The 72,089-nt window shown below is 41.5% G+C and overlaps 1 protein-coding gene and 1 pseudogene across 2 annotated transcripts; one reads left to right on the top strand and one right to left on the bottom strand.

Moving 5' to 3' along the window:
* Nucleotides 1-14,077: 14,077 nt before the first annotated feature.
* On the top strand, nucleotides 14,078-42,689 carry LOC147423755 (Translation elongation factor EF1A/initiation factor IF2gamma family protein). 2 transcript variants are annotated; one of them, XM_086501411.1, is made up of 19 exons: nucleotides 14,078-14,475; nucleotides 14,545-14,601; nucleotides 14,681-14,767; nucleotides 14,842-14,953; nucleotides 15,245-15,290; nucleotides 15,377-15,448; nucleotides 15,530-15,592; nucleotides 15,693-15,847; nucleotides 16,002-16,066; nucleotides 16,140-16,290; nucleotides 40,912-41,017; nucleotides 41,125-41,260; nucleotides 41,338-41,405; nucleotides 41,477-41,641; nucleotides 41,745-41,817; nucleotides 41,897-41,919; nucleotides 41,980-41,997; nucleotides 42,095-42,149; nucleotides 42,232-42,689. In XM_086501411.1, the coding sequence occupies exons 1-19, from the start codon at nucleotides 14,151-14,153 to the stop codon at nucleotides 42,321-42,323; spliced, it is 1,869 nt and encodes a 622-aa protein (XP_086357537.1). In that variant the 5' UTR covers nucleotides 14,078-14,150; the 3' UTR covers nucleotides 42,324-42,689. The 2 variants fall into 2 exon arrangements, 1 of the variants encoding a protein (XP_086357537.1); XR_015186587.1 differs by having other exon boundaries at nucleotides 14,078-14,601; nucleotides 41,897-41,997; nucleotides 42,095-42,128.
* Nucleotides 42,690-47,281: 4,592 nt separating this feature from the next.
* Nucleotides 47,282-63,152, bottom strand: LOC147423754 (uncharacterized; annotated as a pseudogene).
* Between the last annotated feature and the right edge of the window lie 8,937 nt (nucleotides 63,153-72,089).

Here is a 72,089-nt window from a genome sequence, read left to right as displayed (position 1 = left end):
GAAGGTAAAACAAGCAAGTGCTTATGGTTCAGTAATAGCAATGCATCTAATGTTGTTACACGGATGTGGATTATGCATGTTGCAAAGATAGTAGGAGGTCCACATCTAGCAACATACACATTTGCAGGAGGATCCATTTCTTGGAGGTCATCTCTCCTAGATTGTACGTCTTCTTCCACTAAAGAGGTTGTGTTCATTACAGCATCAAATTCCAACAAGGAAGCTATATGGTTGGCACGTCTAGTGAGAGACTTAGACATTTAGCAGGTTCAGTCTTGCATTGTGATAATCGAGAGTGTCGTTGCTTTCGCAAGGAATCCTTTGTTTCACTCTAAGTTGAAGCACATTGAGGTGAGGTATCATATCATTTGGGATGCATTGACGGATAAGCGGTTGGATCTTATCTAGGGATCCACACTGATGACAACCCAGTAAATGCTCTTACAAAGAGCCTGGCTATGGTGGGATGAGTTAATGGGTGTAGGGTGAACACAATTGTACAAGGATGAATTTGTTGCCCTTCACGGTTGTACATACTAACTTTAGTCATAGCCACTCACAACCACATTGGCCTTTAAGTGGCAGATTTTTGGGGTAGAGCCAATGGCCGGTCCCTTAAGCCTTGCAGTGACACTAACCATTAACCCTTCTTCTCCTGCTACTAATAAAGGAAACAACCTACAAATCTGACCCTTCTTGGTGTGTGTGTCCCCCACTCCTCCTCTCTTATCTTCCTACATCACATAGGAGCACTCATTACACGCAAGGGACCGGTTGGCACATTGCCTTCGGGGAGCTATTTCATTGTTAGAGTGCTACTTACAGCTCGTGTGATTCCCTTTGATTCATGGAAAGACATACTCCTCACTGTTTAATCTGCATAATCATCCTGGTGGTTCTTCTTCACAAGAGGACTTCCCCGAGGAGACTCTTGATTTCTTTTGTTTTGGTGATATAGAACACTACATAGGGAAATTTATTTGTCTCCTATAAGAAGTCACTTATGAATCACAAATAACATTCTCTTGTCCTCTTGAGCTTGGGTAACAAACATAGTTGAGTTTCCTATGGAATTAAGAACATGGAAAACTAGTTGTGATTAGGTGATTGCTTACAAGTTAAATGTTTGTGTGCTTCCGACAAACACTACTTTTACTTAGCACGAATAGCGTGTATGTAGTGCATGCACATGCATTGACATTATCTTCATCGTCAAGCAAATTTATGTGGCACTAATTCAAATTTTTCATGGGTTTTAGTCTAGGTATTAATTACTTTGAGACTAGCAGAAAGTCAAGAAGTATTTATACATGTGAGGCTATCCTTGGCTATAAAGAGAGAAGAGAAGAGGGCCATAACATTGCATGTTTTTTGGTTGGGTGAATCCTTCCAAGCTTTCTGCTCGCTCAATAGTGGTTCAAAGTTAACTCCGAAAAGATTCAATTGTTAAGATAACTCCCTGGGTGTCAAGCAATTTTTCAGTTCAATAGAATTCTAGCCTAATTTTAGAGCAAGACTCCCCTTTGTGATCTACTTCACGATCATTCATGTCTTCAAAAAGAAAGTAAGGCCCATGCCATGATTGCAATATAACCAAATTGAATCAAGCTTATTTTAATTACTAATCATGTGAATTAAGTGCTTTGGGCACACAAGAAATTGGAACAAAAACAAGAAACACAACATAGAGGTCATGTTTTTGTTAGGTTTTCAAGTGTCAATCCCGCAGGAACAGGCCCTTTAGGCATGCAGATAAGACCTTGTTACTTTTTTAGCGTGCATGGTGAGTTTAGCTTTATATATTGTAAGCTTGTTTTACACAATATGAAAAAAAGAGAGAGGCATAGCGTTATTTTTCAACGAGCTGTATCGACTCTCTCGTTCTCTATTTATGCACCTTCTCCCTACACGCCATGGCTGCAAGGCTTCACCATCCTCCATAGCTATCCTAACATCTGGTATCAGAGCAAGGTGCTCTCGGTCTTGGCTCGACACACCAATGTGGGAGCGGTCGCTTAGAGAGGAAGCAAACCTGTCGACCTGCTCGAACAATCACCGTCGAACTTTGTAGAAGCGCCCTGGCTTGAGCAGCTATTTTTGACACCAGGACTCCTGCTCTTTCCGCCTTCTCAACCCGCTGCGAGCGATAATCCTCCATCCTCTGTCATCTGCGCCGTCGGTGTCTGCAAACAAACAAAGAGCTCTTTTTTTTTTATATAACCTTTGTGTTCATATTTTAAGTTCATACTTCAATAAGTGGACAACTTAAAGTAACCCCTTAAACCAGAGGGATTCACACCCTGCGAGTTATGTGCTCGATGCTCAGTGTTCAAGTTTAAGCGATTGCAAATGGGCTATGGAATGCAATTCAGTTGCTGCTGACTCCTCCAAGCAGTCTTGAAGGTTTACTTATGATACGGATCCAGTGATATGTTAAAAAGCAATTGAAAATTCTATTAACCAAGGTTGACGATCATTATTCGCAACCATAGCAAACAGGACCAAGCTATCCCTTGCATATCGAATATAGCATCAAAAGTCGGCAAGTTCAACGGATCTGACTTTCATACGTAGCAAATTAAAGTGAAGGGGTATCTGATGCGGAAAAATTTGTGGAACGTTGTCAAGCCGCTATCAGCTGACGAATCAGGCACATCCGCTGTAGTTACCAGAGCATTATCTGTCAAGCAACAACGCAAGGACGAGCAAGCATTAGGTATAATTCTGACATCTCTCGAATATGATTTTATTTATTATCTGGATGACGTGCAATCTGCCGGTGCTGCTTGGATACAGTTAGAGAAGGTTTTTGGTGCTAAAGCCAAGTATTCAATGATGAGTCTAAAGATGGAATTGTACTCCCTTGCTATGCGTGCTGATGAAAATATTACATCTTTAGTTAACCAGCTAAAGAGTATTAAAACTCAACTTGTTTATGTCGAAGCCCCAGTATTAGAAGAAGATCTCATAGCCATTTTGTTTAAAAGTTTGCCTAACAAATTTCATCAGATTGTTACTGTGTTAAAGGAGAAAAATCCGCTGCCCTCCTTGGATGATGGTATCATCAATTCATTGCAGGAAGAAGAACGAAGGGTACGTAGTACCAATTCTACTATTTTTCTTAGTGCATATACAATCTCCAATGCAGTATCCCCCATTAATTCTTTTGATACTTCCAGTGCCTATGCAGTCACTAATTGTGATGCTACCTCAGCTTCATCTTGACCATTTAGTGGAACCAGATCTTTGTGCCATTTGTGGGTGCAACAATCATCAGAAAAAAGACTGTTTCAAGAAGAATCCTTGTGTTCACTGTGGTAAAATAAATCATTTGTCAAACGGATGCTTTCAAAAGGGTAAAAATCAAATTCATATGACTGAGGGAGACACCGAACCTGCAATATATTCTATTGACAATGACATTCTTTAGTTAAACTCTTTTCATGTTTTTTAGTCAAAATAAATTGTACGGGCTCTAGATATTGCCACACATGAGTGGTAAGACCTCCCAAATTATCAATTTTTGTTCTCAAGTCCTATTTTGTTCTTGCTTCTCATGAGGTTACCGGGTACACCTTAAACCCAAGGTTTGGCAGTGAACCAAAAACTCCATCTATTGGTAGCTAAATTTTTGACCTACACCCTATCTGTTCAAGGGGGGGGGGGGGTTCTACTATCATAGCACCAGGTTATGGATACACCAAAAATCCTTGGTTGTGAGAGAAACTAAAACTCACGGTTGACGAGTACACCGAAAACTCGAGGTATGATGAGTTGCCTATCTAGGTCGGGCTTGAGGGGGGGTTGTTAGGTTTTCAAGTGTCAATCCCGCAGGAACAGGCCCTTGAGACATGCAAATAAGACCCAGTTACTTTTTTAGTGTGCATGGTGAGTTTAGCTTTACATATTGTAAGCTTGTTTTACACAATATGAAAAAAAAGGCATAGCGCTATTTTTCAACGAGCTGTATCGACTCTCTCTTCTCTTTCGTTCTCTGTTTCTGCACCTTCTCCCTGCACGCCATGGCTGCAAGGCTTCATCATCCTCCATAGCTCTCCCACCAATTTTCTCCCCTCAAAACGAATCTTTCATATAGCCTCGCTCATGATTACATGCATAAAAATTTTGAAATCCATATAGCTCTTTGCTAGTTACTACAGACCATGAAGGCTTAATACTTTAGAATTATGTAGCTAGGAGCTCAATTTGCCAAAGTTGCACTAGTTATCCTAACCTTACTCTTATAGGCATTAATAATCGAAATCGAGTAGCCCTGCAAAGAGGGAGCAACATTATATTTGAAGCTAAGCAGAGAATTGAGTTATGGGACCTAAACAAAGTAACATTTTGGGCTTACAAGAATCATATTCTTCACCATGTCATCGTAGATTAGCATATAACTATTGCTACGAACATAAGAGAGAGGTAAATGGAGCTTAGAGGGAGCTTCAAAAAGTGCATAAGCATATCATGGCTTCTCTAAGGAGTATAAGGTCTCAAACACTCCAAGATCACCCAGGGGCACTACTGAGGCTTCTAGAAGAGAGAGGGAGAGAAATTCTTACACTACTCTTCAAACACAAAAACTGGGATTTTGGGATGCTTTCAGAGTTTTTTTCATCCCAATAACTTATATCATGATCCTTAAACAATTAACACAATATAAGAAAATTCCCCGACTTCTTTTCCTTTTAACAAGAGTTTCTCTGACAATGACAATGCACTCTCAAGGTCATTTTCCGAGCATTTCGTCCCTAAAAGATCCCTCGTAATTTCAAAAGGAAATTTTAGTGATTTGTTGAATCACAAGGAAATGCAAAAGCATCTCGAATGCCTCTCATTCTTTAAATGTAAAGAAAGTGTGTTGATCATTTTATCTTGTGAAATAACAAAACTGTGAAGTTTGACAAATTTAGGGAAAGGGCTTTCTCGCAAATTGATATTTTGCAGTTTAGGACGTGTGCTATAGGATTTCTATCCATCTACACTATAATAAAAGGGGGAGGGATTTCGGTCCCCTCCCCGAACTCGTGGCGAATCCTCCTCACTCCGACCACCTTCGACAGTGTGGCCTGCATCTGAGCATGCTCAATGAGAGAGACAAAGACCACACGAGATAGGATACACACACACACACACACACACAAGAGAATAGGTATGATAGTGTGACAACATGTAAGAGAAGGAGAAGTAGACACAATTTTTGCACACACACACCTTAGCATAAGACTTGAGAGAGGATAATCTTGCAAGAGAATGGCCTAAAATTATAGCCCCCAAACTCCAAAGCATCTCTTGTGGAGTTGAGTATTTAATTTTATTATTTATCTATTTTAGGTGCCAAATATTTGAAGCCCCTCTTTACACTTTAGTCCATGAGTGGTTGCTATCATTTATGCATGACCCTTTATAGGGTGGATTCTCAATAAATATATACGATAAGCCATATTGGCTTATTGGCAAAATAACTGCAACACTATGCAAATGTAAATGACCAAGAGATATTATTTGGAGCCTTGTTCTCAATTCGTAGAGTTCTAATCTACACAACATCAACTCAGTATTAGAAAAAATAAAAGACATCATACTAGTTAACCATTACATGCCAGCTATCCCAATTGTAATGCTAACCACATGCAAAAAGAGAGTGCCCAATCTCATAATATCAAAGAATTAAAAGTGTTGACGCAAATGTTTTTGTAAATCTTGCTCCTCGTTTTTATGGTCCATTCAAGATTTCTGTTGTTATAAATAATGTTTCATTTTCTTTAGATTAACCTTTACATTGACACATTCACAATTTTTTCCACATCAGTCTCATATGACGCTTTTAAGGACCCCTCCCGACACATCACATTTATGAGGATCCACCTTCACTTGTAGATCAAGAAGAAGAACTCATCCCTTGCACAAATAGTTGATCATGAGACCACCACCACACGCACTGGCATGGTTTACAATCGCTATCCTTTGACTTTTAAAGACCACCCCAAAGAAGATGTTAAATGGATTCAAGAAGAAGAACTCATCCCCTACACAAATAGTTGATCATGAGACCACCACCACACGCACTGGCATGGTTTACAATCGCTATCCTTTGACTTTTAAAGGCCACCCCAAAGAAGATGTTAAATGGATTCTTTTTTTTGTTGAAACTTTCTAGACCTCTCCACACTTTTCCTCACTCACAGTCCAATTGATTCTCTATTTAGCAACAACTGAGGACAATTGCTATCCTTAGTGGGAGGGATGTTACGAGATCGAGTACCCTCCTATCGTATGTGGTTAGTATTACAATTGGGATAGTTGGCATGTAATGGTTAATTATTGTGTTGTCTTTTGCTTTTACTAATAGTGAGTTTATGTTGTGTAGATTGGAACTCTAGGAACTAAGGAGAAGGCACCAAATAACATCTCTCGGATATTTATATTTGCATAGTGTTGTAGTTATTTTTCCAATAAGCCGATACGGTTTCATTATAAATATTTAGTGAGAACCCACCCTATAAACTACAATAAGTGATAGCCACCACTCATGGACTAAAGTGTTGAGGGGCTTCAAATATTTGGCACATGAAATAAGTCAATAATAAAATTAAAGAGCTACTGTGGAGTTTGGGGGCTACAATTTTAGGTCATTTTCTTGCAAGATTCTCCTCTCTCAACTCTTATGCTAAGGTGTGCGTGCAAAAATTGTGTCTACATCTCCTTCTCTTATAGGTTGTCACTATCAAACCTATTCTCTTCTTCTCTGTGTGTGTGTGTGTGTGTGTGTGTGTGTGTGTGTGTGTGTGTGTGTGTGTGTGTGTGGTGTGTGTGTGTGTGTGTGTGTGTGTGTGTGTGTGTGTGTGTGTGGTGTGTGTGTGTGTGTGTGTGTGTGTGTGGGGGGGGGGGGGGGGGGGGGGGGGGGGGGGGGGGGGGGGGGGGGGGGGGGGGGGGGGGGGGGGGGGGGGGGGGGGGGGGGGTGGTGTCTTTGTCTATTTGTGTGTACTTTAGTTTTGGGAGAGATGGTGAGAGGTATGATGGGTGAGAAAAGTTGAATAGATTAAGCATACGTTCTCCCAATAGTGGTATCAGAGCTTCTAGGTCGAGGTAGTGAGCACTTTATTTCACAAAATTTTGAATCGGCAACGTCGGATTTGCAAATCAAAGCTTAATCGACAATTAATCAGCAAATCGACCAACAAATTGCATTTATCGGCCATCGCAATCGAGTATGACAAGCATTTAATTCATAGCAAATGATAAATTTTATGGTCCTGTGAAGATACGAGCGAGAAGGTGAGAAGAAGAAGAAATAGTTAAATTAGGCTACAATTGGATCCGAGAAGGAATTATTTCTTTGATATTGTAGTCTAGAATATGGCCACTTAAATTGAAATTCAAGATTGGCAATTTGCAAGCTCAACCTTCCAATATGAGGCTAAACTTCATATTCAACTCTTTCTCGGCTTGAAAGAAAAGGAAACCTATGTGCACAAGGGCTTACACACACAAGCGCTTTGTATTTAGTGTTAACCAAAATGCTTAGAGTTGGCATCTATGGGGTTGCCCAGGCATGGGGTCACTTCCTTACTCTGCATCCAAGCTCAACCGGTACTGTTGACTTCATTTTCACAGTGTGTTGTTTGCCATGCAGATAGAGCAACCTTCAAGGACCATTAGTCCTCAAGGTTGAAGTCAACCCCCCTCAAGCTCAATAAAATTCTCGCGCAACAGCCCGAATTCAAATTCGTGAGGTGACACTCAAGAAGAGTTGCTCGACTTAAGTCAATTCATCATGACCATTTGCAACTCTCGTTGTAACTTAGAATCAAGCTCGTCAGAACAATTTTAATATAATTTTTCCTAGCTTCCATTTGGTCGCGGGTCTGAGCACTATTCCTCTTGCTTAGCCAAAGACACGCCATCGTGACTCACCTTCCACGACCACCCTCAATTGTTGAACAACTCACAAATTTGCAACAATCACATCATCAACTCACAACGTGTCTTCTTAATATTTCTCCAAAGAAGACTTTGAAATGATTGGCACATAGATCATCTATTAGCACAAAAGATGCTATATCCTTGGCTAATTAAAGAATGTTGGCTTTGTGCAAATTTGTGAGTCTCTTTGATGTGAGGTTTGAGGATAGCGTGCACTCTTCTTGAATCCTTTGGCTTTTGAGCTGCTATGGACCCTCCTTCATCCACCATCATTACCTCTTTCTCCTTCTATCACCATATTTTGAACTTCTTTAACACTAGAATGGTAACCTAACAGGACATAAAAGTGTCCTTTCAGGGTTTTGGGAAAATTTTCCAAAACCATAGTAGATCCACTCATTTTGAAAAATCCTTCATGAGCTTATAGTTCAATAACTACTACATATGGAAAAAATGAGAAACTTGTAATTTTTCTCATCCCTTGGTCACTACAAGCCTCCAAAGTTGATGGACCAGTGCATTTTGCCCAAAACACCAATTTCTTATGGTTGATTGCATATAAATAAGAGTGGAGATTTTTGTAGGACATGAGATAAAATGCCCCGTTAACTTCAATGGGTTGGTGACCAAAACATATGGTTGCTTTTACCTCACTAATTTTTTTTTTGGGAAAAAAAAATAGGTACAAAAAATTTGCATTTTTGCCATTCTGCGGACCTATCATCAAAGTTGCTATAGTCACGCTCAATAAAGATACTATATACATGTTTTCTTAGTTCCCTTTGGGCCTCTGGATTCAAAAGGAGCCATGGAGCATGTCAAAAGGATAATGGATCTCTTACAATTGGAACCTTGGGGGCAATGATAAAGTGCTAAATACAACAAACATGAAAAAACTGGGTTTAGCATTATGACCTCTAGAAACCCATAGAAACTACTCAATATCTAGCCAAGTTTGTAGTCTATGATTAGATATGGTCACTACCTACAAAATACACACAATTGGCCTAATAAAGTAGCAATATTGAGAAAGTTATACTTGCTACTCTAAAATGTATCGTATTCTTGAGCAATAAAAAAACTCAACCATCATCATATACTATGCTATATAGCATATTAGGTCCCCCAAAACTCAAGGAAGACTAGCTTTATGTTATACATTACACTTGCACAATCAAAATTGAATTTGGATATCAAGAAAGCCACCAAAAAAATCATAAAAGTGCTAAGTTTGGCAAAAAAAAAGGATTATGCAATTCTTGTAAATTGGTCATAACTTTCAATTTTAACACTTAGCTCTCCCTACAAGCATCAAAACATGTTGAGAACTATGAAGGCCTAACCTCTAGCCATCTAAACCTCACAAACATGAAGTTTAGAGTGGTATAGTTGCCAAAATTTGGAAAAAAACCAAAAACAGGACCCATTTTTTCACACAGTTTAGGTTCAAAAATGTTGTGCAAGAGTAAGGTTAATGGTGAGATTGATACTCAAAAAAAAAATGCTAAGTTTTTTTCAGCTCATAAGGCAAATTTGTGGATATATAGCACCTAGAAATTCATTTTCATACTCTTCAAATAATTCAAGCAAAATGGTCACTTAACAGGACACAAAAGTGTCCAAGGACATAAAAGTGTCCTGTTACCATTCTAGTGTTAAGCCGCTTTGAATAACCGCTCCTTACTATCAAAAACTGCTCCACAGTCAAGATAATCAAATCAGGTTTGCCAATCTCAAGTACTTGAAGATTGAAGGCAATTGAAGCTTGGCTTCTTCAGGTTGCTTTGAGTTGAAACATTAATGGGTAGCTACAAAACCAATAATCATCATCACTTTCATCCTCCTCCAATACATTTTAAACCGCTTCATACAATAATAAGATCCTAAATGCATTGGAGAATGATTTCCTTCTTTTGCAACCATGGCGTTTATGCCATTCACTTGCTTCATCGAGAAAATAAGAAAAATCATCCAAATCTTCTTTGGCTTCACAAGGCTCGTCATAACACGATGCATCCTCAAAATATTTGATAATGTGATATAGATTCTTGCATGGTTTTGGCATTCTATGCTTAATATGTACCTCCTGCTGCTTGCAAGGCTTGCACATGTAAGGCCATTGCTTGATGTGATGGCCAATCTTTGCACCAAGGAGACACTTCTTTTTTCGTATCTTGTTGCCATTTATTGAGTTTCAAGAGGACAAGGAGATATGATACCTAAAGATACTTGGGTTGCAAGTAAGTCTTCCCATCACTTCTTGAGAATCTTATAAGTGTCAGTGAGAACATTTAGGGACTTGCTACCTGAAACTACCCTTCCTTGAAGCTGAGTACTGCACGAACCTAAAAAATGTGCATAATTACAAACTGCTTGCATCTTCACTATTGTATTAATAGCAAACGGCCCCAAATTGCATAGGGCATACAACAAAAGTGCAAAATTGTGTCAACTACAAATTGCAAATTGATTGAAAAAGGTCAAGAACATAAGCAAGTCCCTTTCACCCTTTCTTCAGGTTTGTTTAATTTCAACATCATGCCCTCACACAAGCACTTCATTCTCTTCAATGTAACCACTACAGCTTCAAGAGGAGATAAGGTTCTTCCATAATAGAAGAGGAAGTAGAGAGATTTAGAAGCAATTCCCTACCAAACATCAAGAAACTATGCAGCCATGTAGGAAAGACTGAATACTAAATGACAAAAATACATCAAGAACAATAGATATTTGCATTGTTGCCCCCCCCCCCCCCCCCCCCCCCCCCCCCCCCCTCTCTTACATGAGATCCTGTGCAAGATGCCCATGGGTAGAAGTTATTGCCACGAAGATATGAGAAGTTACAACATTTTGGGTACTCAAACTGGGAATTGGGGTAAACGTTTGAATAAAAACGTCTAATTCATCTCCAGGTTAACATTTGTAGAGTATTTTTAACTTAACCAAAAATAAAATTTGGTGACATTTAAAACATAGGTCCCTAGTTAGGTTTTGGGTTTGGCCATTGAAAAGTTTCAACAAATGAAGGACTCTATACTAGGTCCTATGGGTATATTGAAGATAGCTCACCAAAGTCACCCTACAAGCACAAGATAGATACAAACAGTACACGAACAAGAAGTTGTTATCAAGTCACTCTCAAGGAAGATAACGAGGTTCTCAATCTTTACATTTGCACGACTTCAATTGAGAAGTTTGAGCTATATGCAAGATATTGTGATCCATTCAAATATATAAGCAAGTAGGACAGATGCCCTACGCATCGGAGCTTCCATCCCATTCACATGTACATTTGGTCTTTAATGTAAGCCACTTAACAAAACATTTGAGATGACAATGTTGGTGACCAATGCATTAGTTGACTCCACCATGGGCTGTCATGAACTGTCGATACTACCATCATGTTCGTTGTCATACCTTAGTCAAGTTGAAAGACAAACCCACAGAAGGTGCCACTTGAAAACATTAGCATTCTTAAGACCACTTATAGCATGCATGGGGGCAATTTTAGACTAGTCATATACGAATGGTTGGGAGAAGATTTAGCTATCAGCTTCTATTTGGGCTAAAGTGTTGAGGAGGAGCTCTAAGTCGTACTCCTTCTCCTTCCGTCCGCTTCATATTCCTTGCCCTCTTCCACTCCAACAATGGGAGAACAACAAATAGTGGCTGCATATTGCATTCCTCAAGCAAGAGTTTCCATTTGGTCACATGCTGGAAGGACTTTTATGATGTAGGGGAAGGATTGACACTGTCCTTCCCATTAATAAATGTGACTGCACGGTGATTGACGGGGAGCCGAGAGCCATTTGCGGGAGCATTTATTAATGGCAAAAGGACAATCTCAGTCCTTTCTCGGTCGTCAAGAGTCCACGGGAGGGGGTCAGAGACGGAGTTGTTCATTGTCTCGCCAGAGCTGCAGGGAACACATGCCGGTTGAAAGAGGTTGCGCCACGTGTTTTAGGGGGGGGGGGGGGATCTGTAACAAACTTGGGCACCCCAAGTCTAGATTCTCGAGAGAATACTTCACAACTTTAAAATCACAATTCAATTTGGTTGACATGGCCCGACGTAGTTTTGTGCCAAGAGAGATTGTCCCCAAAGACTGGCGCCCCTTTCGGTATTTCTTTTATATTAACCTTTGAGCAAAGTACAACTCTTGCAGGGTCCTCTGCTCTCAGACTCTGCATCCAGATGCTCTGAAGAGTGAGGCCCTTAGGGCTCTTTGATTCTTACAAGGGATGCCAAAAGCAGAGCCCCAAAATCAAAAGCTTCTCAAATTAAAAGCAATTGTTCCAAAGCAATTGATCCCAAAAATCTGCCTAGAAAAGCATCAACGCGATTTGCGAAATTTCGTAGAGCTGTCAACGCAAAAAGCGGCCCTGTCTGTACAGAACTGCCACGTCAGCATGTCAATGGAATTTTTGGGGGTCCGTAGTGCTGCCACATCAGCGTGCGTGCATGTGTGCACGCGCGCGCGTGTGTCCGGGGAATGCCAGATCATCAATCTGTGACATACCCCCTCTTAAAAGAATTGTAATCGCCCTCAATTATGCTTGCAAAACAAACAAAAGCCATAAACTGTCTTAGTAGACACTAACTGTTAGTAATGACGCACTAGGAACAACACATCTAGCACATGTACCAATCGCATCACTGGACATCACATGACAAATCACATTCATAGAAACAATCATTCCAAATCTGAGACCATGACTGCCAACAACGTATTTAGTAACCACATCTAGATCCATTCTGGACTTCATTGATGTCGGGTTAACTAATCCCATATTGCGATCATGTCTATAGAGATTTTGTTTCCGACTCAAGCACTGTCGTGTACAAGTAGTCATTCACCTCAAGCACTATCATGTGCGAGAAATCTTTCGCCTCAAGAATTTTGACCCAAGTAACCGGGGAAATTAGTTTCCTTGTTATGTTGCTTCAACTGCTTTTCCGTCAGCTTCTTCGTATCTAGAATCTGATTGATTTGGGCCTGGAGCGCATCATGGACTTCATCTTCAGTAAACATTCTCGGAGTAGGAGGCTTCTCGATCGCTGGTTTGATTGGTGGCTGGGTGGTTTTAAACGAGTATGAACTTTAGTCATCGCCTGATGAGTCAAAAATTTAGCAAATTGGGGATCCTTAACAAATTTAATCATCTGCTTCGTAGCCTCGTCAATGAGTTGTCGACGTTCCATCTCTTCAATCTCAACTTGAGTAGGCCGAGGTGGGCCATACTCTTCCGACTGCTCATGAGAATCTTCTCCGCGATCTCCTCCCGCATTGGCAAAGGCAGAAGAAGTCGACTGATCTTTGCTGGATTCCATAAGTGTCACGAGAAAAGGAACGATTTCCCGGTAGAAGAGAAATCGGCCGTGCTCTGATACCACTGTAACAAACTTGGGCACCCCAAGTCTAGATTTTGTCACGACACGAGAGAGAATACTTCACAACTTTAAAATCACAGTTCAATTTGGTCGACATGACCCAGCGTAGTTCTGTGCCAAGAGAGATTGGCCACAAAGACTGGCGCCCCTTTCGGTATTTCTTTTATATTAATCTTTGAGCAAAGTACAACTCCCGCAGGGTCCTCTGCTCTCAGACTCTGTGTCCAGATGCTCTGGAGAGTGAGGCCCTTAGGGCTCTTTTATTCTTACAAGGGATGCCAAAAAGCAGAGCCGCAAAATCAAAAGCTCTTAAACTTAAAAGCTTCTCAAATTAAAAGCAATCGTTCCAAAAGCAACTGATCCCAAAAATCTGCCCTGAAAAGCATCATTGCGATTTGTGAAATTTCGTACAGTTGTCAGCGCAAAAAGCGGCCTTGTCCGTACGGAACTGCCACATCAACATGCCAACGAAATTTTCGGGGGTTCGTACTGCTGCCACGCTAGTGTGTGTGTGTGTGTGCGCGTGTCTGGGCAGAAATGCACGTCATCAATTTGTGACAGGATCCCTCTTCATTTTATAAAGTATAGATGTAGATGCTTTTAGCTCCAATGCCCAAATAAATATTGACATGGAAAATTAATGTGAAATTATAACCTGGATTTTTCGTTTTAAACAATACACGATACGTGTAAATGTAAAAATGTAAAGATTCCCACAAAACAAGAGGCCTAGTTTCTTTTGCAGTTTTGCATGATTGTTATAGAACTTGGAAGAGGGTTCTGGTGTGTGGAAATCAGCCAGGAAGTCCATACGCGCAAGTTCTGTAGGCATGGCCGAGCCTGACTCATGGGAGGACGATGCTCCTCAAGCACCTGCTCCTTCGCCTGCCCTCTCCAGGCTCAACGCCAACGCGCCTTCCTTTACTTTCAATCCAAATGCGACCTCCTTCAACCCCACGGCACCTTCTTTCACCCCATCGTACCTCTCTCCAGAGTCCGTGGGCTTGGGCGGTCAATCGCCGGCCCCTCCTCCTCCTGAACCTCAGGCTATGGAACCTTCAGATCCAGCAGCTGCTCCTGCCGACATCCCCACTGGCGAAGCCTCCCTTGAGCCTATGCACGAGGAACCCAAGGAAGTTGATGTCTCATCTGAAGGTTCGTGTTCCTATCTGGGATTAGTTTACTTCTGCTCGTATTGCGGACTTACTTCATCCCGTCTTACAGATCCAACTGAACTAGTGAGCGGTTCTCTTAGTTCGCTGTCTGTGAATGATACATCAGGTAAATATTTTTTCTTCTTGGTTTCATGATAGCGTTTTGAGTTGTCGTGTATGCACCTCACTGTGCTCTTCCTTAACAGCCCAGCAAGATTCTCACATGGAAGACATCAATGAAGAAGAATTGGACGAATTAACCCATTTGAATGTTGTATTCATTGGGCATGTTGGTATGAAGATACCTTGATTTAGCATGCAAATTTATACGATGGCTTGTTCAAGTGGGGGGGTGTTTGAATTGCAGATGCTGGTAAATCGACCATTGGAGGTCAGACACTTTTCCTGACAGGTCAAGTAGACGAACGTAGCATTCAAAAGTATGAAAGGGAAGCAAAGGAGAAGAATAGAGACAGTTGGTTAGTAGCCTTAAGCTCCTTTTCTCAAGTTCCTCGAGGTTGAATCGGTAATTTTCTGCTTGAGTGCAAATTAGCCATTCAAAATGGTGGGTTTGTTACAAGAAACAGCATCCTGTAGGGCACTTTTTAAGGACAAGAAGCCCACTTGAAGCATGATGAAATTTCCAACGCATAGAGTTTTGGAACGGGAATTTCGTGCAATGTTGCATATCTCAGGGTGGAGGGAGCGTGAGAGTGTTTGGTGTATTTTCCATTAAATTTGTGATAGCTTCATGTTATTTTGTTATGAAGGTACATGGCCTATATCATGGACACAAATGAGGAGGAAAGAGCTAAGGTATATCCTTATGAGATGAGATGCCTTAGTAAAATTCTGTTGTGGATTAAAATGTTCAACAAAGGTACATTCTCCCTGACAAACAGGGGAAGACTGTGGAAGTGGGCAGAGCGCACTTTGAAACGGCTCAAAGAAGATTTACAATTCTGGATGCTCCGGTGTGCTGACACTTTAGTACATTCTTGCGCATGCTTTTGGTACTTTAATAGTTTTGCAACCTGACGCTGGTAGTTGTTCAGGGTCATAAAAATTATGTGCCTAATATGATCAGTGGGGCTTCACAAGCAGATGTTGGTGTTTTGGTCAGAAGCCTCAACCCTTTAAAAAATTCAAGTCCCCTCCTTACCAAGGGGTCCAGTGTGAAAGTGGCAAAGGCATAACTCTTATTAACTGGATTTGCAGGTAATTTCGGCACGCAAAGGAGAGTTTGAGACTGGCTTTGAGCGCGGTGGTCAGACTAGAGAGCATGCACAACTGGCGAAGACTTTAGGAGTAGCTAAACTTTTGGTGGTGGTGAACAAGATGGATGAAGCCTCAGTACAATGGTCGAAGGAAAGGTGAGTTGGACTTTGTAGAAGTTGCTGTGTTTCTTTGGTGGTTGCTAAGTAAGGAGGGAACATCCAGGCTTGGGCCTGCTTTTGTGTACAGTTTATGTGGGGCTAGTAACTTTCATCTTTGGGGTTTGAATTTGATTGAACTTTTCTTTGGCAGGTTTGACGAAATTGAGAAAAAGCTTTCTCCCTTCTTAAGATCTTGTGGTTACAATGTTAAGAAAGGTAGCTCAACGCATACAATTATCTGAGTGTTTACGAAACAGGTTAATGAGTACTCATAATTGACTTTTTGCAGATGTGTTTTTTCTGCCCATCTCTGGGCTCCTCGGGCATAACATGAAGGAGAGAGTCTCTAAATCTGTTTGCCCATGGTGGGATGGTCCTTGCTTTTTTGATGCTTTAGATGAAGTTCAATTGCCTACACGAGACCCGGAAGCTCCTTTTAGGTAATTCTGAAGTTTTCTATATGAACTTATTTTTGTGTTGAAGTCAGTGCGAATATTCAATGAAGGTGGCTTATTACTTGTTTGACCGAACATAGTAGATAATTCACTAATTGAGCTTATGGTCCTTCAAGGGGCTTATATACAAAGTTACTGGGAACGGGGGGCTCCAGAACGGTGGATTGGGAATGCTGGAACGGTTCACCAAAAAACGCTGAAATTAGCCTCAAAACAGCCTATAAGTTAGTAAACAACTATAAGCCAAGCTTCTAACATCTAGTTGGACAATTAGAATCATGTTCATGCATGTTTCAATATGTCGCTTGTGCGCGTTAGTGGTTGCGGATGTAAATTGTAATGAGACACCTCATAACATACTAAGCGCATCACATCACAAATAACATTATCTAGGAAGTGCAAAGATCGAAGAGCTCAATAGAAAGAAAGATGGAGCAAAAAGACAATGACTATACACTAAAGCGTGGGGCTTATAAGGCCAGACAAGGCGCTACAAAAAGGTAAGCAGTGAGAACTCAAAGAAAAGATAAGAGTGGAGGCTCAAGAGTCAAGACTAGCCACTAGGGACTCGAGCTCAATACATAGATGCCAAAATGGAAACATGTGAAGGGCCAAGGCTCAAGGACCAAACGAGCCACTAGCTTGCCAGTCTGTAGTGGTGGTGTGGAGATCATGGATGTCATCCCAATCCTCATTCCGCAGAAGCGTAGATATGCTGATATGCTGTAAATTTCCAATGAACTTTGGAAGTGTGATCTTGCTCTGTCTCCTCTTTGGTAGGACCGGTATGCTTTCAGAAAAGCACACGCTTGATCTCTGATATCACTGTCACAAGATGGGCACCACGTGCCAATAGAAAAGAACAGATTGAACAAACTTTTAGCACTTTAATAGCAATTGAATTGAAAGAGAGACGCGACACGGAGTGGCGGAATTCCACCCCAGAGAGTATCGGCCCCAAACCTTGGCGCCATACTTACTAGGAACGGGAAACCGGAACGGGAACGCGGAACGGGAACGCCGAACAAAATGCCGTTCCCTGTTACGGGTACTCACGTTTGAAACACGGAACGGGGGTTCGGAACGGGAACTTGGAATGGGAACGGGGAACGGAGACCTGAAAACGGCCATTCCCTATTACTATGCTTGGCACCCCTTTCGGTATTTCTTTATATTGCATCAACATAGTACAAGCCGGTACTCTAGACTCTGCACCTTCTCTAGGAAGCATGCCAGAGAATGAGCCCTAGCCTCTTATTTAAAGGTCCTAGGCCCCAAAAGCAGTTTACATGAAAAGCCTTCAAATTCAAAAGCATCTGGTCCAAAAGCAATGCAAAAAGCTGCCAACGTAAATCACGGAATTTCGTACAGCAGTCGGTGCAAAACGCGGAAATCCGTACAGTCTGCCATGTCAGCGCAATTTCTAGATTTTTCGTATTGGTGCCGCGTCATTAGCTGCTACGCAATTCTTTCTCTATGTGTGTGGGTCGTGCTTTATTTTAATCCTTTATGTCACTTGGGGCCCCATCGGACAGGGTCCCCATAAGTTGGTAGGACTTCTTCTTCTGTTACTTGATCTTCTTAGGGTTTAGGCCCCTCGTCCCGCATCTGTAAGTTGGCTTCATTCTTCAGGGCTTTGACACGTTTTTGTCATTGCTTCAGGACCGGAAGCGTTTGAGTTTGAAGGCTTTTCATGTAAACTGCTTTTCATAGGCCAAGGGCCTTTAAATATGTGCTAAGGGCTCATTCTCTGGCATGCTTCTTGGAGAAGGTGCAGAGTTTGGAGTATCGGCTTGTATTGTGTTGATGCAATATAAAGAAATACTGAAAGGGACGCCAAGGTTTGGGGCCAATACTCTCTGGGGTGCAATTCCGCCACTCCGTGTCGCGTCTTCTCTCTCTCTTTCAGTTCAGTTGTTATTGAAGTGCTAAAAGTCTGTTCAGTTTGTTCTTTTCGATTGGCACGTGGTGCCCGTCTTGACAGAAGCTCTGGTCCATCTGAGCTATAGTCCTGCCACCACAAAACTGAGGAGACCTTGGTGCGATCAACTTGTGCATCCGCAAGCCCTAATGATCCTCGCATATCCCTATACATAGCAAACTGATCCTTGGTTTTACGGCATTCTTCTCGATCAGGGTGAAACATGCTCAAGATCTCGTTCTATTGCTTGGTCACCTCCCCATCATGCTCCTGTTCTACACCTCGAAACTCTTGATCCAGCACAAAAGCCCCACCATGGAAAGGGGAAGAATAGGAGTCCCATATGCTCTGACAAAGCTGGCTAATCTCCTCAAACCTGTCTGCATCTGGCTCAAGTGTTTGGAGGGCCTCCACCATGCGATCCATGGTCTCATAAACCTTGCCAATGCAAGGTTGCATGGCATCAACTACTCGAAGCAAGTGGAGTACAAGATGCATCATTTTGTCTATAGTCTTCAATGACTCCCAAAACTGGGTGTAAGGATTCTAGGTACTAATCCTTAATTAAGTACTTAAACTCATGATTAAGAATTAAGAAACTTGAACTGTACTCAGAAACAAGACTCAAAAGACTTTGTGTTGATTGATGACTACTTGAAACTGAGTACGAAGAGACACAAATGAAAAGGCATGTCTCCTGGTGAAGAGACACGACTTTAGACGTAAAGACACATCCTTTCGGCGAAGAGCTGCAACCATTGGGCGAAGAGTCGCAACCGTAGAGCAAAGGGGTGTGACTAGTCGTCAAAGGAGTGTGGCTTTTGGCGAAGAGGTACGTCTCTTGAGCGAAGGGTTGTGACCATCCAAGCGTAGGGGTCCTCGTTGGCATGGCACTTCGCGTATTTGCAACTAGGAGTAGATGTATTCTTGTTAACATAGTCACAATAGTGACATTCCCTCCCTCTTTAAATAAAACCCAGGGTAGTTGTAGAAACTCCGGGAAGAAGGAAATGTATTGTTGTAGTGCTTCGCATTTAAAGCTCTTTCTGTTAAGTCCCACGTCATGACACTATTATTGACCATGACTATTTTGCAAAACTGAAAACTGATCATATTTGCAACTTGATAAAGTGTCTTTGTCAAAGTCATTCATAACTTCGAGCTTTGTCCAAGAAAAGATTGAATTTGTATCTGCTTCGAGTGAAATTATTGGTAAACTGACTTGAGTTTTCTGTTGAGTCATGACCATTGGTTGGAAATTTGTAAGGTATTCCATTTGTTTGTATGGAACAGTAAGATCCTCCTGAAGGGATGTCATAGACTGAGACAGAGTAGTGTTTGGAGGTATTTCCATATGTAAAGGTTTATCTGTGGAACAAATTGTGTCCAACGATTCAGTTGCAACGACTAAAGTTGTGCTGCAAGAGTCTGCATCTCTTTTATATTTTGCATCGTTGAAGGCAAGGAATGGAGTCTTTAACTTTGAAGAATTATCATTCACCACTGCATTTGGTATCTGTTTAGAAACAAAGACTGTATTCTGCAAGGGTGGTGACGAGGCGAATTTTCCTGCGTGGATCACGGCCAAAGAAGGGTTTATGTGTTTGTTGGTTGTCACATAACAACTGGAATCTTCTGAATCTTCAGCTTTCTTAGCGGGTATTAAGGCTTCCAATTGACAAGGGGTGGTTGAGGAAGTTGTTGCCTCTTAGACCTCTGAAGGATCCTCTTGTACAAGGGTACAAGGAAAGGATCAATAAATCTGTAACTGTACCACCATCAGACAAGAAAGACTTAAATGTAGGGCATGGCTCGCGAGGGGGAACTTTCCATCGTCGCGGCATTCATGACCGAGTACTCGACTAGGGTCGGATATATGTGCCACTAAGTAAGCCCATCTTGATATCGATGATGATCCGTTGGAAGCTTCATATTGCTGCTTTTGTTGCTGATGATTCGAATAAGAAGTTGGCTGCTTAGTACTGTAACTTTTCCAAGTAATATTAATGCTGAGACTTTTGCTGCTTGCACAAAGGTACTTTGTGTCTAGTTGTCTCTGAGAAACCATGCTTTGGGTGAGAAAATTTCGGTTCCGAAGGCTTATGTTTGAATGGTTCTTTCTGGTCGACCACTGAAGCGTCGGAAGAAGATGCATGTATTGCCCGAGAAGTTGTTGGTTGACTCCGAGAAGGGGTTTGCATTTGCATATGATCCAAGCGAGTGAATCGATGCGAGGCTTGATGAAATTGCTGCCATCTCCTTTTTGAAAACTGCTATCGGATCTTCGGTGATATATTGTTGTCGCCATCTTGTCTCCATCGCCGATTATGTAGCAATAGCTACTGGGAGAAGAGAGTGTGCTGAACCATTGTTGGGCTCTGCTTGTCTGCAAACCAGGGGCACAGATGATGGTGAAGCCATTCTGTATGCCATAGGTGGTCAATCGACAAGAGCAAAGGGTGGGGTTGGCGAAAATATTGAACCCACACGATGATGCTGAATTATGTACGTTGGAAGGGCTGAATTCGTGGGCTTTTTTATTAAAATATGCACTGGCTGCCCAAATGAACCAATGGCTAAACTAGTTTAAAAATTTGGTCCTGCTCTTTTAACTTGCCCGGCCACCCTCCATGTGAAGTGTGCAATAGGCACCAGCGTAGGAAAATCACCAGCGAAAGGCAATCCCAAAGAGCACGTAGACTTCAACGAACAAAACACCAACGATCAGCAATTCAGAAATCTGGACCGAAAAGGTGTATGCAGAAGGTGCAATCACCAGCAATCACCAGCGAAGAGGTCTGAGAGGGTGCGATCTTCTGCAGGGGGTGCGAGACTTTGGGCAGCCACCAGCGGGTAGAGGTGCCAAGAGGTGAGAGGGTGTGTCCCTTCACCAAGGGGTGTGTGCCCCTTCACCAAGGAAGGCAATACATGAAGAGGCATGCGCGGAACGAGCATCTGCTGCCGGCCACGCCTGTAGAGCATCAGCAAGCACGTGAGCCCAAGCTTCGGGTAAGAGATGCACGTCATCTTTCTGCAAGGCAATGTTTGCTTCAAGAGCGGGCGAGGTTAAGTACGCCGGCTAGTATCCATCTGGAAAGCCCACCTTTCTTCTGCTTCCATACAACTGCGGGAAGAGGGTAGAGTGTAGCGGCGAGGGTGAGGCTCACAACCTTAGGGTCTCGGAATTTTTTTTCTCTGATACCATTGTAAGGATTCTAGGTACTAATCCTTAATTAAGTACTTAAACTCATGATTAAGACTTAAGAAACTTGAAATGTACTCAGAAACAAGAGTCAAAAGACTCTGTGTTGATTGATGACTGCTTGAAACTAAGTACAATAGGCTCCTTATATAGGAGACGAAGAGACCAAAATGAAAAGACATGTCTCTTGGTGAAGAGACATGACTTAGACGTAAAGACACATCCTTTTGGCGAAGAGCTGCGACCATTGGGCGAAGAGTCGCAACCGTAGAGCGAAGGGGTGTGACCAATCGTCGAAGGAGTGTGGCTTTTGGCGAAGAGGCACGTCTCTTGAGCGAAGGGTTGTGACCATCCAAGCGTAGGGGTCCTCCTTGGCATGGCACTTCGCGTATCTGCAACTAGGAGTAGCTGTATTGTTGTCAACATAGTCACAATCGTGACAGTGGGGATCCTCTGACTTGCGTGCACATAAGATCCCTGCGATTGAACTTGCGTAGGATGAGGAAGTGTACTCCGTACTGATGAGGGTCTTCCGCACCGCATAGACGATGAACCATTAGGTAGTTGTAAGCAAAGCGGGTCTCACAATACTTCAAGAGAACCTTGCCCCCTGACTGCTTCAATAATGCAACTCGAAGGAGATTGTGATTGTTGATGAAGGACACTAGCTTAGACGCATCTGTAATGAGTGGCTCAATCCAATGCAGGCGCCCTATATATTTTAAAAGGTTGTTAAGGCAATGTGCCATACAAAATGACACTTTGATGTTGGGATACATGCCCTCCAAAATGGCGCCGGTTGCCCTGTTCGATGCCTCACCATCTATGACAAGCTGCAACACCACCTCTGGGCCAATGATTTGTATGGCAGACGCCCACTCTCCTGCAAGCACATTGGCAGATTTCCTTGTTTCTGTGGCATCATGTGAGTGGGCAAAGCACCTCTCTCCCTTGCAATAAGCCACAAGCCCATGAATGGATCTTGTCTTGGTGTCGCTCCATCCATCTGCAATGAATGTCACTACATACTTGGCCTATTGTCGCTTCATGTTTATGGCTGCCATCTCCACAACGGTCTTCTCTCTATCAAGAAGGGTAGTACGGAGGGCCTCTGAAGTGGGTGGGACGTAGCGTGGCCCGTAATCCCCAATCCTTGTGCACATCGCCTTGAAGTAGTCCGACCTATACAATGTACATGTCACGAAGGTCAAGAGTCAAGACAATGTTGAATGGACAATGGACAAACTAGTTATGGTCACAATATGTATGAGCATTGAGAACTTGGAACTTACCGAGCCTTTATGAAAGGGATATAGTCGTGATAAAAGAAGCGGGCAACGAAGGCATCCACATCCTCCCTCCTTTTCGGATCTCATGACACATCTAGAGTTCGTTGACGATGGGTGGGAATTCGAGCAAATCCACGCGCTGTCGGCGAGTCTTTACCCCTTTCAAAACATCTGTCATGGGTGTGACAATGCGCGCAAAATTCTCTATGCGCAAACTATATGCTTGACATAGACCAAGAAAAGAACGCACATCATATGCAGTTTTGGGCGAATCCCAATCACGTACCTGTTCAACCTTCGCGGGATCTAGCTTGACGCCTTCTACAGAAATGATATAACCCAGATAAGTAACTTTAGTGAGAAAAAGTCAGATTTCGTAGCTACAATGTACAACTGACACTCATCCAAACGGGTTAATACCCTTTCTACATCCTTTCTTTTCATGTTGTTCCCACGATGCATAAAAAATGAGAATATCATCAAGAAAGGTGAATACACATACACCAACCATATTGCCAAAACAGCCTACCATGAGATGGTTAAATGTACCCACGGCACCTGTCAATCCAAAAGGCATAACCACATACTCCCATTGCCCTCGCTCTGTGCGAAAAGCGGTCTTGTAGATGTCGCCTTTGAATATCCTTACCTGATGGTATCCACTTTTGAGATCGACCTTACTGAAGACCTTTGCCCCATTGAGCCTATCGAGGATATACTCAATGCGAGGCATCGGAAACTTGTTCTTGACGGTCATCTTGTTCAATGCCCTGTAAGAAACACACAAATGAGACGAACCATCCTTTTTGCGGACAAACAAAATAGGAGCAGCAAAAAGGACTTACACTAGGACGTATGAATCCTCTGGCTACCAACTCCGTGAGTTGCCGCTCTAACTCTTCTAACTGAGTCTTGTTCAGACGGTAGGGAGCCTTACTGACAGGCTGTGCCCCCTCCGTAAGCTCAATGCGATGGTCCTCCGGCCGCTCTGGTGGGAGACAAGGTGGAAGATCATCGTGCAAAAAGAGATGCTTAAATTTGGTAAACAAATATGAATACTTGTCTGGAGTCTGAATGCTCTGGGTAATTGGAGAGGTATAGATGAATGCCGCTTGTGCTCCTCTTCACAATTCACGCTTTGCCTGCACATGAGAGATGAGAGGCAAAGAATGCAGACCCTCCTCTCCACGAATGATCATGGGAGAGTCACTTTGGCATTTAGAGTGAGAGTATTGTCTGCCCAATCAATGAGAGGGTTATGCTCACGAAATCATTTAATGCCCAAAAGCATATCACATCGTGAGAGAGGAGACACGACAAATTTTCTACGGAAGGCAGCTTGTTGAACTGTAAACAACACATCAAGACACTTTTGCGTGATAAGAGAGTCCATACTAGGAGCGAAGCCCGACACCTCGAGAGGAGATGTTTGACTAACCTCTAGGCCGGCTCTCTCTACAAGAGAGGCACTAATTACATCATGCATACTGCCTGAATCAAACAATATGACAAATCGCTGACCCTTCACATGACCATAACACTGAAAGGGAGACTCATCAATGTGTGTGTCAGAAACATGTGAAGATTCAGATTGGTTCATTAAAGTGCTTGTGGTAGCTGTTGGTGCATTGGGTTCCTTAGGTGGGGCTGTCTTAGGACAAGCCGCTTTAATGTGACCCTTGACATGACATTGATAACGACGACCTTCCTTAGCATAAATGACTTGTTCTTCTGCCGTTCTGTATCCTCCTATAATTCCTTTTGCGGCTTTTTTCATCCAGGGTTAGCTTAGGTTTAGCAGTTGTTTTAGCTTTACCCTTGGATTCATTTTGTGAGTTCTTTTCCGAAGGATTAGAGGAAGAGTGGCTAGAAGAGTTACCATTCTTACCGTTCTTACCGTTCTGAGAGGTACTTTGAGAAGACTTGTTCTCCTTAGGCTTTCCCTTATTGTGCTTCATCTCTTGTGCAAGAGCAATCACTACCGCCTTGTTGAGATCGATTGGATCGAGTACCTCGACATCATACTTGATATACTCGTCCAATCCATAAAAGAATGCCTCCTTGCGCTCATCATCCGATTTGCGTAATTGGGTGCCGAGCTGTAAAACACGATTAGAGAAAGACATAACTGGCATACCATTTTGCTTGAGATTGCTCCAATCGTCTTTCAACCGTGCTAGGTATTGGGGTGGCTTAAACCGCGCCTTGAGCTTGTCTTGGAAGTCGCCCCAATTGAAGGAAAGGGGCGCGCCTTTATCCGCTTCCTCTAGGTGCGCGGTCAACTGTGCCTCTTGCCATGCGTGGTATCAATTCATGGCATCACCGGCAAGGTACATGACTGCCGTTAAAACCTTGCTATTTCCTGTCTTCTTAGTTGTCGCAAAGTAAGCATTAAATTGATGCAACCAAGAATGAATAATAGTAGCATCCATCTTACCGTCACTTATTGAACGTCAACTTCTCAGTGACGGGGTTGTTGGAGTCCGAATCTCTGCTTGAGCTACTCGATGAACTACCAACATCTTTGATAGGCTCGGGTTTCGAGGTACGTACCTGTAGGACCAACTCTTGCATGCGTTGATCTCTCTGCGCCTCACGCTCTAACTCGAAGGCCGCTCGTCTCTCTTCGGCCAAGCGCGCACGCTCACGCTCACGCTCAAAGGCTAACCTTCGTTCATCACGCTCGCGCTCCAAGGTAGCGCGTTGCGTCTCTTGTTGTAGCATCATGTCCATCATTGACTTGACCAAAGCCTCCATTGGATTTGGTGCAAACCGTGGCGTAGATGGGGAAGGTGGAGGGTTAGAAAAACTCCTCGTGGGGAAAATTCTTCTTCACCACCTCCATGCTCATCACCGTCATGCAAAGTATCCATTCCGCTTCGGGTGATGACCATACACTGAGATCTTGGGTTCTTAAGTCCACGAGGAACTTGGGGTCCTGAGGTTCTTGGGTTCTTGGGTTCTCGAGTCCTTGAGTTCTTGAGGTTCTTGAAGTCTTTCTTTAGCTTGCAATCTGTGTTAGAGAATGATCTTCTCTTACCCGAGCTCTGCTCTTTCCTGCGGGCGCACCCCTTGGCGGCCTTGCGCTCACACCAAGTTTGCTTTTTCCCACCTCACGTCGATTGGCTGGCTGCTAAGTGCACGGTCCGCTCTCAATGAGTGAAAAGAGGCACAAGGGGAGGCTGGACAAGCCCTTCTTTCTTGGGTTACTTGTCACTCTTCAAAAACACAATTAGGTATCGACATGCCCAAGTGGACTTCGGTTGCGTGCGATAAAAAAAAAATCTGTGGTTCTTTCCTTGAGTGATACAGAAACACTGCCAAAGCTTTGATACCAATGTAAGGTGCAGCGGAAGTGAATGTTGAACTTTGCTCAAGATGAGTGCTCCGAATTGTGCTCAAAGGTTCCTTTACTTACGGAAAGGAGAGCCTTCCGTTCCTTTAGTGAGAGTGTGTAAATGATCACAAACAAAGTGAATAACACTGTGAATATGGTGCTGAGATTGAGAGAGAGATAGAAAGAAGACTACGACACCAGACTGTTGTCAAACCCTCCTCCAAAGGCCCCTCTCTCGATGACGAGAGAAGTCTATGCTATTGATTACACAAACCTGGTACAAAGGTGTTGATGCAAGTTCATGATGCTATGATGCAATGCTGATCTAAGTCAGAGGCGACGACGACGATGAGGGCGACGACGACGCTGATGACTGCTGGCTGAAAACGCTGACTTCAATGGCTGAACATGCTACTTTATCTGGGCTTACTGTTGCAAGGCTGAAAAACGCTAGGTTTGTTGGCTGAAAAACGCTGAACTTGCTGTTGTGAAAAACGTCGACGAAAACGCTGGTACAGGCTGATGAAAACGCTGATGCTGGCTGCAATAAAAACGCTGGTTGGCTGATCAGAAAACGCTGGTAGGTTGATCTGCAAACGCTTGTTTTGTTGAGGTCTTGCTGAGGAGAAACACGAGAGGGCTTGCTGTAGATTTTGCATGTGCTCTCTTGGTTTCTTCTGCTTCTCTGAGTGACTGCCAGGTTTCTTTTATATTAACTTAGCAAATTTGCCCTACCCAGTTTCCCAACAGAGTCACTTATTAATAATAAGTGAAAAACTGGCTAAGTTAGGGAAAATGGGCTCTGTGCAATGTAAAATGCTCATGATGGCTACTGACTTTAATGCTGATGTCACGTGACACATCCAACCCTATGTGTCCGTGGACAAGCTACAGCATGATCAGGGTTCAATTCAGTCAAGTCAGTTTAGAATAGGAAGTGATCTGGCACTTTTGTGAGTCTGTTCGCAGACCGTGCATGTCCAGACACTTAGATTAGATGCATATCCTCTGGTTGCACACAATATGACCATCAGATTCCAGTCAGATCCCATCAGTAGCATTTTTACAATGCATAAACTTATTTTCCCTATTTTTGACATTTCTGACTTATTATTTTTAAGTGACTTTTGTTGGAAAGTAGGTACGGCAATTTTGCAAAGTTTGTATAAATAAAAACCTAGCGCTAGCACTTTCTGGCAGAAGAGGCAGCAGGAGCACCGCTCAACAAGCAACTTCTCAGCAAACCCCCCCCCCCCCCCCCCCCCCCCCCCCCCAATCAGCAAGGCTAGCGTTTTTGCATCTGCAAGGACCTAGCGTTTTCTTCTACAGGCAGCCTGGCGATTGTTGCACAGCAGATCAGCCCCGGCAGCAACAAGACCAATCAAGAAGCCTAGCGTTTTGCATTTGCAGGACAACCGGCAGCAGTAGGACCAATTTCAGCCCTAGCGTTTTTGGTTTGTAGATCAACCTCAGCGTTTTTGCAGATCATCGCGACAGAATCAGCCATAGGACCAGCGTTTTCAGTTTTCAGCCTTTAGCACTCGCAGAACAAGTCCCGAACCTCGCAGATCTCACCTTCCTGCAGCAGTTCCTCGCCGCACGGTGGGATCCAGCGAAGTTTGCAGTTTCAGCCCGGAAAACGTAGATTTCAGCATCTGCATTTTCAACGCGTCGTCATTGCATCGTCGCCATTGACATCGTCACCGACATAGAGTCAGAATTCAGCAGATAAAGATTTGCAGATTTCAGCCCTTAGCATTCCCAGATTTCAGCTTGTCTCGTCGTCGTCTTCATCGTCGTCGACATTGTCGGCAAGTCTAAGCATTGTAGAGATTTGTGCAATCAATAGTAGATCACTCTCGCCATCGAGAGTGGGGCCTTCGGAGGAGGGTTTTACAACGTCTCTGATGTCGTATTCCGCTGCATCTTACATTGGTATTACAGCTTTGGCAGTGTTTTGTATCACTCAAGGAAAGAACCACAGGAATCACATATTTTTTTTTTTTGCTTGTTGAGGTCGCACGAACCCAAGTTCTCTTGGGCGTGTCGATTCCTAATCTTGTTTTTGAAGAGTGACAGGAAACCCAAGAAAGAAAGGCTTGTCCAGCCTCTCCTTGTGCCTCTTTTCACTCATTGAGAGTAGACCGTGCACTTAGCGGCTAGCCAATCGACGTGACGTGGGAAAAAGCAACCTTGGTGTGAGCGCAAGGCCGCCAAGGGGTGCGCCCGCGGAAAAGAGCAGAACTCGGGTGAAGAGAAGATCCTTCTCGAACACAGATTGCAAGCTAAAGAAGAACCTCAAGACCCTCAAGACCCCCAAGAACCTCAAGACCCCCAAGAACCTCAAGAACCCAAGAACCCAAGACCCACAAGAACCCAAGTTCCTCGTGAACTTAAGAACCAAAGATCTTAGTGCATGGTCATCACCCGAAGCGGAATGGAGACTTTGCATGGAGGTGGTGAGCATGGGAGTGGCGAAGAAGAGTTTTCCCCACCAGGAGGCTTTTCCGACCCTTCCGCTTACCCATCTACGCCACGAGTTGTACCACATCCTATGGAGGCGATGGTCAAGTCGATGATGGAGATGATGGCACAACAACAAGAAACGACTCGCGTTGCAATGGCACAACTAGAAAGAAAAGCAGAACGATAAGACGTCTTGGAGCGTGAGTGTGATCAAGCGCGCTTGGCGGTTGAAGAACGACAAGCCGAGCGTGCGGTACAGAGTGAACAACGCATGCAAGAGTTGGTTCGATAGGTTCTTGCCTCGAAGTCCGAACAGCCAAAGATGTTGATAGTTTCTCAAGTGGCGCAAGCTGCGATCGGACTCCAACAACCCAATCATAGAGAAGATCCAGTTCAGTAAGTATGATGGTGAGATGGATGTTACGGTTATTCATTCTTGGTTGCATTAATTTAATGCTTATTTTGCGACAACTAAGAAGACAGGAAATAGCAAGGTTTTGACGGCAGCTATGTACCTTGCTGGTGATGCCATCAATTGGTACCATGCATGGCAAGAGGCACAGTTAGCCGCGCACCTAGAGAAAGCCGACGAATTCACGCCCCTTTCCTTCAATTGGGTTGATTTCCAAGACAAGCTCGAGGCGCGGTTTATGCCACCTCAGTACCTTGCACGATTGAAGGACGATTGGCGCGCTCTCAAGCAAAATGGTATGCCAGTCATGTCTTTTGCTAACCGTGTTTTGCAGCTCGGCACTCAATTACGCAAATCGGATGATGAGCGCAAAAAGGCTTTCCTTCTTGGGTTAGACGAATATATCAAGTTTGATGTAGAAGTCTTTGACCCCGCAGATCTCAACAAGGCGGTAGCGATTGCTCTCTCACAGGAGATGAAGCACAACAAGGGAAAGCCCAAGGAAAACAAGACTTCGACAAGTACCTCTCAGACTTTTCAGAACCCTCAGAACGTTAAGAATGGTAAGAACGGTAACTCTTCTAACCAATCTTTCAATAGTCTCTCAAAAATGAACTCTCAAAGTGAACCTATGGGTAAGGCTAACACAATTGCTAAACCTAAGCTCACTCCAGATGAAAAGGTAGCACAAGGAATTCTAGGAGGATACATCACGTTGGAAGAGCAAAGCACTTATTCTAAGGAAGGTCGTTGTTTTCATTGTCACATAAAGGGTCACATAAAAAGAACATGTCCTAAGCTTGACTCTAATGAATCTAAAGAATCCACATAACCTACTTCCTTTGTCAATGCAATAAATGACAACACGAGTGTGCCCCAAGTTTCTCATGACCTTCCCATTGATGAGTCTCTTATTAAATGTTATGGTCATATGACGGGGCAGCGTTTTGTCATATTGTTTGACCCAGACAGTATGCATGATGTGATCAATCCCTCTCTTGTTGAGAGAGCCCGCCTAGAGATTAGTCAGACATCTCCTCTCGAGGTTTCTGGCTTCGCTCCCGGTATGGACTCTCTCATCACGAAAGAGTGCCTTGATGTGTTGTTTACAGTTAAACAAGCTGCTTTCCATAGAAATTTTTTTTGTCTCTCCTCTCTCAGGATGTGATATGATTTTGGGCATTCGATGGTTTCGTGAGCATAACCCTCTCATTGATTGGGCGGAAAATACGTTCACTTTCAATGCCAAAAGTGACTTTCCCATTGTCATTCGTGGAGAGCAAGTGATTCATTCTCCCTCTCTCATTTCTAATGTGCAGGCGAAGATTGAAGAGATTCGGGAAAAGGAGACACTCTCAGCCTCTTCTTCTCCAAAGCATGATACACAGGATTTGCATGATGATTGGAATGACAAGCATTATGATTTGCATGATGATCAAGATGTGATTTCTCACGAGCATGATGATTTGCAAGATAAAGATGTTGTGATTGTTCACAAGGATGATGTGTTAGTTGATACTTTCTCTAGTGAAGCTAATCTCATTGCAGATTCGATCGATCATGAATAACTGATCTTGGCTCTCGAGTCGAGGTCCACAGAACCCCCATAGGACGATTCGATCCCTTGCGAAGAACCGATCTTGGCTCTCGAGCCTAGGTCCAAAGAACCCTTACAGGAAGTACTATGTGTTCGAATGATTCGTCAGCACGTATTGTTCGAGTGTTTCATTCGTGATCGTTTCCTGTATTTTAGTCAGCGACTTTATGTGATCCCTTTTCCTAGGCATGGCATCTTGTACGTTGAGCACGTTTCACTCATGAAGGAGCATGGATGTATGCGGATTTTTCATGAAAAGCTGAAAAGTATGCATTCAAGGAAGTCACATTTCATGTCTCTTCCTTGGCACGACACAGTTGTAGAAAGAGCACATGAAAGTATGAGCACCAAGCATGGGCATTTTCATTGTGATTTGCCACAGTTGATTGATTTAGATGAGAAACACAAGATTCGATCTCATTGTTTGCGTGTGTGTGGTGAACGGGTTGGCACTCCGACTCTTTGTTCATCTACATTGCATGCACAGTCTTTGAGGAAGACAATATTTTTTCCACTCACTTTACATGGAATAGGTATGTTTATGTTTTTGTGTTGGAAGTGGTTTTAGGAATTTTCAGCCGTGGAGATTCTTGAAGACGGAAGAAGCATGACTCTAGACGAAGTTGAAGCATCAAAGGAGCCACAGGAGACTTTGTGTCGCTTTCGACGCGGCCCAAAGAAGCAAGCATTGCAGAACTTTATGAAGTTCAAGTATCGCACGACCCACGCATAAGAGTGGGCCGACGAAGAGTCCTTCCCAGGATTCCAGATCCTGTTGGCGATCTCCTTCTACGCCATACAGTTCGGTACCAATACCTCACTTTGAAAAGGAGGGGATGTCATGTGACACATCCAACCCTATGTGTCCGTGGACAAGCCACAACATGATCAGGGTTCAGTTCAGTGAAGTCAGTCTAGAATATGAAGTTATCTTGCACTTTTGTGAGTGTTCGCAAATGGTGCATGTCTAGACACTTAGATTAGATGCATATCCTCTGGTTGCACACAGTATGACCATCTGATTCTAGTCAGATCCCATCAGTAGCATTTTTATAGTGCATAGACTTATTTTCCCTATTTTTGACATTTTTCACTTATTATTTTTAAGTGACTTTTGTTGGAAAGTAGGTAGGGCAATTTTGCTAAGTTTGTATAAATAAAAACCTAGCACTAGCACTTTCTGGCAAAAGAGGCAGCAGGAGCACTGCTCAACATGCAACTTTTCAGCAAGACTCCCCCTCCCCCTCCCAAATCAGCAAGGCTAGCGTTTTTGCATCTGCAAGGACCTAGCGTTTTCTTCTACAGGTAGCCTAGCGATTGTTGCACAGCAGATCGGCCCGGCAGCAGCAAGACCCATCAAGAAGCCTAGTGTTTTGCATTTGCAGGACGACCGGCCAGCAACAGGACCAATTTCAGTCCTAGCGTTTTTGGTTTGCAGATCAACCTCAACGTTTTTGCAGATCATCGCGACAGAATCAGCCATAGGACGAGCGTTTTCAGTTTTCAGCCTTTAGCACTTGCAGAACAAGTCCCGAACCTCGTAGATCTCACCTTCCCGCAGCAGTTTCTCGTTGCACGGTGGGATCCATCAAAGTTTGCATTTTCAGCCCGAAAAACGCAGATTTCAGCATCTACGTTTTCAGCGCGTCGTCGTCGCGTCGTCGCCATCAACATCGTCACCAACATAGAGTCAGAATTCAGCAGATAAGGTTTGCAGATTTCAGCCCTTAGCATTCCCAGATTTCAGCCCGTCTCGTCGTCGTCCTCATCGTCGGCAAGTCCAAGCATTGTAGATATTTGTGCAATAAGTAGTAGACCACTCTCGATGGCGAGAGTGGGGCCTTCGGAGGAGGGTTTTACAACGTCTCTGGTGTCGTATTCTCTTCTCTCTCTATCTCTCAATCTCATGCACCTTCACGCACAGTGTCCATTCACTTTGTTCGTGTTAAGAACGGAAGGCTCTCCCTTCCATAAGAAAAAGGAACCTTGAGCACAGTTCGGAGCACTCATCCAACATTCATTCCGTTGCACCTTACAGTTGATGATCATGCTGTGTGCAACCAGAGGATATGCAACTATTAGTGCGTGGACATGCACGGCCTGCGCACAGGTTCACAAAGGTTCCAGAACACTTCCTAAGTTGACTTGAACCCTGGACCTGAAGTAGCTTGTCCACATGCACATAGGGTTAGATGTGCACGTGATACATACACACCACCTTGAAGGGTGTGGAGCGTTACTTCTATTGGTTGAGACTCAAAAAGGATGTGGATGACTTTTTTCGCAGTTGTTTAAAATGCCAAAATGTCAAGTTTGATAGGCATAAGGCACATGGACTACTACAACCTTTATCCATTCCCATCCATCCTTGGAAAAGCTTTGCTATGGATTTTATCTTTGATCTCCCCAAGACTCAAAGTGGATAGGATGCCATTTGGATTTCATTGACAGATTTAGCAAGCAAGCTCACTTCATTCCAGGAAAGAAAACAATCAAGCCTGACCATTTAGCGAGACCGTTCATTGCTCAGATATTTCGGTTACATGGCATGCTTGAGACCATAGTCTCCGACAGAGATCTCCGATTCACGAGTTTGTTTTGGAAGGCTACTTGGGAGAACATTGGTACGTGGTTGCAGTTCTCGTCACCATTCCATCTGCACAGCACACAGATGGGCAATTTGAGATAGCCAACTTAGTGGTTTTGGATTTATTGAAGTCTTACATCTCAGATCAAAAGACTCAATGGGAAAGATATTTGTCTTTGGTGAAATTTGCCTATAATAACACGGTTCACTCCTCGATAGGGAAGGCGCCATTTGAGGTAATCGAAGATGCTAAGAAAGTTCCTCTCTTTCAAAGCACTAAAGCCAAGATTTTTGAAGCTGATCAGTATACGAGGGACTTGCACATTGCTTTTGCCAAGGTTCGTGAGGCTCTAGAGAAGTCTCAAGCACGACACAAGAAGGAAGCAAATCGACATTGACAAGACTTGAAGTTGAAGGAGGATGACTCAGTGCTCTTACATTTTGAAAAGGCACGCCTTAGGAAACGAAAGAGAAAGAAGCGCCTTTTTCCAAAGCTTAGCATGAGATATTAGCCCTTTCAAGATTAAAGAAAAGATAAATGATGTATCCTTCAGACTCAAGTTGCCAGATACTTGGAAGATTCTCAATGCATTTCATGTGTCTCTGTTGAAACCCTTGAAGGGTGAGGTGCCAATTGATGGGGAGTCTGATGAGCAACCCGAAGTGGAAGAGAGCGAGGAGATACTCGTTCCAAAACAGATTCTGGCACATAAGGAAAGAAAAGTGAAATAAAGTGATTCGGCAATTCTTTGTGAAATTTAAGAAATATCCGGCATTGGATGCGAATTGTATGGAGGAGGAGAACCTAGCAGAAACTCCTCAGATTTTGGAACTTTACCTTGAGGCTTTCGGTTTAGCTGCGTCTACTCCGAAAGATCCCACAGATCAGCATGTTAAATCTGGTGCAGACAAGACTGCATAAGAGGGGAGTCACTCGGCTCCTTTGTCACAGATTCATTGATTTCCCTTTGGATTCAGGGATACTGTTGTGCTAACAGTATTTTGCTGTATGACTTTATGAATATTGAAAATGAGAATTCCCGAAATTGAACCTGAATGATGTGTACTCTTCTCATGTGATTTGTTTGAGTGCAGGAACTGAAAGACGAAATGACTGCAACATTTCAGTCTTGAAAATCTATAGACATTATCGCAATAAGAATTAGCCAATCTGACATTAGTGAGGTTTGGGATAGACCTAGATGTGATTGCTAAATACGTTGCTAGAAAGCATGGTCTTAGATTTGGAATCAATTTTTATGTGATTGACCTGATGTGAATGTGCAGTGACTGTCTCGTCTATGTGCAAGTGCTAGATTTGTGTTGGTCTAGTGCGTCGATACTTAGAGTCAGTGTCTACTAAACTAGTTTATGGACTCCGTCTGTTTTGCCGGCGTAATCGAGCGCGATTACTATTCTTTCAAGAGGGGGATATGTCACAAACTGATGACGTGGCATGGCCTAAATTAAAGACTTTTAAATAATAAGTTGTTTCTACTTATGGGCAAGTGCCGACGGGGCCAAACGGACAGAAAGAATTTAAAAAAATTACGTATTAGTTGTTGACGTGGCTGGTTGTACAGACGCTCGCAAATTGCGTTGCTAACGTGGCAGGTGTACGGAATTCCACGAATTGCGATGGTTGTTTAGGGAGGCAACTTTTGGCACCGGATGCTTTTTGAGCTGAAGCTTTTCATATAAACTGCTTTTCCAAGGCCAAGGGCCTTTAAATAAGACCCTAGGCTCTTTCTGGCTCATACAGAGCCGACGAGCCGGTGAGTAGAGGAGAGCCCAGGGCAATAGTACTTACTCAATTATTTAATACAAAAAGAAATAACGAAAGGGGCGCCAGTCTTTGGGGAGTATCTCTTTGGACACGGAACTACGCCGAGCCGTGTCGACTCAATTGAACCGTGATTTAATTTTGTGAAGTGTTTTAAGTAAATCTCTCTCCTGTCGTGACAGATACCAGACTTGGGGTGTTCAAGTTTGTTACAGCTACCATCACCATTGTAGGAATATTGTCTGTCCAAGAAAGCCTCGACCATGCAAGAGCTTATGGACCATGTCGCAGTCGGCTACAAATTGATGAAGGGTAGCACATTCTTAGCTTTGGAAAAAGCCGCTCTTGTCCTTTCGTTTTCTTGGGTGTGCCTTCTCAAACCATAAGAGCCCCCAATCATCTTCCATCAACTGTAAGTCGCGTCATTCTTGTCGGCTGCCTTCTTATGCTGTGCTTGAGACTTCTCAAGAGCCTCGCGAACCTTGGCAAAAGTAGTGTTCAAATCTCTTGTATACTGATCTGATCAAAAATCTTACCCTTGGGTCTGGAGAATTCTCTTATCTACCAGCTGATTCCCTTTTCCTTTCTTTCCTTGTGCCCTAGGATGTGTGGCTAGCTTCGCTAGCTTCGCCGGTCCATTGGCACGTCAGTCTCAATCATCGGAACCCTGAGTCGCAATATCATGTGATCTGTGTTCTTCGGAATCCTTTGATGAATTTGCATATGGTTCTTTTAGTTCGTCAAAACCTTTTGATGTGCTACTATGTGATTTTTCCAAAATCCTGTGATGAGCTGTCATCCGGTTCCCTTGATTCATTCTCTTTAATCTGACGGACTCTCGACTTGTTGAGGTGGATACTATCCTGTCCGTAAGATAAGTCAATGTGTCACAAGAGGGGCACCACGTGCCAATAGAAAAGAACAGGTTGAACAGACTTTTAGCACTTCAATAACAATTGAAGTGAAAAAGAGAGACGACACGGGGAGTCTCCATCCCAAAGAGTATTGGCCCCAAACCTTGGCACCCTTTTCGATATTTCATTATATTACTTGAACTCAGTACAATGTCGGTACTCCACTCTTTGCACCTTCTCCCAGAAGAGTGATAGAGAATGAGCCCTCTGCACATAACTAAAGGCCCTTGGTCTTGAAAAACAGTCACATGAAAATCTTTCAAACTCAAAAGCAACTAGCCCAAAAGTAGGTGTTCAAAAGCTGCCAGTGCAAAAGTAGGAATCTGTACAGCTCTGCCAAGTCAGCAGCCAGCGTAAAACGCGAAAATCTGTACAATCTATCACGTCAACAGCCAATGTAAAATCTGAAATCTGTACGATTTGCCATGTCAGCAAGCCAACGCAAAATGCGAAATTTAGTACAGGATGCCACGTCATCAACTTCTATGTTTTTTTGTTGGACGCTTTACTTTTGGCCGCGAACCTTAAGTTGGTTGGATCTTCTTCTGTTGCTTCTCTTAGGGTTTAGGCCCCTCGGTTGAAATCAACAAGTCGGCTCCGTTCTTCAATGGCTTGACACGTCAGCAATTTGTGACACAATGAGCCGACATGCATTTCAAATCGTTGCTTAGCATGTCCCATAAGTTTTTGAATGGAGTCAGACTTTTGGTTCAATCAATAGTCTCGAATCTCTTTTGACAAATCACATCAAAACCGCTCAATCTGGTCTCTCTAGTAAATAAATATCTCAAAACCTCTGACAGTAGTCATCCAATGTATCTTTCTTAGTCATTCTCAATTACCTCAAATGGTGCCTTCCTCGTCGAAGAATGAACTGTGTTGTTCTAGGCAAACTCCACCAAGGACAAATACTTTTCCCATTGAGTCTTCTGATATGAAATGTAAGACTTCAATAAATCCAAGACCACTGAATTGGCTATCTCAGATTTCCTGTTAGGTGCAGCGGAATGAATGTTTGCGCTTTGCTCAAGATGAGTGCTCCGAACTGTGCTCAAGGTTTCTTTTGTTCTTATGGAAGGTAGAGCCTTCCTTTCTTAATGAGAGAATGCTATGATCACAAACAAAGTGAATGGACACTGTGCGTGCAAGTGTATGAGACTGAGAGATAGAGAGAGAAGAGAGATAGGACACCAGAGACGTTGTAAAACCCTTCTCCGAAGGCCCCACTCTCGTCGGCGAGAGTGGTCTACTTATGATTGCACAATCTGGTACAAATGGAATGCATGTGACTGATGCAAGTCTAGGCTATGTCAACGATGATGACGGTGATGACGAAGTTGACCTAAAGGCTCAAATCTGCAATCTTTCTATTGTTGTCCAAAAACGCTATGGGCTGAAATCTGTGACTAGTCCAAAAAGGCTGATTTGGGGGCTGTTTTCGGTGGGTCTTTGATGCTGAAAATCTGCAGGTTTAGGGCTGAAAACAGAGGTTCTTAAAGGTTGGAAACTGATGGTTTTTTTCCGGGCCGAATCTGCTACTTCTTAGGGCTGATCTTGATGGTCTTCTGATGCTAAAATTCGCTGCTTTGCTGCATACTACTGGGATCCAAAAATGCTAGGGAAACTGATGGAAAAAACGCTAGGTCAGTTGGTTTTTGTTGGCGATTCCTTGTTGATGCAAACGCTAGGTATGTTGGGGGTTCTGGCGATGGTGTGATGATACAAAACGCCAGGCTGTGATGCTTCTGCAAAAACGCTAGGCTTGAGAGAATCTTGCGAGGGGATCTTGCTTCTTGCTTGGAGGGAATCCACCAAGTATGAGAAGTTGCCTGCTGAGCTTGGCTCCTGTTGCCTCTTTTGCCATTTAGTGCTAACTTTGGTTTGCTTATATATTTTCTTACCCAAATTGCCCTACCTACTTTTGTTGGAAAGTCACTTAAATTAATAAGTGAAAAATGCCAAAAATAGGTAAAATAGGCTAAATGCACTGGAAAATTCCCCTGATGGAATCTGATGGATTTTGATAGGAATACTGATGATCATGCTGTGTGCAACCAGAGGATATGCATCTACACTAAGTGACTGGGCATGCACGGTCTACAAATAGACTCACAAAAGTGCCAGATCACTTCTAAATCTAGACTGACTGGACTGACTGAACCTTGTTCATGCTATAGCTTGTCCACGGACACACAGGGTTGGATGTGTCACGAGACATTTCCCATTTATCCGTGGGTGGAACGAAGATGAGAACTGCAACCGTGTGCCAACGTTCTATTAGATTGCCCTCCAAAACAAACTAGTAAACCCGTGGATTTATGTTCGAAACAATGGACTAAGGCATGCCATGTAATCGGAAAATTTGTGAGAGAAACCGTTTCACCAAATGATCGGGCTTAACTGTCTTCTTTACTCGAATGAAGTGAACCTGTTTACTGAAGCTGTCAATGACTGTCCAAATGCCATCCTGTTCACTTTGAGTCTAATCCATGGCAATGCTTTCCCAAGGACGGGAGCGTATGGGTCAAGGCTGTAGAAATTCTGATGCCTAATACTTGTCAAATTGACCTTTTGGCATACCAAGCAACTACGAACAAACTTATCCACATCCTTTTCTTTTAAATCTCGGCCAGTAAAAGTAAAGCTCAACACCCTTTAAGGTGGTATCTATGCCGCGGTGACCGGGAAAAGGTGAACAATAGCACTCTGTCAAAACCTTTTCCATCAAAGGTTGTGTAACACACAACATCGCTTTCCGCATCAAATAGCCGTTCCGTATGAAATAGCCTGCAATTGTCTCTCCACTCTGTATCCAGTGAAAGACATCTACAGAATTAGGATTTGTGGTGTACTGATCTACCATATCCTCGAAGCTTCTATGATGTATTGCGGAAAATAACCAGAATCAAGGGCTTTGTAGACAACACATCTGCCACAAAATTCTTCTGTCCTTGAACATGGACTATTTGGAAATGAAACCGAAAAAGAATGGTAGCCCATCTCATCTGCTTTTCCGAAAGCTGCTTTTGCGACAAGAAGTAGTGTAAACTTTGGTTTGTGAAGAGGGCAAAGTCGGCTCTGAATAGAAAATGTCACCACGGAGTACAAGGTGGTACCAAACGTACTGTACGTGGTGTATATGTACGTACTGTACATTGTTCCGTATAGGAAATTTTTTTATGTACGTGAAAATACGTACTCTTGTAAAAAAAACTCAATTTACCAAACTTTCTAGGACGTTTCTGATAAAAAAAACAAGAGAGGGACAACAACTTTTAGAGACATTTAAAGACATGTTTTACAAGAAAACCACATACTGTGTAACTAATGCAATAGACTTCAAAGTTCAGACGACATTGATGATCGAACATGCATATTAAAGCTCAAATGAGAATTGGTTTGGTCCCTTTTAAGTCAGCAAAAATGCATCAAAAACCCTTGGCCACTCTCATCTTCCAAAAAGAAATATTTTTGAAAGTGCCTTGTACGGATGGATCTGTACTGTACGGATCCGTATGTAAGTTTTGACGCGCCCAATGTGCAATGAAGTAAGGGTGGGAGTGCCTAATAAGTCCGGGTTCTGGACACGAAAGTTTCTAGTAAACTTTGGAAGTGCCACATTGCTTTGTCTCCTCTTGGATAGGACTGGTATGCTTTGAGGTAAGCACATGTCTGAAGCTCTAATACCAGTGTCATGGGGACGGGCACCACGTGCCAACAGAAAAGAACACACTGAACAACTTTAAGCACTTCAAATAACAACTGAACTGGAAGGGATAGACGCCACACAAGATGGTGGCGGAGTTCCACCCAAAGAGAGCATTGGCCCCAAACCTTGGCGCCCCTTTCAGTATTTCTTTATATTGCTTGCACTCAATACAATGCCAATACTTGCGCTCTGCACCTTCACCCAGAAGCGTGCCAAAGACTGAGCTCTCTGCACATATTTAAAGGCCCTTGGCCTATGAAAAGAGGTTACATGAAAGCTTCAAACTCAAAAGCATCTTGCCTCAAAAGCTGGCGCTAAAAACTGCCCAACATAAATCACGGAATGTGTACAAGCTGCCACATCAACATAGTAAGCGTGAAACATGGAATTCCGTATAGTGTGCCACGTCAGCATGTCAGCGCGTTTTACGGGCGTCTGTACAACTGCCACATCATCGCTTTGTGTGTGTTATATTTGATCTCTTTGGGTCACTTGGGCCCCATTAGACGGGGTCCCGTAAGTTGGTAGGACTTCTTCTTCTTCTTCTGTTGCTTCTTCTTTGGGTTTAGGCCCCTCAGGAAAAATCTGCAAGTCGGCTCTGTTCTTTAGTGGCTTTACATGTCAGCAGTTCGTGACACTGGCAACTTCTTATAAAGGCTCTCGGGCCTTCCTAAAGCAATTACATGAAAAGCTACAAGTTCCAAAAGCATCTGGTCTCTCAAGGTGGCGCTAACGCTGCCTCCGTAATTCGCGGAAGTCCATACGGATTCCAGCGCTAATCGCGGAGCTGGTCCACACGATTTCCCTTATTTTTCAATGTCTTGTGTCCCCAAGGCCCCATCGCACGTTATGCCATAAGTTGGAACCCACGTCAACAGGTCCACGCAATTTTCGTTATTTTTTAATGTCTCGTGTCTCCAAGGCCCCATCGAACGTTACCCCATAAGTTGGAACAACTTATGATCTAACTTTTAACTCTAAACTTGTCAGTTTCCATTACTCTCTCAACATCTAGAGTGCAGATGAGGATGGATTCTAGTAGTAGTAGTAGTATTATTTTTGTTCTAGTCTTTTTGTACCCAGACATGGTATCAGACTCACAATTTTGTAACAGCATAGGTCATGTTGGCCTTTTGAAGACGTTAATATAACATTTCATTTCATCTCTCTCTCTCTCTCTCTCTCTCTCTTCCCCCCCCCCAATTGGAAGAGCCTTAGTACCTGTTCTGTATGCTGGTCGAATTATATGCTTAATGAATGCACAAAACACTTCCAAAAGCCTAATGGGGCCACTGGAGATTCCTGTGAACGTTTTTTGATTGATTGTCGAGAGTGTTGATGTTTTGGATGGTTCTCTGAGCAAAATGTCATACTTTTTGCATGTTGCAGGATGCCTCTTATAGATAAATTTAAAGACATGGGAACAGTGGTGATGGGAAAAATCGAGTCTGGGACTGTGAGACAAGGTGACAGCTTGATGGTGATGCCAAACAAGGTTCTCTCTATATAATCGATCTTCATTGGTTTCAGTTTTATCTATGTTGTCCTGGCTTTTTGTATCATCCTTTTACACCATTTGTCTGATGCTACTCATTGCCACAGGCGCAAGTCAAAGTGGTCACAATTCTCAGAGACGTGGACGAAGTAAGGTCTGCAAAGCCAGGGGAGAACTTGCGTATCAGGATATCTGGAGTTGAGGAAGAGGATATCTTACCAGGCTTTGTGTTGTGCAGTATTGGTATGCGTTTAGAGGTTTTTGGGATTGTTTGAAGAGATCTCCTCCTAGTTTTCTTGACTTGATTCATTGTGATGCAGCAAAGCCAATACCTGCTGTTGTTGAATTTGATGCCCAGCTTCAGATATTGGAACTGCTGGACCATAAGGTGAGAGCATCTGCTCTGTAGTCTTTTTTTGGCCAACTAATAAACAGATTCTCAATGCATTTTTTGGACAGGCAATTTTTACAGCTGGTTACAAAGCTGTCTTACACATTCACTCTGTTGTGGAAGAGTGTGAAATCATAGAGCTACTGCATCAGATCGATCCCAAAACCAAGAAACCCATAAAGAAGAAGCCGCTGTTTGTCAAGAGTGGAGCTATTGTAGTTGTTCGGATTCAGGCATGGAGTTACTGAGATTTGAGTTGCTGCCTCCACTCTTTGAGTAAAAAGAAAGCTTTTGTTTCACTCTATAATTGTGGGTTGCTAATCTTCAATTTTGTAGGTTGATGATGTGATATGTGTTGAACGCTTTGATGACTTTCCGCAGCTTGGGCGCTTTACTTTGCGTGATGAAGGTGGGAGGGAGTCACCTAGTTGGTTTACAGATTGCATTGCCTTCAGGCAGTTATTCAATATGGTTTTTGTCTTTGCCAGGCAAGACAGTTGCAATTGGGAAGGTGACCACCTTATGCCTTGATTGACCCGTTCCTCCTCCTGGTGCGCACACTCCCTGTGAGCCGATTCTGCAACTTGTGGTAAGCATTTAGGCCACTTCGGGGTCTCATCTTGACCCTGTGCCAACTATTTTTCTTGACCTAATATTGAATGGGTTGTTGGGATTTTTATTTTCAGGAATCAAGTAATTTTGGAAAAAGACATCAGCAAGGTGCTTGCCAATGGGCTCAGGGTGGGGCTTTATGCTTGAGCTCGTCTATCGAGCGTTCTGGTGGCAATGAATCATCAACACTGATGTTTGTTTCCTAATGCAGGGTTTGCTGACGAGTCATCAAGTAAAAACCTCCAGTCCTCACGTACAGTAGATGCAGGGAAAGGTCATGTCCTCGTGTTACGCGTGACTTGAGTCATGGATAAGATTGATTTCAGATTTTGATTTCATGAGGCACGAGTTCTTCTGAGCAGTTCAAATATGCAACCTCTTGGGGTTTTTTGCTCTTTCATGTTATGCTGATCCTAGAACGTATGATGGAGTTTCAGAAGTGAGTTTTGCAGCCTTTTTGCGCTATTTATTGTATGAGTTCCCAAGAGCTTGTTAAATTTTGAAAACTATATAAGCTCTTTTGGTGCAAAATAAAATAGATAGAAAGAAGTCCTACATTGTATGGCATGCCTCGACTGGATGTCACTCTGTGATTGCAAGCTAAATCTCTTTTGAGGACTGGTAATTGTGATCTGGTTATTGTCAAAGGGCGATTGTTGGAACTTGAAATTGCATCTATGTAGCCCGTGACTCCCCATATGTATGCTATTAGTGGATGTCATATGTATGCAATGCTTAGATTGGAAAATATATGGTCACTAGTGTAAAAGTTAGTGGGTTTTGAAAACCAGTCTAGCATTTCATTAGCAGGTATTTTATTTAGAGTATTTTTTGGGTACTGCATTCTTTGTTTTCTGCATTGCATGTCGTACGCAATGGCTTTCATCATATTCCTCGAGTGAAAATTGGAGTTGGTTTTCTGCAAAGGGGAAAAGAATGTTTTGTCTGTCCAGTAAATTGGGAAATCACGATGGGGAGGGGGCAGAAATGCAGAAAATGTTGGTACACACACACACACACACACACACACACACACACACACGCACGCACGCACGCACGCACGCACGCATCATTTTCGGGTAGCTAGCCTGCCAAGATTGTCATTCACACACACACACACACACTTCATTTTCGGGTAGCTAGCCTGCCAAGATTGTCTCTCTGGATATGTGTAACTTGGAACATTGGAGTGTACTCTCGACAAAAATAGAACGCCCTAACCCTATGGGAAATTGCTGGAATCACCATTATATCATTATATCCTTTTGAAGCCTTTTGGGTTGTAACCTGCTCAGAATCTGGAAATTGTGGCATGATGACACCACGTGGCAGTGACTTTGGTTTGCTAAGGATTCGTTTAATGTGCTTTGGACATTCTGTGCAACCTGGTCTTGAAATCTTGAGCCCTGATCACTGGGCGTGTGCTGTATAGCTGCATGTATCCTTTTTTGATGATTGTTCCGTCGCTTTCGAGATTCCTACTGGTATGATATTTCAACATGAGGAAGCAAATATTGAAAGACCGAGAGAGGACTCAATAAGTAGACTGTAGCCCTGGTGAAAAGTGACGAGTTAATATATGAAACTGGATTGTGTGGCACCTTGGAGATGAGACCTTTTGTTGGTAGAGTTACAGGGTTGTCATATGTGTGAATCTTGATGAGCCCGATGCGCTCGTCCTTGATCGCAAATGAAGTGATGTGTCACAACAATGTACTTTGTCTTTCCATCGAACACTTGAACTTTCCCACTATTTGGATAGCATCGTAGTGGAAAACTATAACTCCCACTTTAATGCTCAAAAGTTCCTACTAAATGAATAAGCCATAAAGTTTCCTTGCTTGCTTTGCTTCTCTGGTAGACTAAAGACATACAACCTTGGATATAAGATCACTGTAGCCAACTACCCGTGTATTTGCCTCCAAACTCTTTTGTACCTTTCAAGTATCTTCTCCTAAGTGCAAGTATTTACCATGAAAATATTAGGGATTTAGGCAAGACATGTCAATGTGATGATTAGAAAAACATATTATTGTGGGGAAATAAATATAGAGAATGAGAGAGGAGAAGTCACAAAACATTGCTAGAGTAGCCTAGAGATGGTAAAAATTCTCCCATTCATCGATAAGAACAAGAAATATTGAGCTAGTATATGGAATTTGGGAGTGAATTGCCTGCACAATTTTTCCTTTACCCAAAGTCCTCTTACTTAAAGGCCAATGTCTCTTCCAGTAAGCTATGGACATATATATTCGAGGTATGTAGAGCTTGGCTCTCTATTGAATGCACATGAGAACTCGATGGTGTGCAATTTTTTTGGAGGTAAACCTTTTGTAGGTTGATTTATAGGGTTTGCATGTGTAAATCTTGACAAGCTTGACGCGCTTGTTCTTAAGCACCCCACGAATGAAGTGATGCATTAAATCACTGTGCTTCGTCTTTTCATGAAGCACTAGTTGAATAGCATCATAATGCAAAATTACGACTTGCACACCAATGCTCAAATCTCCCACTAGATGAATAAGTCATAAAGATTCCTTGCTTGCACCTAGCACATCAATGAAGACATATAACCTTGGAAACAATATCACCATGAAACTACATCACTATTGAATGTAAACACATATTATATCTTTTGTTGTCCACATAGTATGCACCCCGATAGCCAATTAAACGTGTCCTAGCCTCGAAAATCTTTTGCACCTTTTAAGTATCTTATCACGCCTTTGACTTCCTTCCAATGCTTCTTGCTAGGTTTTACCGTAATTATGCTATTAAATTCCATTCTAAATGTAAAGCATGAACGTGTTCCAATCGAAGAATTAATAGTAGGTTTCATAACGAATTGTGGTCACCTTAATCCTTTTGTCATACTTAGGACAACCCTTTTAGTTAAGCTGTACATATGGAGGCAATGGAGTATCCTTTCCATATTGAAGCACTTTAGTACATGGAAAACTTACTTTTTTGCGACAAGTAAAGAACATTCTTTAACTTGTTGGGTATAATGTGCATGTGAAGAATGTTGTTTGCATGATTCAAATCCTTCATGTTCAAGTTCTCATGCACTTCGCCTTGAATGCAGGTACAATTGGATCGTTCTTCCTTGTGGTCCACATAAAGGATCGAAATCAAAAGACGACAGTGTGTACCTTTCTTTGGACATAGGTAATGACTAACTTTGCTTCGGCTATAATCTTCAAACTTAATGGAAGCATGAATGATACAATTACCTTGGGGTATGCTTTAAAACCTATCAGTTTCTCTTGAGCTTACACATAAATTTTCTTTGTCTTTCTCAACAAAACTTGTGGTTGATGCATGTGAATATTGACGTGATGATCACCATGTAAGAACACTCTTAACATTTAGTTGGATAGGTGTCCATGCTTGGTTGGCAATCAAAGAGAAACTCTATCTAATGTAGGTACCACACCTCGCAAAAAGATCCCATTAGAACCTATACCCTGCTTTTACTTGAAACCTTTGGCAATCCATTGGGCGCGATCTTCAACCTATAGACCTATTTACCCGACAAAGCATTCTTTCCTATTGGCAAAGGTAGATAGTACAAATTTTAAGTCTCATGCAAAGAAATTTTTGATTTTATATCGCACTCACTTAAGCTTGACATCCCATGATGTAATCTCATCATATTAGGAGGGATCTTCACAATTTGTCCACATACTCTAGCCTAGGCTTGGCACAAACCATTGGGAACTCTGAATGCAATAGGTTTTGCATGAGATATTGACTTTCCCAACAACATTGTAGCATTATTCAACGATTTTCTACTACATATGTGCATGGTCATACCTATTAGAAGAATGACTTTGCACACTTTTTTCACCTAGTGGTGTGTGGAGAACCTATTGTCTATGCTTGTGAACATGTGGTGTAACATTCTTCCCCTAGTGGCGTATGGAAAACCTATTTTCTATGCTCGTGAACGCTTTCTTCAATGGCATATGAAGAACCTATTGTTTATGCTTGTGAACGTGTGGTGTAACCTTTTGGAAAGTGAGCTTCCTCATCTTGAAATCTTTTCGAGGGACTTGGTGCATTTTTCTCTCACTAAATACGAAAGCATCGCTATGGATTGTCCCAAGGATACCACAATGATATCCCATCTCACCGCCTTCATGGCTAAGGAAAACGCACTTTGCGACTATGGTTTGAGTTTTTTTTCAAGTTTCTTTAGAATATTCACAAAGGCTTAAAGGCTATGAAATCATCATAGAAAGGTGCACATCCACTCGAACCTTCTTCTAGAACACCACCATCCAGGTCTTCATTGTAAGGTCTGAGCTTTGTCCTAGAGTCACTAGTGTGAGTGAATGAGAGAAGAGTGGAATTATCCCAGATGTAATACTGCAAGGCCGTAGAGCTACTTAAAGCTCCTTTCATGAATAAACAAATCCATTCCAAATTTGCATTACATGTCTCTTGTTTATGGTAAGCTTGTGATGCAAACTACTCAAGATCGTGTTTATGAGTCCAAGTTAATCTCTCTTGGAACCTAGTTTGCTTGAGTAACAATCTAGCCTACACACACACACACACTTGTGTGAGCAATGTTTGTCTATCACCCACCTTAGCTAGCATGCTCCCATTCCCATCAAGTGGTATCAGAGCTATGGTGTACTAGCTAGGTATGTTATGCATTTGTGTTTTAGTAATTAGCATCTCCATTATAGGGATTGGTATTTCTTAATTATCGTTATGGTCCATTGGAATTCTCCATAACTAGTTGCATCTCTCACTAATTAAGCCTTAAGCTAGCTATGTGTGGGCACGTCCTTGACACACCCAAGAGGCCATTACCCTCCATGGTTAGGTAGACTTGATTATTAGGGAGAGGATTAGTATCCATTGTTGCATTTAAATCACATCTTGGTGTTGATTTTCTAGTTATTTGCATCTTCAATTAATCTATTCGATTTGAAAATCAGTGTGCATTTCTCACCTCATCCTAAAGTGCTCATTGCAAAATTTTCGTAGAGCCTTCAAGCTCTACAATCCGAGTTCGAGAGCTCCCTCAATCCTATCACCAATTTTTACTAAAATTAGGGGTGTGTGTGAGTTTTGTGTGTGCACCTCCCTGCCAAAGATGAGAATACGAGTTCTTTTTTTGGCATTCATTGCACAAGCAAGGCAAGTGGTGGTGTTGGCTTAGTGGGTTGACCCTCGTGGTGGGAGACAAGGTCTGATGCTCAAGTTGGGCAGTCCAAATTCGGGCAACGGGACCGGACCTGAAGTTTTCACTTAAATATGGTTTTGAAGATGGAGTAGGTTCGTAAGCAGCCCTTCCCGTAGAAAGCGTGCATCATCCCTGGTGCTCGTCGCTCGGACGCCACACGACCACTCTCAAAAGGCTTTAAAAGCCATTTTGGGTCCATAAGCAGGCGCTGCTGCGGCCTTGCTTGTCCACAATTGCCAAGCTTCAACCCCTCATAAGGGGCCCATTCCCGTGTTCTCATTCTTTGCTGACCGCCAAGAAGGCCAACCAAGGACTGTTTCCCACACTACTCATTAGAGAGCCAAGCCAACGAGCCAAAGGTGATTCACACACTCATTACAATTTGCTTCCTTGCTCATTAAGGCTTACAAGAGGCTATTCCTACCTCTGCGGAGCCATTTAATCCCGAGTCAAGGCACATTCAAAGCTTCAGAGTCAAAAGCAAAGCAAACGGATAAGGGAAATCTTTCTACCTCTCTCACTCTCATTATACAAAGAAATTAAAATCTTGTAACCCTACTGAAGCACAACTTCGCAATGCATGTATTTGACTCTCATTTATGTAGATGATGTTTTGTTTTTCGTGATTTTGTAAGGGGATAACACTTGCATTGGAGAGTCTCCAAATTTCTAAGACCTTTCCATGTGTGAGAACTTTGTGACAATGTGTATAAGAGACACCACACACTTGGGCTCTCGGAGTATTATCAAGATGGAAGAGGACACATTGGTTTTTTCCATAAGTTTTTTCATAGCATCTTTTAGCATATTGTTACATGTCATTATGACGCATGGAACACATGGAACATATTGTTGCATGACATTATGATGCATGGAACACAATAAAAGAGGAAAGAAGCATTTCTTCGAGGGAAGAGTACGAAGACAAAGACCATAACGCAATTGAAGACGACGAAGAAGAAGAAGGCAAAGGCAAGAAATCTATAAGAGGATCAATTCATGTGGTGGAGGACGAAGAAGAATATGGAGACCAAGGTGAGAACAACCCCGTCTACTACGATGACATACTATGAAGATTGTAACCCCTCAACTTCAACGGGAGGATTTTTTGTCATCCTGTGTGAATACCATTTTTTGTCCTCCTTTGTGGATATGTATTGACATCCTGTGTGGATATTGTGTCATCCTTAGTGGATATAAGAATCTTCACTGTATTGTCCTAGTCCAAATGCTAAGGGGAGGATTGTATGATATGAGCTTTGTCCTAGAGTCACTAGATTATGAGTGAATGAGAGAAGAGTGGAATTATCCCACATGTAATGGTGCAAGGCTGTAGAGCTACTTATAGCGCCTTTCATGAATAAACAAATCCATTCCAATTTTGCATCACATGTCTCTTGTTTATGTTGAGCTTGTGATGGGTTAGTAAACTACTCAAGATCGTGTTTATGAGTCCAAGTTAATCTATCTTGAAACCTAATTCGCTCGTGCAACAATCTAGCCTACACACACTTACTTGTGTGCACAATGTTTTTCTATCACCCACCTTAGCTAGCATGATCCCATTCCCATCATTGATTTCCTATTGATCACATGAATTGCAATTTTCATAGCTTTCCAAAACCATCTAAAACTTGAGCATGAGATAACAGATTGCAAGCTTTCTTTTGAATGTGCAATTCGTTCTCTAAACAAATCCACCTTTGGCAGGTGTATAAGGAATTGCAAGCTCTCCTTAATTTCTTGTGTATAACAAAAACATTAAATTTCATGGCGGGTATATTCCCCACCATTATGAGTCTCAAGTACTTAAGCTTCTTGTTCCTTTGAATCTAATTGTATCAAATCCACTTTGTAGTGATATGAAATGCATCATCCTTATGCTTTAATGTTTGAGAATTGTATCTTTGATACTGGATGCTCTTTTAAAGCACACTCTATCATCGTGCTGCAAATATGGAAATTTGTAGATTGCTACATAGTACAACAATAATGCTATAATAGCATAGTGTCCACCACAATAGCATTGCTTCTAAAGTGTGTAACCAAGGTAAGTTAGTCACAAATAATGTAGTGGAAAAAATCAAACATACATAAGCCAAGAGAGAATAAGCTTTGGCGAATGAATGACATCGATGTCATTACAATGTAGTTGTATGAATTTAGGAGGCAACAAATGCATACATAACTCAATGGGAGACTAGAATTAATCTCAAACCTTTGGATGCGAAATTTAAGCATAATAAAAATATTTACAACTATAAGATAGCCACACTTTTGCATCTCTTAAACATCAATTTATAAAGGCTCTCAAATATAGGTGGCTAGTGGCTAGGACTACAAATTTTTTGCACTATACGGTTTGCTTGCATAGCAGAACTTTTTGGATTATAATCAAGTGGTGATGATCTTGGTATGCTAAAAGTCCATATACAATGCTCCAACTTATTAGTTCATAAAAACTCAAAGATCGTCATTGATGGCATAGAATATATCTACAAAATTGGCTATTGTCAAGGTGCTGATTTGGAGGCCTTTAACCCATAGTTTAGGAAAGTTAATGAGTCATGTCCCATAGATTGAGGTACGAATGATTATTCATGTCTAAGAATGGTAGAATAACATGGAGAATACCTAAGATGGGTTACCGTGGTGGAAATCTACCATATGCTTTGGATGCTATGATGGTTGCCCTTATGTTGTATAACATATAGTTGACTGCTTATACTTGAAGTTTTGGTGGCCATTTGTTCATATATAAAGCAATGAATAGGATAAACTTCTACTCCAAGAACCTTCTCCTTTGGAGGCATGATAATATATAAACCCATGAGAAGTAACAAAGGAATCTATCTTCTTGTAACATGCTCTTTGTGCTTGTTTGAGATGATACAATGCATTCTTCAAATTACAAACCTTGTGTAGGTGAGTAGAGTCCACATAGCCTTGGGATTGAGTCATGTATACTTCTTCTTGAAAATTTCCATTGGGAAATGCATTCTTCACATCCATTTGATGAAGCCGTTATCCATATTGAGTAGTTAGAGATATGACTAGTTGGACTATTGTCATCCTATCAAAAAAAGAAAATGCTTCATCATAGTCCTCTCCATATTATCGAGAAAATCCCTTTACACATACCCTTGCCCTTTCTCTGTGCTTGTAAATGGAACCATTTGAATTGAGCTAGACACTATAGACTCGTTTGCTTCTTATAGCCTTCTTTCCTTTCAATGGGCTTTTGATATATTTGTAAGCTCCCGTGTAACATTCTTGAGAAGAGAATTTTGCTCCTTATCCATGACTAAAATCCATTTCTCCTTTGTAGATGCTTCTTCATATCTTTGAGGTTCACAACGTGAGAGACTTTAGGCATAAAGGTTGAGTGTTGAGCTAAAAAATTTGTTGAATACCTTAGTATTTGAGGTGTTAACTTTACCCTTGTAAATCTCCTTGGCTTGGGTGGTAAATCTCCTTGAGTTAGGCTATGGTCCATGTATGGAATAACACTTCTTTGATACAATATAGGACCCAAACCAAGGATGCTATATCGAGAACGACAAAGAGAAATTCATTACTCTTAGAGAGAGGAATGGAAAGTGATTCAAGCTAAAAATGCATGCATCTCATCTTTCTAACTTCTCATCTTATACTTCATTAGACTCTCGCACTCTTTTGTGTAAGAGGCTAGGTTAGATTTAACCATCAAAGCATAAAGCCCTTGAAGAGGGAAGGTATTATGAGAGGCTTATCTCCACAATGAGTAAGAGCACAAGAACCATCAAAGCTCATACATTCAGGGTGGTCAAATTCAAGTTACATCTCTTGGAGGAGCACGTTAATTCATCACATTTGTAAATTGCATGTCAAGAAAGTTATGGGTCTACTTTCTAGAGCAAAAAAGGTGGGTCTAGAAAGTTATGCGTCTAATTTCTAGAGAAAAAATGATGCATTTTCTTACTTCAAGAAATTCAAAGAGAACGTGGAACCTACATCAAAACCCTTCTAGATCAAATCAAGGGGGGTGGTGGTGGTGTGTGGTAGTCCAAGTCAAAAGTTACTGAAGAATTTTGTTGGTGATAAGAGTATATAATCAACCATGAAAGTAATCGAACAGGTGCTACATAATAGCAAGACTGTGGTATATTTCACACAAAGCCTCCTATATTACAAATAGACTCTACTACACTTCTTACAAAGCTGAAGTTCACTTCATAATGTTTCTCTACAATTTGACTAGCTAAAATTGAATTCTTTGCCATATCTGGTACAAATAGAGCATGGTACAAGTACTTGACTTTACCTTTTGACATTGCAATGGAAATAGTGCCTTTGCCTTGTATTAACTCTTGAAAATCATCATCTTTAATAAATTTTCCTTCTTCTTGAGTAGGCTATATTGATTTAACCCACTGATAGTGAAGATGCATATGATTAGATGCTTTTGAGTCAAGACATATTTCATCTTTTAACTCTTCTTAATGTTGAGCCATGTAAGTTGAAAAAGCTTCTTCATGTTGACTTGGAATTGAAGATCCATATATGTATATACACACAAAATTGTTGGTAGGTCCCTTCATTGACGAGTCCTTGTGTTGGTTTCCATCTGCTTCCTACATTCTCTTTCCCATTGCCACAACAATTGTAATTGGGTCTTCTTCCAATACCTCTTCCTCTTGGTCATGTATAGTTTCTTTCTCCTCTTTGAAATTGTTGTTGTGGTTCGTGATTTTGGGCTGGTTATGTTCATGAGTTTTTGTGATAATTCCTCTTCCATGTGTTCCTCTTCTAGAGTTGAATCTTCCTCTTCTATGCATTCCATGATTTCCTTAGAAAATGTCTCTTCTTCTTAGGATAGGAGTGAATGTAAGGGAAACCTCTCTCTTGATACAAGATAAGAGACAATGTGGCTCAAATTGTGTTGACATCTTCTCCCATAGATGCGAGCTCATCTTGCATACTTTTACTAGGGCTTTTAGGAGTGTGATTTAGCTTAGATCTCATATGCATTACATGGATGGTGCTTTTTCCTTCAAACCATTTGGAAAGGATGTTAGTAGGTTCTTTGGTTGACATAACACATCCTATGTGTCCAACCAAGTTGTCTTTGGTATTGATTTTGATCAAACCTTGAGCTTAAATTTACCTTCTATCCAAAGCATTCTTTGATATCATCCATGTATTTGTCTTTGTTCTTCATCAGTTATAGACTTCCACTTATAAAATAGGAGTTCCTACCTCTATTATCAAATCAAGGTATGCAAAAGGACAAAGAATCGCTAATGGCAATGATTAACATGTCCCATGATGAATGTAGAGAGCATACAAATATTATATCATAGATTGCCACAATTAAAGTGAGATTTTGAGCCTACAACTAGCTTAAATAATTTTTAACTAATTCAAATGCAAGGCTGTAGTGCTACCTTATGTCATTGTCCTTTCACTTATTAAAAACCATAAACTTACCCTTTAATTTAATTAGCTCGGGTGCAAGACCTTTGCACAAACCTTGGAGGCTTTATGAAGCTGACCCGGGCTACAATTTACCTGCTAATTTAGGACTTGCTAAATTAAGATGGACTTGGGTACTTCATCTCTTGTGTGAAACCTTAGCGCAATGCGTTAGAGGTTCCACCAAGCTACTCCCAAAACATGCTAAATTTAGACATGCTAAAATTTATCCTAAGGCTTCCCAGACTTCTTGGAGTCTAAAGTTTTATTTTAATGACTTGAACTTAGCACAACTATTTTTTGTTTTTAAACTCCTATAATTTCTCTAGGTCATCTCCTTTGTCCTATACCTTTGATCGAGGCTTCTTAGGATATGTTTATCCTTCCTTAATGTGTACGTATGACTGAGATAACTAAATAGCAATTACCCTTGCTCTTTTATGGACCTCCCCTTTTGTTTCCAAGCCTTTGACTAGGCTGGTCCATAAGCACTTCAATTAACGTTACTTGTTCTCTTTTATTTCCCCCGAACATAAATGGGCAATTTAAGATAGAAAATACTTTTAGAAGGTTAGAAACTAATTTTCATGAAATTATCTCTCCCGTGAAGTCATATTCATCTTTGACTATCATAAGGAGATTCTGCAGATCATTTAGAGGGCCTTGTAAGAATTATATTTCTCTTTCTAGAAAATCTTGATAAAAGGTACACACATTTATTGAATACATCCAAAAGGACAAGTAGACACTTTGAGAAGTGAATTTGACATCGTGTAGTTTTTAAATTTCAAAAAGCTAGTGATGTTAGCATGAAATCGTAGAACAATTAGCATGAAATCATAGAACTGTTATTTAGAGCTGGAATTGATGGTTCTAAAATCACTAGTGCGTTTGGAATGTCTAAAAATATAAGAAACGACTATCTACTTGCCGCAATCAGACACTTGAAAAGGTAAAAAAGGCCAAAAAATGCCTCTAAGTGGGCTTCCTCCTCATGGCGCGCAGAGGGATTTTGGCTAAGGGCCAAAATGCCTCTCCGCACCATGAGGAGAAAGTCCTCCTAGAGGCTCAACTAGAGAGGTTAAAAAGGCCAAAAAATGTCTCAATTCAACTCACGAGACGTCAGAAAGGTCCAAAAATGGCTCCAAGGGGCCTTTTTCTGAACAACACGCGGAGGGCTTTTGGCCCTCACCCACCAAAAGCCCTCCGTGCATGCACCATTAGGAGAAAGCTCCCTTGAAGGCATTTTTGGACCTTTTTGACCTTTTCTAAGTCCGTGATTGCGGTAAGTACAAACAATTGTTTCTTGGGTTTTTGGGCTTTTCAAATGCAACGGTAGTGTTAGAATTATTAAATACCAACTCCAAATGCTGATTCTATGGTTCTAAACAAACTAATCTATGATGTATGTCAAGTGATCGACATCTATCGAGCATATATCGTATGAAAAAGACACTTGCATTAAATGAACAAGTGAGCATTCTAAAAAAGTACTTTTATATTGAATGAGGACTCCTTTCTCCAAAATCTTCTAATGGGAGTAGTGAAAATTGTACTCCACTTGGCGCTTGGAAGGCTTTGGGTAGAGGACTCCTTTTTACCCATCAACATTCTTCCATAGTGGTGGTGACTAACTCCACTTGGTGCTTGGAAGGCTTAGCTATTTCAAGCATGTCTTTACTTAGCCCTAATCATATTTCATAATAGATTAGCAAGGTCTACTAGGTGCTTGAGAGACTAAGCTGCCACAAGCTTGATTCACGGTATGCATACACTTAAAACTTATAAACATTTAAAAGAAATCTTAGAGTAAAAACAAGACCAAATTCTTTATAAACCATACTTGTTCATACCTGATTGTTACCTTTTGATAGGAGTCATCGTAAGTATTAACAAGGTTTACATTATCCTTTAGCTAGATGTCTTGCATCAACTTGCATCTTCAAACGGATAGTTCTGAAATTTGACAAGATATCATCGGATAATCTTACCACTTCTTAGAACCTTGTCCTCATGTCATAGAATTCTTACCTTTTGATAGGAGTCATTGTAAGTATTTACAAGGTTTACATTATCCTTTAGCTAGATGTATCGCATCAACCTTGCATCTTCAAAGGATAGTTTTGAAATTTGAGAAGATATCATCAAATAATCTTACCACTTTATAAAACCTTGTCCTCATGTCATAGAATTCTCTCTGGCTGCAAGATCTCTTCTTGGCCTTCAAACTCCGGTGGCTCTTCAATTATTGGTTCTTGGGGTGGCTCACACTTATAAGGTTTCAAGAGACTCACATGAAAGGCATTATGAATTGGCCAGGTACTTGGTACCCTCAATTTGTAAGTTGATTCATTGATGAGCTTAAGAATTTGAAATGGGCTACAATATCTTTTTGCTGACAGAGCAAAATATTTTTGGTGACCCATTTGGGTGTCCCCATGTTTGCTTGTCCATAGTATGGCTTAGGGGTGCTCTTGGAAACTTGAGCAATACCCAATCATTTTCTTTGAAGGTCAAGGATCGTCTATACTTATCATAGTAGCAAAACTTTTTCTTTATTTCATGATGGATATAGTTTCCTTAATCTTGTGAAAGGATTCTTTAAGGTCTCCACTGTAATCACCAATAATAAATTACTCTTCCCAAGTTTCTTGACTATCAATGGGAGAATGGGTCTTCCTTCAATTACCTCAAAGGGTGCCTTTCTTGTAGAAGTATGGACAATGTTATTGTATACATACTCTACTAAGGTTAAGTATTTTTCCCATTGCCTCTTTGATCTACTTCTGTAACATAGACTTCAAGTATATAAAAAATAGTTGAATTTTCTATCTCACTTTGGCCATCAGTTTGTGGATGATAGGCCAAGGAGAAATTCAACTTAGTACCCACATTCTCAAAAAGACCCTTATAAAAATTGCTAGTCATTCTTGGCAAATACTATAGATGTTGGTAAGCTGTGATGCTTAAAGACCTATCATTCTGTCGGGGATACTATAGATGTTGGTAAGCCGTGATACTTAAAGACCTGTGAGATAAAGAGGGTTCCCATATGGTGTTCTCTAATAGTCTTCTTGTTGCTTGATAAACCGGTCTACTATTGTCCATATTCTTGTATTTCCATGAATATATTTTGGCAATCCAAAGATGAAATCCATGGATATACTTTCTCATGGGGAATCATGTATAGGCAATGGCTGAAGCAAGCCAGGCTACTTCCCTCTATCATAATTTTGACATACAATGCATATGGCAACATACTCCGGTATGTCTGTCTTCATTATTGGCCAATAAAAGTACATCTCCAATCCCTTGAGAGTAGATTGAATCCCTCTATTTCTCGCATAAGGTGGAACACGATATTTGTACATAACCTTTTCACGTAAGTTATGTGTAATGCTTAACCTATTTCCATAGAGAATATAACCATCTTGCACATTGTATGGTTCCTCTTTCTTCCCTAATGCAATAGATGACATTACATCTTTGAAGTCTGGATCCATAGCATACTCATCTCTCATAGAGGATAGATCATTGTGAGTAGCTATTGATACAACATTTACCCTTGGTCTCCATGAAAGAGCATCGGTCACTTGGTTGTGCTTACCATCTATACGAGCAATATGAAAGTTAAATTGTGAAAGAGTGTTTTCCCACTTCATTTGTTATTATCACTTAATTTAGTTTGTGTCAAAAAGTACTTCAAAATTTGGTGGTCTATGCACAAAACAAAGCATTTATAGTATGTACATATTCCTATAAAGCTTCTCAATTCATGTAGATTCATTGGTATAGGCCATCCTTTTATTATCTCCAACTTTTCAGGGTCCATTCGGATCCTTGCTTGGGAGATAATATGACCTAGATATTGAATATCCTTAAAAAAAACTCAATTTTGTTTTGATTAATTAAAGCTTATTGTCTCTCAAAACTTGAAATCTTACCTGAATACAGTGTTGCTTATGTCAATAGACTTCGAATAGATGATAATGTCGTTGAAGAACACTCTTGTGAAGCTTCGATGAGGTCTGAAGAGCCTCTCCATCACTTGATTAAAGGTAGCTGGCGTATTGGTAAGTCCAAAACAAAGTACCAAGAATTCATATAGAACAAAATTTGTGCGAAAGGCCGTTTTATGAACATCTTCAAGCATAATGATTATCTGATGAGTATCTGCTGATAACCACTTTTGAAATCTGTTCTACTAAAGTAGGTAGACCCTTGTAGCTTATCAAATAGATCTTCTATCCTAGGAGCATGAAATCTATTCTCTATGGTTATCCAATTAAGTGCCCAATAGTCCACACACATTCTATAAGTACCATATTATTTTATACTAGTAGAGCTGGTGAACAAAATGGAGATGAATTAGGCGTGACCATCCCTTTTTCTACAAGCTCATTCACTTGCCTCATAATCTTTTCTTGCTATAAGGAGGTCTATTAGGAGGTGAATGATCATCTTGTCCCTTTTGGGAGGTAGCTCCTTGGAAATGTCATCAGTAAAAACACATCTCGAAACTCATTTAGGAAACTAGAGAATTTTAACCTCTTCAATTTCATTTTTGACTTCATTAGAAAGACATGCATTTTCCTAGACTCTTTGACAAAAACCATGTCATAAGAAAGAGAGATTTCCATTACTTTGTTTTAAGTTTAAGTTTGTACAAGTGGTATAGTATTGCCTGCACTATTTATATCAAGTGCAACATCCATGCCTCTATAGAAAAAGAGGACTTTATTTTAGGGAAACTTCATAGTGGTAGCCATGCTATCAAACCATGGTGCCCTTGGGATAATATCTTCATGCTTGAGTGGATAGATGAAGAAATTTTCTTTGTCAACATAGCTCTGCACATGGAGCCTTAGCTTCCCAATCAATGGAGTGACTAAGGCCTCTTTCCCTTTGAAAGATCCATTTGCCTTTACCACATCTCCCATCTCAAATTCATAAATTCCTAGCTTAATAGCGAGCTCAATAGAAATAAAGTTGTGGGTAGAGCCAATATCAAACAATATGAAAGCATCATGCTCTCTTAATTTTCCCCAAGCATAAGAGAGTGGTTCTCCTTTGCAATGGCCTCCCTCTTTGAAAGCTTTTACCATGGTGGCTCTAGGAGGGTGTTATGTTAACTTCTCTTGTGACATGTTCGAGAAACATGACCTTGCTCCCTACATTTAAAACATTTTTTATCCGTACGATAACGCTCAACCTCTTAGGGGAAAATTTTGTTTTTACCTTTGTAGCCTTTCTCCTTCGCCTTTCCTTTATTGTCGCTGTTGTTGTTGTTAGCCTTGTGAGAATTTTGTGTCATTATTCTTCCCCTTTGGCTCAGTTGGTTCCTTAGCTTCGGTTGGGTTAGAGCCCTTCTTACTCCCTTGTTGGAAATGAATCCTCGAGGTGACCATAGTGTGATGTATGACCCCAAGATAGTTTTAGGTCTTTGTGAGTTGACATACTCATCTCCTCAAATAAACCAGCACAAAATTGTTGCTTTTGTTCTACTAAGTCTATCTTCTTGTTTGTAGACAATGGATTTGAGATGTAATTCCCAAAATTTATGCACATAATTTTTAATAGACTCAAATGGGGCCATCCTCAAGCTTCACCATTCCATATGGTAACAACTGCTTGATGACTTCCTCTTTTTTTTGGGAGGACTAGGTGATTGCCGTGCCTGCCATCTTCTTGGGGCGGCAACATCACTTTTAGAGGGGTGTAGCTTTTATACCTCTCCCTTGAAAGTTCAAGATGTACTTCTTCTTCTTGGATAGTTTTTCTTGGAGTTCCTTCCGGTATTTTCTCTCCATTACCCAAAGCAATTCCTCTTTTGAAGGTGTCACTAGGGAGAATCATAGGAACTCTCTCTTCTTGGGCACTTGGGGGAACTTGAAGGGCTCAAATTTGGCTTTGAACTTTTGCTTTTGCAAAATAGGGTTTTCTATTGATTCTTGTAAGTTGTAACAAGATAGTTGACAACTCTGCAACCATCATCAAATGTTATACCGTGAGCCAAATCTAAGGTGGTGAATATTAATTACATTCTCTTGATTATGTTGTGCCATGATTAATTTTCCTTGTATGTGAATGCTAGCTCTTTCATTGGCACTTACAAAACTTTGGTTGCTACTCCTCTTAACCCTTAAAACTTAGCACACAAGTAGCTATACCCATGGTTTAGAATATTGTCAAGTGCAAAGAGTATTGGAGTGGTTCTTATCAAGAGGCTAATAGCTCAATAGTGATTAATCCATATGGAAGTCTCAGAAGACTTCATTATTGAAACCATAGTTCCCAATGGTGTCCCTCGTACCTTGTAAACAAGCATGCCAATCGAGATAATATGTCCCTATTCCAATTACTCTATTGCAATGAACAACTCCAAAATTTCATAGACTACTCAAGGACCTCTCTTCTTAGGCAAGAAAAGAGAAACCTCAACTTTGATACCAATGTCAGAGAAGCTAATACTTACTTTAGATTCAACAAAATTCTAACGTACAAAAGGAGAGAGTTTTCCTTGAGAGAATTCTTTAGAGGAGACTAGAGGTTGTACCGGGCTGATTTCTTTATGAATTTACACATTAGAACACTACAATCATGCACATAATTCAAAGAGAGTACCACAATTAAAATTGACAACTTAATGAGGACCAGATTTTCTTGGAGCCGGTCCCCTCCAAAAAGTCTTTGTATTATAATTCTCTCTCAAAGAGAGCTTTGATTACAACCCAACTTGTGCTTTTGTGGATCTTTCCTCGAACCAAGAAGATAGTGTTTTTCAAGATTCCATGGTGTAACCCTCCTTTCCATGCCCTAAACACCCCAACGAGGAGAAAGAACTGCAGGGTAAGAGGTAGATGAGGGTGAAAGTACTTGTCAAGCAAGAGAATTTTTACTTCGTATAAGCTTACTCCATGGGAAAGCTCTTATCATAGCTTAAAATAATAGAATAGTAGAGATGATGAACAAGGAGGATATCTTTCACTTGCTTGGATTTGTATTCTTTGACAAGCTCTTGAGCATAGAGTTTATCTTTAGAGCTCCTATGAGAGTATGAGAGAGAGAGAGAGAGAGAGAGAGAGAGAGAGAGAGAGAGAGAGAGAATTTTCTTGGCCACTCTTGGCACCTTCAATTGTGTGAATGAGGGAGAAGGGAGCAAAGATTCCAATGAGACCTTGCTTTTATCTCATGCAAAACTTGCAACTAGTCTTCAAATGGAATTCACACAACTTGACCAATGAGAAGTGAACACTCAAAATGAAAATCACGCAAGCTCATACACTTTTCCATGCTTGCTAGAAAAACTTTTCCCCTCCTTTCTTGGACTCTTTTTGGCAGTTGTCTTTAGCACATGCTTTAGTGAGGTCACAAAAGGAATGTCTATTGCTTTTGAGTTCTCATCATTCTCTTAATCTTCAACCATGAAATCGTGATTGTAGCTACATAGGTGCCCTCTTGTTGCTTTGGAAAATAGTATGAACCTTGCTTGGCTAGCCCTTGCTGGACATATCTTATTGTAGGTGCATTCAAAGAGGATTTATTTGGCAAGTAGCCCTCACTTAACCTTTGCTGCTATTGGGCCGGGTCTTCCTTCTCATAGCCACATGTCTTGCAATCAATGTTGTTGGGATCCAAGTGATGACATCCAAAACTAGAAAGCTATGGGATTCTAAAAAAAATTAAGGATTGGGAGTTTTCTTGGTCCACTATCCCACATTCCTTCCTTGCTCCCATGTTGTAATCACAAAACCATAAAGCAAAGATATAATTCCCTTTTGGGATTCTACTTTACAATGTGTGAGATTGGAATTCTGTGTGTGATTTTCTTAAGGAAAACTCTCTAAAAATTCTTATGTTGGGAGGCAAGGTCAAACCTCTGCTTGACATTGAAGGCAAAGAGTTGCATTTGGCTGAAGGTGCTGGTGTGAGCAGGTGGGTCAATGGGAGCAATGAGGAATCGTTTATAGTTGTGTGGCTACAATATTTCTCTCCTCACACCAGATTTTGGTGACCTAATACACCTTCTCCATGCTAGCTAGCATCTTTGAGGCCCATAGCAATGGATTCAAATGGCCTTGTCTTTGACACACAAACATGACCGCATACAACTGCAGCTTTGTATTCATCTTTCTGCACTAGAATGGACACATTGGCCTATTAAGTCGGTGGGCTTGCTTTATCTTCATCTTTTGCTAGAATGGACACACTTGCCAATTATCTCCACTTTAAAAATTTTAGAACACACACAAAATTGACAATTGCCTCGGGTAAGCATGCTACTACACACACACACACACACACACACACACACACACACACACACACACACACACACACACACACACACACACACACACACACACACACACACACACACACACACACACACACACACACACACACACACACACACACACACACACACACCTGCACACACACGTACGCACGCACGCACGAGAACGCGCGCGCACACACACACACACACACACACACACACACACACACACACACACAGAGCTTTGCACTTCAAAGTTGGAGCATTGGAGGCTCATACATGTTGTTCATGTCTCTTTGGCTAGGTTGGGTAGCTACAAAACCCCTTTGCCTTCCTACCCCAGGTAGGCTCTCAAAGTAATTGCACCATCTCATATGCTTGCACTTAGACAACACTCTAGAAGGCTACCAATGAGATAATTAGAGAGGCTGATGTATTCTTTAACTCAAAAATCTGGTGGTCACTGGAGAGCTGCTCCACCATCTTTGGCTTCTTGCACTTCGGGACCTCCTTGCAATCCTGTGCCAAAGTAGGATAGAGTGTATTGAATGAGCTTAGAGGTCAACCAAGGAGTCTCTCTCTCTCTCTCTCTCTCTCTCTCTCATTGTTTTCTTGCCAAGAAGCTCTAGGATGATGGGGATGATTGCACCTTATAGGCATGTGGTATTATGCAAAACGCTGATGCTACTTTGCGCTCTTTGCTTGAGTCTCCTTGACTTGCTGCTCTTGGCAAAGCTTTTATTATGCAGACAATACTTTATATATATATATATATATATATATAATATAAATAAAACACACATATTGGATAACTGTTTATTTGAGAGCAATCTACAAAGATAATCATCTTTCAATTTGAAAAATTGAAAAGAAATATCTAAAATTAAAAAATTGGAAAGAAATAATCCAAAATCAAGTAGGGAAACTTTTTATACTCAATGTCAAATTGCTATTTTGAGAATATCAAGTTTGACTTTGACATTGGCTCTCTCTTCTATGTGGAAGGCGGTGCCTCTGCAAATCTCTCTCTCTCTCTCTCAGTGATGCATTGGGGCAAAGCTCTCTCTCCTTTCTATTTGTCATGGACACACACACACACACACACACACACACACACACACACACACACACACACACACACACACACACACACACACACACACACACACACACACACACACACACAAACATTATCTACAGGATAGAGAGTGCTAGATCTCTCCTCTAGGATGGGGGAGGGCCACACACACACACACATACACACACACACACACACACACACACACACACACATCTACATGGGCATACCCACTGCTGGATAAACGGTTCACATACACACACCCACACAATCTTCTCTCTCATTGTAAATTGGAGTACTGGTTGCTCATATCTATTGAGAGCTGCTTGACACGACACATTTAAGCATACCCCATCCAACATACTGGTAAAAAATCTCACATAAAAGGATTTGAATCTTGCCTTTACCTAGGCATATAAGTGGACACAATTGCTAGTAAACAACTCCCCTCCTCTTGAAATGTGTACCTACACAAGGCTTAACATACACGCCCTTTGTGGAATAACGGTATTTCTCCGCACTCGGGTTTTTTTACAGTAGTGTACGACTATGAAATGCCGGCTTACACACGTTACCTTTACCTTCAATAATAAATTGATGCCAATTTTCTCTATGTAACATTTTAAGCATGCTACCTACCTAGGTATATCTAGAAACATGTTACTTACTTATATAAGTTGTCTTTGACTTTTAGTATCTTGGCTTCTATGCCTAATATGGATAATGCCATTGAAAATCAAATGTAGCTGATAGTAACATTACATATCTATATCTGGGCACTCATAAAGGAATCCAGGTGTGCACCATATGTGAGGCATGCCACTTGCAATTAAATGGCTCAGTATGAAGCCTTTATACATGGTCAAGCCCGATTCATGCTGATCTATATGCGGTTCTCGCTACCATTGCTCTACACGTCGGGCTGCTTTCCTCATATGCTTTGCTTTACGCACGAGCATTACACGCATGCGCACGCGTGTGCACACACACACACACACCACACACACACACACACACACACACACACACACACACACACACACACACACACACACACACACACACACACACACACACACCCACCCTTATGTAAGCTTCACACCCTTTCTCGAGTGCATTCATGGCATGCCGCAAAGGTCTTGAATCATCTTGGGCTTGCTCGCAAGAGATACCCCTCTGCTAGCGCATAAAGATGTAGTCCTCCAGTTCTGTGTACCCTATCAACACACCACACGAACATGCAATGAGGTTCTTGCATGAAGGAGGACCAATGAACTCTCACCCTCTCTCTATGTGTGTCCTTTGCCCTTGGCTTGAAAAGATCGGCTCTCTCAATGGTCAGGCATGAACTGAAACAATTGGCTCTCTATCTACCATAAGGGCAATATGCAACAACCACCTACACAGATAGGAGGAAACCACGAAGCCACTGAAGCTCACTACTTTGGAAATCGACTCGCAATGGAGACATTCATACACATCTGGTATACACACAACATCAGGTAGGTGATTTTCACTTGCTTAGAATGGTTCTGGTGAATTGTTACTATCAACAAAATGAAGTAGGAAAATATGTATAATTTACTTGAATATAATTTAATGTGCACATTTGCATATGAAAACTTAAACATGATAGCTCCTGATATATATAGAATATTACCACCATTTGGTTTTTGTTTTACAATTGAAAAGCAGGATAAACAAGTTTTGTTAAGGACCTTTTTTGAATGAGGATTTATGCATCTTGTTTGAAGCTTATTTAAATCTAGATTGGTTTCCTAAATAATAAGTTTTAGTACTCATTACTGATTAAATAGAACAAGCAGATTGACGATGTAGTATCCAAGTTAATCGGACTGATAGTATGGAACTCATGGGTTCAATTTGAGCAAGGGAATACAAATTTTGAGCTTTATGACTTTTAAAGCATTTTGGTACGGTGGTTTTGAATATGGAATGTAGATGTTGAGTCAGATGATACTTGACTTTAATCCTCTTGTGAGGGTCTCTAAGTGAGATGGCATAAATTTTTGGAGTTTTTTGAAATGTATTCAAAATATAGGGGAGATGCTGTCAAAATTTTGCTAAATCCAAGTAAAAAATGAATGTCAACTACTAGGACATATGCTTAGCTAACATATGAGTAGATGATTATATTTTAGTAGACTTCTCTTTTTGGTATGCCTGACATGCTGATATTTTTTGAAATTCATTTGTCACATTACTAATTTTTGCCATGTTTCTACTTCACGAGTAGCTTAGATGATGATCTATTCAACAAAGAAAGACTTGAGAATGATCTTATCTTTATATCTTAAAGGATAAGTTACTATCCCAGGTAAGGGATAGTAATTACTTCTATGGTATAGACATTTCATTCATATTCTTGCATGGTGATTGACAGTACATAAGCTGAAAAACCGTTGATACTGGTGGGTTTGTGAGGACTATTGATTCTCATTCATGATTGACCATATATGATATGATGGAATGTTAGAAAAGAGTTTCTTGCAAAGTATATTAGTCTCTAATCCGTTTTGAGGATGCTACCATATTTTTGAGCTAGTAACATATGATATACTGCTAGTTTGTGATACAGAGATATATTTTAGTTACTGAAGCCGTAAACCTCCTGTGGAGGATCTCGTTGGGAGATGGCATAAATTGATTTTGTTGAAATACTACTCAAATTACAAAGGAGGTGCTGTCCAATTTTGGCCAGGTGTTCTACATTGATCTTTAACCCAAAAGTACATAGGTATTTGCATCATATATGGTAATCGACACTAGTAGTTTTTTGAGAGAACTCAGTGAATATTGGGATACACATGATCTACATTCAGAGGTTATCTTACTTAAAATATTAACTTAATAGTCAATCCTAAGGGTAAGTTGTAAACTAGGTCTAGAGGTGTGACATGGATGGCAACTGGATCCAATGTTGACACCTGCAAAATGCACAAACATAACCAGTGTTAGGAAATAAGACGTAGCTAAATAGATAATTGAGTAGATTACTTAATGGAGAGAGATAGATTTACATACACGAGATTATAGAGTAGAGAGAGAGAGAGAGAGAGAGAGAGAGAGAGAGAGAGAGAGTACACACGATATACGTGGTTCACCCAATGTGGGCTACGTCTACGGGAAAGCAGCCACTCAATGGCTTTAGTACTTCAAAACAAGAAGTAGTTTACAAAGGGAATATACCCTTAATGGAGCTCCCGACTTGCTTCACTCTCACCACCTCACACTCACCTTGTTGCATCAACTTCACACACTATGAAATGTGTGTAGAAATGGCCTCCTTTTATAGGCCAAAAGGGCTGCCCTCTCTTATGAGAGGCAGCTATATGTAGCCGCCCTTGTGTGAATAAGTCCAAATCGGACCCTCCAATCCACCCATATGTGGCCACCCTTGAGAAGACAAGTCCGCTTTTGAATTCGGCCACCGGCCATTGACTTCCGACCACCGGCCACTGGCCAACCGACGGTTGTTTTCTGACCACTTTCCGGCCGTCGTCCGGCCATAATATTCCGACGAGGGAAAAAAAAAATCTCGGGGGCGGGCCCCTAAAGTTGCCCCTGGTTTTTGACTGTGAAAATTTTGGTTTCCGGTGAGTGATTTACCTTCACGCACGATGGCTTCTCCTCATAATGGGGACCTTATAAATGTGCGCTTTTACCACAGAAAATTACAAGGGTAAATCAAGCTCCATACTTAACAATCTCCCACTTGGAGACTGATCTCCAAACCAAACCTGTGAGACTGCTTTCCATCCTGGCTTCTTATACTTGAATGCCGATTGAAGATGAGCAAAAGCTCAACTTCTCCTTGTTGACCACCTCTGCAGGATTTTCACTTGTATGCACCTTTCCTAGCTTTAGCTGTCCCTCTTCCAAAAGAGTGCGTATGAAGTGATATCTCACCTCAATGTGCTTTGTCCTTGAATGAAAGGCTGAGTTCTTTGCAAGATGGATAGCACTTTGGCTATCACTGTACAAGACACAATTGTCTTGTTTGAATCCAAGCTCTTCTAAGAATCTGTGGAGCCACAGAATTTCTTTGCTTGCCTCCGTCATTGCTACATACTCTGCTTCCGTGGTAGAAAGTGAGACCACTTTCTGCAGCTTTGAAGCCCAGCTTACTGCTGTGCCTCCAATCGTGAACACATAGCCAGTAGTGCTCCTTCGAGTATCTTTGTCACCTGCCATATTTGCATCAGCATACCCTTCTAGAAAAATATCAGTTCCTCCAAAATACAAAGCATTTGTTGTTGTCCCTTTTAGATACCTAAGTATCCACTTCACAGCTTGCCAATGCTCTTTACCTGGGTTGTCCATGAACCTACTCACAACTCCCACTGCATGTGCAATGTCTGGCCTTGTCCAGACCATAGCATACATTAGAGAACCGACCGTTGCAGCATATGGAACTTTAGACATATAGGCCATCTCCTCTTGTGTCTTTGGACACATATCCTTCGTTAGTTTAAAATGACCAGCCAAAGGTGTAGAAACTGGTTTTGCATTTTGCATTGCAAACCTTTCTACTACATTCTTGATGTAATATGCTTGAGATAGCTTTATTGTCTTCTTCGTCCTGTCCCTTGATATTTTCATACCAAGTATCCTCTTTGCAACACCTAAATATTTCATTGAAAAAGATTTAGACAGCTCCTCTTTTAGGTCTTTGATGTCCTACATGTTAGCACTTGCAATCAACATGTCATCAACATACAACATTAGGATGATGAATTTCCCATCTCCCAAATTCTTCGTGTAGACGTAGTGATCCGAGTTGCATCTTGTGAATCCATGATCCAACATCCATCGATCAAACTTCAAGTACCATTGTCTTGATGCTTGTTTTAAACCATACAAGCTCTTCTTTAATCTGCAAACCATTTTCTCCTTACCTTTTACTTCATACCCCTTTGGTTGAAGCATGTAGATTTCCTCCTCTAAGTCACCATGAGGGAATGCCGTATTACATCCATTTGCTCGAGATTTAGATCATGAGCAGCCACAAGGCTTAAGACAAGCCTAATTGAGTTCATTTTTACAACAGGAGAAAATATTTCATTGAAGTCAATACCTTTCTTTTGAGAAAACCCTTTTACCACAAGCCTAGACTTGTACCTTTTCTTCCCACCTTCTTCTTCCTTCATCTTGTACACCCATTTGTTTTGAAGTGCCCGCTTACCTTTAGGCAACTCAACCAACTCCCATGTTTGGTTGCGATGTAGTGAGTCCATCTCCACTTGCATGCTCTTCGTCCATTCTTCTTTGGATTCATGTTGCATAGCTTCTTCGTATGATTCCGGCTCTCCAGAATCTGAGATCAAGAGATGGTTGAAGGAAGGAACAAACCTTTCTAGAGGTCTACTTGCTCTTGTAGATCTTCGGGGAATAGATTGAGGCTCCTCATTTGGTTGACGTTGTTGCACATTGTCACCGTTTCACCGTCCTCAAGCTCCATGTACTCATCACCTATTTCTTTTGTTTGTTTTCTTTCCAAGTAATCTTTGTACATATTTTGTTCATTAAAAATTACATCCCTACTCCTTAAGATTTTACCATCTTCAGGATTCCATAAGCGATACCCAAAGTCACCTTCTCCATATCCAATGAAGAAACACTTTTTAGACTTTGCATCTAGCTTTGATCTTAGGCTTCTATCTATGTGCATGAAAGCCTCACACCCAAACACTTTGAGAAATGCATACTTCACCGGTTTACCTATCCATGCCTCTTCTGGAACTCCCCCATCCAATGCCGTTGAGGGTGACCGATTGATTAAGTACACATACGTACTTACAGCTTCTGCCCAAAGCTCAAGCGGTAGTCCTGCATGTAGCCGCATGCTTCGTGCTCGCTCCATGATTGTCCTGTTCATCCTTTTCGAAATCCCATTTTGTTGAGGTGTCCTTGGGGTTGTCCTTTGCCTCCAAATTCCATTGCTAGCACAAAAGCTTTCAAAAGCTTGGTTGCAATATTCACCTCCATTGTCGGATCTGAGGCATTTAACCTTGGTACCTGTTTCATTCTCCACAAAGGCTTTCCACCTTTGAAATATGGAAAATACATTGGATTTATTCTTCATGACATAAACCCATGTTTTTCTAGTTGCATCGTCTATGAATGTTACATAGTACAATGAGCCACCAAGTGATGGTGTACTTGCAAGACCCCAAACATCAGAATGAACCAACTCAAGTTTTTTATTTTTTCTTTCATTTCTTGATTTTTGAAATTTTACCCTCTTTTGTTTACCATAAACACAATCTTCATAGAACTCTAAGTCCACATCTTTCAAACCTTCTTTGTTTGAAGGATTTGCATTCCTTTGGCACTCATATGCCCAAGTCGGTAGTGCCACACCGCACTGTCAACTTTTGTAGTTGTTGCACAAGCTGAAGGTTGCGTGCTAACAGTACAAAAGTAAAGTGTACCACCTTTTCTCCCTTGGCAACCACCAAAGATCCCTTTGAGATCTTCCACCGTTTGTTTCCGAATGCAATGTTGTGACCTTCATCGTCCAATTGTCCTGTAGGGATCAAATTTTTGCGTAGAGAAGGAACATGCCTAACATCTTTAAGCTTCCATTCATTTCTGTTAGCAGTTTTGACAGAAACTGTACCTTTGCCGACAATCTCACAAGCTTCATCATCTCCCAAGTATACATACCCAAAATTACCTTTGGTGTAGTCTTGGAAATGTTGCTTGCGTGGTGTCGCATGGAATGAAGCCCCGGAATCTACTATCCAGGAATTAGACACATTGTCTAATGAGAGAATTAGAGCATCTTGCTCTACTTTACCTACCACATTGGCCTCCGATATTGGCTTGTTGTCTTGAGACTCAGTCTCCTTCTTCTTCTTGGACCAAAAATCCTTCTTGACGTGGCCCTTCTTGCCGCAGTTCCAACATTCAAGAACTGACTTTGTGCGTGACTTGCTCCGTCTTGAGCGATCACGACCCTTTTTGTTTTTGAACCTCTCCTTAGGCCTTCCTCTTGTTTCCACTGACAGTGCAGCACTTGATGATTCTCCTGTGCTTCTCCTTCGTATTTCCTCGCTTAGGAGAACACCCACAACATCATCAAACTTAAGAGTATTTGTACCAGAGATAGAATTACTTACAGCCATCACAAGGCTGTCCCAACTATCCGGTAGAGATGATAGTATAAGGAGAGCTCGCACTTCGTCATCAAAATTGATTTTCACCGATTGAAGTTGACTTATGTTTGTGTTAGGTGTTCTGCAACTGAACCATTCTTTGCCATCTTTAGATTGAACAAGCGCTTCATAAGAAATACCTTATTGGATGCCGATGGTTTCTCGTAGAAGTCGTCAAGTGACTTCATCAAGTCCTCCGTGGTCTTCATCTCCGAAACATTGAAGGCCACCGTTGACGCCAAGCTTAACCGGATTGTTCCCAGTGCCTTTCGATCAAGGACAATCCATGCTTCATCTGCCATTGTTGCGGGCTTCTTCGCAAGACCGCCTAGTGGCAAATAGAGGTCCTTCTGGTAGAGATAGTCTTCAATCTGCATCTTCCAATGTTGGTAGTTTTTGCCGTTGAACTTCTCAATCTTGAGCTTCCCTTCCTCCGCCATAACTCCTACTCAATTCAAGGAATCCTTTCCTTGAGATGATTTAGCTACGAGCAAACCTTGCTCTGATACCAGTTGTTAGGAAATAAGACGTAGCTAAATAGATAATTGAGTAGATTACTTAATGGAGAGAGACAGATTTACATACACGAGATTATAGAGTAGAGTAGAGAGAGAGAGAGAGAGAGAGAGAGAGAGTACACACGATATACGTGGTTCACCCAATGTGGGCTACGTCCACGGGAAAGCAGCCACTCAATGGCTTTAGTACTTCAAAACAAGAAGTAGTTTACAAAGGGAATATACCCTTAATGGAGCTCCCGACTTACTTCACTCTCACCACCTCACACTCACCTTGTTGCATCAACTTCACACACTATGAAATGTGTGTAGAAATGGCCTCCTTTTATAGGCCAAAAGGGCTGCCCTCTCTTGAGAGGCAACCATGTGTAGCCGCCCTTGTGTGAATAAGTCCAAATCGGACCCTCCAATCCGCTCATGTGTGGCCACCCTTGAGAAGACAAGTCCGATTTTGAATTCGGCCACCGGTCACCGGCCATTGACTTCCGACCACCGGCCACCGGCCATTGACTACCGGCCACCGGCCAACCGATGATTGTTTTCCGACCACTTTTCGGCCTCCGTCCGGCCATAATATTCCGGCGAAAAGAAATATTCCGGCGAGGTAACTGTGAAAGATTTGTTTTCTAGTGAGTGATTTACCTTCACGCACGATGGCTTCTTCTCATAATGGGGGCCTTACAAATGTGCGCTTTTACCACAGAAAATTACAAGGGTAAATAAGGCTCCATACTTAACAACCAGTTCTAACTGAATGTTTTTGTATGGATGGAGGTAACAACTAGATCCTTCTCCATGTAGATGTAGTGGAAGCTCATCCCAAAGGGTGGACAAACAGATATACAGCATTAAGATATCAATTTGTAATGATCAAAGATCAAATTTTTGATCTGAATGACTAAATAATTTAGATACAGAATGTTGTATTGGTGTATATGAAATGTTACTTGGGTTTTATCTTGTTTTAAAATATTTTTATTTAATATATTATTTAATATAATTGTCTAAGTATGGTTCAATTATGAGGGGATTTTCATACTTAAACACACACTCTCTTTCCCTACTAGTCTTTGGTTGGTGGACTAGTACCATACTTAACAAATGGAATGAGATAATATATTTAAAAAGTGAAGTAGCTACTCTAATTTATCTTGACTTCAATCAAACGGTTTTGGTTTTGGTCAGGATATGGATATTCATACCCTAAGAATTGGATTGCTTACTCTTTGATATATCTAATTATTCCTAATTAGATACTCCGATTTATCCGAACTTTAATCAAAAGAGTTTTGTAAGGATATGGGTTTTAGAATTCTAAAATAGGAGTATAATTTAGAGTTACTTATTCCTTGATTAATAAGAGACCTAAAATAGTGAGCTATTCTCCTCTTTTACAAGAAAAAGGAATGATAATCATTCTAGTCTTGCAGGCTGTTTGATTAGAATGATAATCATCAGATATTCCAACCATATGGATGGGGGTGGCTATGCAATTGATCTTTGTCTTGCAAGATCAGAATATATTACAATATGATGACATATGGTGAACACATCAGGCTGATACATCGGCAAGAAACATGGAAGTCCAGGTATGTATATTTCATACTACCATATTTTCCTCCTAGGAGGATACCTTCTTCGGACAACAATTTGATATTCAAATATCAACCCCCCCCCCCCCCCCCCCCACAACACACACACACACACTATCTATATGACAGGGAGTGGCTAGATCTCTCCTCTGGGATGTGGGAGGGCCACACACACACACACACACACACACACACACACACACACACACACACACACACACACACACACACACACACGCACACACACACACACACACACACACATATCTACATGGGTATACCCATTGCTGGATGAACGGTTCACATACACACACCCACACAATATTCTCTCTCATAGTAAATCGGAGTACTGGTTGCTCAGATCTATTGAGAGCTACTTCACACGACACATTTAAGTATACCCCATCCAATATACTGGTAAAAAATCTCACATAAAAGGATTTGAATCTTGCCTTTACCTCAACATATAAATGGACACAAGTGCTAGTAAATTAATACCGTCCTCTTGAAATGTGTACAAGGCTTGACATAGACACCCTTTGTCGAATAGCGTTAATTCTCCTTGCTCGGGTTTTTCTACAGTAGTGTACGACTATGGAACGCTATCTTACACAAGTCACCTTTACCTTCAATGATAAACTGATTCCAATTTTCTCTATGTAACATTTTGAGCATGCTACCTACCTAGGTATATCTCAAAACATGTTACTTACTTATATAGGCTGTCTTTAATTTTTAGTATCTTGGTTTGTATGCCTAATATGGATA

Source organism: Adiantum capillus-veneris, chromosome 26 (assembly GCF_014529385.1).
Source record: "Adiantum capillus-veneris isolate H3 chromosome 26, ASM1452938v2, whole genome shotgun sequence".
NCBI lineage: Eukaryota > Viridiplantae > Streptophyta > Polypodiopsida > Polypodiales > Pteridaceae > Adiantum > Adiantum capillus-veneris.
The sequence above is the reverse complement of the archived record's forward strand: the minus strand, read 5'-3'. Positions and strand labels throughout refer to the sequence as shown.

Excerpts from the sequence above, each read along its gene's own strand:
- LOC147423755 (XM_086501411.1), top strand. The coding sequence starts at position 14,151 with ATGGCCGAGCCTGACTCATGGGAGGACGATGCTCCTCAAGCACCTGCT. Across the intron at positions 15,449-15,529 it reads TTACAATTCTGGATGCTCCG|GGTCATAAAAATTATGTGCC; the intron begins GTGTGCTGACAC and ends GTAGTTGTTCAG. Across the intron at positions 16,291-40,911 it reads GACCCGGAAGCTCCTTTTAG|GATGCCTCTTATAGATAAAT; the intron begins GTAATTCTGAAG and ends TGCATGTTGCAG.